Source organism: Manis pentadactyla, chromosome 3, assembly GCF_030020395.1.
Source record: "Manis pentadactyla isolate mManPen7 chromosome 3, mManPen7.hap1, whole genome shotgun sequence".
Lineage (NCBI taxonomy): Eukaryota > Metazoa > Chordata > Mammalia > Pholidota > Manidae > Manis > Manis pentadactyla.
The window spans coordinates 118,321,089-118,393,177 of record NC_080021.1 but is presented as its reverse complement, the minus strand read 5'-3'; the positions used below and the strand labels follow the sequence as shown (position 1 = coordinate 118,393,177).

At 37.8% G+C, this 72,089-nt stretch overlaps 1 protein-coding gene across 3 annotated transcripts; it reads left to right on the top strand.

Annotated features, from left to right (window-relative positions):
* Positions 1-21,578: 21,578 nt before the first annotated feature.
* Positions 21,579-68,583, top strand: ITGB1 (integrin subunit beta 1). 3 transcript variants are annotated; one of them, XM_036912208.2, is made up of 17 exons: positions 21,579-21,734; positions 43,214-43,280; positions 45,782-45,867; positions 48,792-49,014; positions 50,532-50,702; positions 51,221-51,459; positions 53,537-53,692; positions 54,426-54,521; positions 54,839-54,928; positions 56,280-56,420; positions 56,592-56,791; positions 58,285-58,523; positions 58,710-58,932; positions 59,569-59,801; positions 61,488-61,654; positions 62,621-62,701; positions 67,389-68,583. In XM_036912208.2, the coding sequence occupies exons 2-16, from the start codon at positions 43,214-43,216 to the stop codon at positions 62,693-62,695; spliced, it is 2,406 nt and encodes an 801-aa protein (XP_036768103.1). In that variant the 5' UTR covers positions 21,579-21,734; the 3' UTR covers positions 62,696-62,701; positions 67,389-68,583. The 3 variants fall into 3 exon arrangements, with proteins under 3 accessions (XP_036768103.1, XP_036768105.1, XP_036768106.1); XM_036912210.2 differs by lacking the exon at positions 62,621-62,701; XM_036912211.2 differs by lacking the exons at positions 21,579-21,734; positions 45,782-45,867.
* Positions 68,584-72,089: the final 3,506 nt, after the last annotated feature.

The window sequence follows — 72,089 nt, the reverse complement described above, 5'->3', positions numbered from 1 at the left end:
CTCCTTCCCTCCCTTCCTCCCTCCCTTCCTTCCTTTCTTATTATTTCCAAGCCATTGTGGATGGGTGCTTTTGCAAAATACAACAGAATTACCTTAGCAATGTCAAATTGATATAAATATTCCTAAATGCTAACTCTCAATTTCTGTTCTAACTCCAATGAGGACATTAACTGTTTACCTCATTTTTTTTCTTATTTATTTTATAACTGGATGTTAGTGCCTCTTTATCCCCTTTACCTATTTCTGTCATTCCCCCACCCTCTCCCTTATGGCAACCACCAGTCTATTCTGTTTTGTTTGTTCATTTGTTCTTTTGTTTTATTTTTAGATTCTACTTATCAGTGAAATCATATGGTATTTGTTTTTCTCTGTCTGAATTACTTAACTTACCATAATACCCTCTAGGTCCATCCATGTTGTTGTAAATGGCAGGACTTCATTCCTTTTTATGGCTGAGTAATATTCCACTATAATATATATATATATATATATATATATATATGCTGTATCTTCTTTATTCATTCATCTATCAATGAACACTTAGGTTGCTTCCATATCTTGGCTATTATAAATAATGCTGCAATAAACATAAGGGTGCATATATCTTTTGAATTAGTGTTTATGTTTTCTCTGTGGAATTACTGGATTGTATGGTAATTCTGTTTTCAGTTTTTTTTTTGAGGAAACTGTATACTGTTTTCCACAGTGACTGAACCAGTTTACATAACCACCAACAGTGTAGGAGGGTTCCCTTTTCTCCACATCCTAGCCAACACTTGCTATTTCTTGCCTTTTTGATACTAGGCATTCTACTGGTGTGAGATGGTATCTCACTGTGGTTTTAATTTGCATTTCTCTGATGATTAATGATGTTGAGCATCTTTTCATGTATCTTTTGGTCATTTGTATGTCTTCTGTGGGAAAATGTCTATTCAGGTCCTCTGCCCATTTTTTAATTGGATTATTTGGGGGGGGGTTTAATGTTGGGTTGTATGAGTTCTTTATATATTGTGATACATGATTTGTGAATATATCCTTTCATTAGTAACTCGTCTTTATTTTTGTTGATGGTTTCCTTCACTGTGTATGGACCTCACTTTGAGTGGTACTTCTGTAAGTTTCATAATGTATAAAATAGGGACCCTAATACTTATATCATATGTTCATTGTGAAAAATCAAGTGAAATAATATAGATAAAGTTTTCTTCATATTAAGCGCCTAGTATTTATCATAAGCACTGAAGAATTAGGAGCCCCTTAGGAGTATCGATTCCTGGCCTAAGCCAGAAACAAGGATAGAGAAACACAAGGAAGAGCTATAGAAAGTAGACATATCTTTCTAAGGACAATTTGTCATCATTGAATTCTTAAAATGCTATTATCTAAAACTATACAAAGTAATAAAAGCTCTCTTAAGATTTTGAGAAAAAGTAGACATCTCATAGTTTTCTCCCTATCTCTTTGGCTAGCTGAATTGCTCCTTGGGAGGTATATCCCACGACTGCAGTGTCTTTGGTGATGTTTTAAAAGGTTTAAGTGAGTAACGTGGGCTAAGCCCTGAGTCATGCCAAAGGCCTGTCCATTCTGAACCCTCAGCCTACTGTACAATTTTGTTCAGTATAAGCATAACCCCAGAACATCACTAAAATTTAGCAGTATGAACATCAGAATGCCAGTCTCAATGAAGTGAGTGCATTATGACCAAGATTTCAGCTGTGGTTCAAAAGTTAAGTAGCTCTCCCTGCAATGCCCTGTTTAAATTGAGAAAACACCATTGGAGTAGCATATTCAATAACTGTGTAATTACTCCTTTGGTGGTACCATCCATTTGGCTTTTAGATTGGGATCAATAGAGATTCCAGAGGGCCTAGGGGAGGAGCCTGGGCTGCCCTGTGATGATCCCATTAGGACAGTTCATTTAATACACAGTGATGGGAGGATCAGGAAGTAGAGCTGAATCACAGTGACAGCTGTCAGCAGACTTCAGGCAACGTTCAAGGGCTTGCTGAGTATCTAAGTGTTTAAATCGCAATGCTAACATGAAACAGGATGAGGTCTCCTTGCTCGTGATATTTAACTGAACCTGGCTCAAGGGGTAATCAAAGTACTAAAAATCATTAAAAAGGAAGATAATAAGCAGTTCCAAGATTTGTCTGATGACTCTAGCCCTTAAAATATCCTCACAGTGAGGAAGAAAGTGACCTCATGAGCATAGCAGTTGAGACATGCCTAAAGCATCAGAGTAAAAGTAAGCCCTCAGAATCCAGATTTATATCAAATTTAACTTTAAAGTATATCAATAACAAATATTAAATATTATTTAATATAAAATATATATTACTACATATTGAAATATTTTCCATAGATTATTTGTATCAGATAAGAAGTGCTAATGTCAATATTATTTTACCTTTCAGCTGTGATATGGAAAGCTCCCCTACTGAACAGCATCTGAAAGATAATACCACATTCAAATAAGACACAGCTGAAAAACCTTCCATATGAAGTCTCAAGTGGAAATAAGCTGGTAGAGAAAAAAGATATAAAAGTCCAGTAAAAAGCCAGAACTTGTCAATTTAGCAAGGAGAAAAATCAATACATTGGCACATTATGTGTTCTAAAACAATGAAAGTATAGTAAAATGGATCACTTTCCACAGTTGTGGGTTGGTATGGTCTGAAGTGTCTCCATGTCAGCTTCATGATCAGAGAGGACATAAAAGTAGTGGTGCAGAACTAAAAGGAAAAAAGTTTTAAGCTTCTAAAACAATTAAGACAAAGGAAAGGAACATTAATGGAATAACATGTCAAGTAGTACAAGAAAAAGATAAGATAGCATGCACATAGGTGATTCGAAATGGTTAAGAGTATGTGCTCTTACTAACAGATCTGGATTAAAATCTTTCTATAAAATAAGGCTGACAACGTCTCCCTTGAAGATGCAGTGAGGTGATAGATGAAAATACTTGGCAAATTGCTGACACATACTATGGTTTCAAGAAATGAGAGCTATTGTTAAGAGTAACAATAATAGCAAGGAAGGATGATGATTAGGGGCCAGTTCACCCAGTTAAATCTGCCAGTCTTCCAAAACAGGAATATTTTCTAAAACCTAATGATAAAAATAAAGTATCATTTATATCTTATTTCTAAATCTCTATAGCTGTCTTTCAAAATAATGGATAATTTATCTATGAAGTTTTAAAATTTAGGACTCTTACTATAGAAAGCTTCAGCTGCAGTTTCTATATTAATGGAGTCCATACCCATGCCATTTTCAGATTGGATGTGTCACTGGCTCAACACTGTCACTATTCACCCATATTTGGTCAAATTTGTAGACACCTGATCTCCCTCTTCAGTTTACATACATTATTTTATGTTTATATTGTCATTTATTTTTCCTGAGGTTTTCATTCATTTCTTTTCCTGACTCACTTTCCAAAGCAACAGTATGATTTTGATACTAACTCTGTTTTTCACAATGTTAGGTATCCGCACAGATAACCTATGAATCAGTAGGTCTCCTTAGTACCGCCTCAGATTGACTCTTGTAAAAACTGTTACATCTCTCTGGTTGACTCAGACCAACTTCTTAAAGAAGGAAACTCAACATTTTTAGAAGACAGTCTTCTAGTGAGCTGTGAAGTGAGCATGCCTCATGGCCTGTACACCACACAGTATCTTCTTCTTTTTGAAAAAGTACATTTTATAAGGACATAATTATAATCACCAAATGTTATTCCATGTCCATAAAAGTACAATTGGTGCTTCACTAGATTTGCTTCATAATTAAAAGCCTGAGTATTAGGGAGAATAAGTCTTTTCCCAGAAACATCAGAATTTTCCCCCTTTGAAAAAGGGGGTTTATTCTGAGGTAGGTACTTATTTTCAGAAATAGCCTCCAATTTTTTTTCTGGTATTAAAGGTTTATGTTTTGGGGGAAAAAATGATGAAATGATCAATTTATATTTTTATAAATGTGTAGTCCTAACTAAATTTAAAGTATGAAAATTGCCTTCCTTATTATTTTCATTAATGTTTATTTACTCTGATTATGATTAAATTATAATTAAAACTCTTTAGTGTTTCTGTTAATTTAAAGAAAAACAACAGAAAAGATTAAATTAATGGGCAAATCTATTTAAGGCATAAAGTTAGAGTAACATTAGAAGGAAATCCAGGAATAGGAAGGAATTTTATTTGTGGAAATGCTCAATTGTATGTTTTAATTTCTATACATTTTATAATGTATACATAAAAATTTTAATTATGAAAATTTATACAAAAGTAGAGACTAATATTATGAACCATAATATGTCTACTACTGAGGCTCAATAATCACTAATTTTTTGTCATGCTTACTTCATCCATCTTTTTCTTTTCTTGTAGTATTTCAAAACAAATCCTTGAGATTTCCTGTTATTTCCCATTTTTCATGTCTTTTCATCTTTAAATATTTCTCCTTTAAAAAAGGGCATGTTCTTAATAATCACACTAGTATCATGCTATCAAAAGAAATATTAATTTCTTAATATAATCTAAAACTCAATCCATGTTCAAAGTACCCCAGTTGTCTCATAAATGTCTTTTTATATTTGGTTTGTTCAAATCAGGAACCAAATAAGTTTGCTTTGGATAGTTATGTCTCTTAAATCCCTTCTCCTCTTCAAGTTTTCTTGCAAGATTTTACTTATAAAAACCAGGTCAGTAATACTATAGGAATGGGCTTTTCAGATTCTTTCTTGTGATATTATTTAAATTGTTCTTCTATTCCCTGTACTTCTTATCAACTTAAAGTAAGATTTAAACACTTGATAAGATTTTATTTCCTCTGTGTGTAAATATTTCACAGATGCTGCTTTATATTTCACAATGTATCACGTCAAGGAGCACACATCTGATTGACAGACTTTTTTTTTCCCTCATCTGGCAGGGCTTAGGCCCAGCCCGAGAGAACATGACATCACCACATCAGTCAGATGGTTAATAGACTTTTAGTGACACTAAAATGTACCTGTGAGTTTAGATGAAAGCTATCCCATCCTTCTGTCACATAGCTCTCTATCAAGTTTTACCCTAACGGATTTTAGAATCAATTATTTCAATAGAGGTTGCCAAAGAGTAATTTTCTAGGTTTTATCATTCCTTCCATAGTTATTAGCTATAATTCTTCTATAAAGAAGAGCTTTGCTTAACCAAATACATCAGTTCAGTTGCCAATCAGTTTATACAAGAAATGCAGAATAAAGCCATCCTTTGCTCTACTGACCAATTTTCAGAGTAAGAAGTTAATGCTCTGGACACCTTTATTGTTGACCAAAGAGGGTTATCTTTTTCCTTTTTTAAAATTATTGTTTGTTCATTTAAAAAAAAAATTTCAGTTTTTCCTTTATTAAAAATGGTGAGCTCATGAATTTTTGTAAATTCAATGTGTTTGAAGTAATTGCAGTCATTTCTCCTCTTCGATGCTCAAATTGTCCCATCTTGGACAGTTAAAGGGTCTTCTCAAGCTGACTCTTATGTCTTTTTGATATAGCTCAATTAACCCTTGACAGTTTCCTTGGTTTCTGGCATACATGTGTGTGCATACACACACACACACACACACACACACACACGGACACATAATCTCAGTCCAACTTGTACATTTCCTGTTCCTGGTTTGGAAGCAATCATTTTCCAAGCACCTAATTGGAGAGAATTTCCAATAGACCACAATTTGGGTAGTTGGGGTGCTCATTGCTTCTAGATTACCATGTTTCTAAGTTTTTTTCAGTGTATTGAACTAGCAAACATGTATTTGTAAAAATTATGGTAAAATACCTATAACATAAAATTTACCATTTTAACTATTTTTAAATTTACAATTCAGTAGTGGTCAGTATATTTTGCACATTGTTGCACAATCTCCAGAACACTCTTTATCTTGCAAAACTGAAATTCTCTACCAATTTGTTGTTTAAAACTCCCTGTTTTTTCAGTCCCCTAGCCTCTGACAATCACATTTCTATTTACTGTCTCTAGTTCTTCATTTATTCTGGATATTACCTCTTTATCAGATATTTTATTTGCAAATATTTTCTCCCATTCTAAAGATTAATTTTTCACCCTATCAATTGTGTCCAGTAATGCAGAGAGGCTTTTAATATTGATGTAATCCATTTTGTCTATATTTACTTTCGTTGTCTATGTTTTTGTTGTCTAAAAAGTCCTTATTAAATCCCATGTCATGAAGTTTTTCGGTTATGTTTTCTACTAAGATTTTTATAGTTTTGCATCTTACAATTAGGTTTTTGATCCATTTTGAGTTAATTTTTTATATGGTATAAAGTAAGGATCCAACTTCATTCTTTTGCATGTGGATATCCACTTTTCCCAAAGCTATTTGTTGAAGAGACTCTTCTCTTTCCCTGTTGAATAGTCTTGGCACCCTTGTTGAAAATCATTTGGCCATAAATTTGATGTTCTATAGGCTCTCTATTCTGTTCCACTGGTCTACATGTCTGTCTTTATACGGATACCACACTATTTTGTTTATTACAGCTTTGTATTAAGTTTTGAAATCAAGAAGTATAAGACTTCCAACTTGGCTCTTCTTTCTCAAGACTTTTTTTTTTTTTTTTGGCTATTCATGGTCTCTTGAGATTCAATATGAATTTCACGATGAATTTTTCTATTTATACAAAAAATGCCATGGCGATCAACAGAGGTGAGGCTTAGAACCTCACCCCCGTTTTGAGAGAAATCTTCTGCATCCGTGGATGTTTTGTTGCCCTTGTCTAGCTTGGATTAATACTTAGTCTATAGGCACACACCTGATCATCTACATTTGCCCTCTTACAGCACTAAACTATGTTTTCTACCTTTATCTTGCATCTACCTACCACTTCAGCATTTTATTAAAAAATAATAATAATAATAATAATAAGGGAGAAATGTGGGATCCACAGATAAATCAAGTATAAAAATCAAACAAATATTCATATTTGACCTGATTGTTTATAGTTCATAATGCGTGATCAAAACCGAAAGTTTCTGTGATGACTGCCCTTGCACTGTTCACCATGTAAGAACTTATTCATTATGCAAGAATTTGTTCACCATGTAAGAACTTGTTCATTATGCTTCAGAAGATTGGAGACTGTTGAGAATTAGGCTTGGGGTTGATTAATGATTGTGCATTGAGTCCCCTATACAGAATTTTATTGTTGTTAACAACCATTTGATCAATAAATATGAGAGATGCCCTCTCAAAAAAAAAGAAAAACGTCAGTGGCAATTTTGATAGGGTTTGTATTAAATCTGCAGGTCAATTTTGGGAAAAAAAACAAAACAAAATAAAACTGCGGAAGAAAAAATAATGCCGTGGGGATTTTGATAGGAGTTGAATTAATCTATAGATTGTTTCGGTTATTATTGACATCTTAATAGTAAGTCTTTCAATCTATGAATGTGGTATGTTTTTCTATTTATCTGTGTTATCTTTAATTTCTTTCAGCAATGTTTTATAGTTTTCAGTGTACAAGTCTTTCACCTCTTTGGTTAATTCCTAAGTATTTTATTCTTTAATGCTATTTTAAATGGAATTTATTTCTTAATTTCTTCTTTGGATTTTTCATTATTAGTATATACAAACACAACTGACTCTTGTGTACTGATTCTGTATACAATAACTTTGCTGAATTTGTTTGTAGTTCTGTGTGGGGGGGTAACCTTTAGGGTTTTCTACAAATGAGATCATGTCCTCTACAAATAGGCATAATTTTACTTATTTATTTCCAATTTGTATGCCTTTTGTTTCTTTTTGTTAATCACTCTGCTAAGGACTTCCAGTACTATGTTATATAGAAGTGGTGAAACTGTGCATCCTTATCTTGTTTGTGATCTTAGAGGAAAAGTTTCAGACTTTTACTATTGAGTATGGTATTAGCCATGTGTATTTCATATATGGCCTCTATTTTGAGGTAGTTCCCTTCTATCTTTAGTTTGTTGAGTGTTTTTATAATGAAATAAATGGAATTTTTTAAGAGCAAGATTAAAGAATGAAAGCTACTTTAAGCAATTGCTTTCTGATATGTTATTTTAATGTTACTTTGTAATCTTTACAAGGCATTGAAGTAACCATCATAGGTATTGTTAGATAAACAATGAAGAAGTACTTATTCATTCATTCAGTATCTATTTATTTGATCTCTACATGTACCAGGCATTTCTGGGACCTGGGCTAGGCAAACTGCTGCCATGGAATTGCCCTTTAGTAGAGAAGATAGAATATAAAGAAAAATAAAACAGAAAAATATCAGATAGTGACTGGTGTGTCTTGCAAATGGGTTTTGGCACCCAGCAAGTTCATTATGGATTCAGTGTGACCAAAGAAATGACAGTAGAACATTTCTTTGGGGTGAAAGTGTTTATTACCTGGCTTAATCTCCCAGTGGTAGGTCAAGAATTAGCTTCTCTGACTCCGCCTAGAGCACTGGGCCCAGCTCTCTATATAGCGCAATAATAGCTTATTGCCTAAAGGTGTGGAAGTGGTAGCCTACCAACAGGCCAGTTACATCATCAGGTGGTTTAAGTTCAGTGAGGATCCTGGGCATACAAACCCCAACTAACCCACACTCCACCCCTCCAGTATTCTTGCCTTATAATCTACATGCTCTCAATCTTCCACAATGGTCTCTGTATGAGAAAGCTGGAACACTGTAACCAGATCCACAATAGCAACAGAGGAAAACAACTTAGAAATAATAATAAAAATTAAGATACAATAAGATTTTGATACAGGTAACAAAAATTATAATAATCCTCAAGCCAGAGGAGGTTCCTAATAACAAAAATTAGAATAATCCTCAAGCCAGAGGAAGTTCCCAATCCACAAACACCTTAGGGGTGATAAGACATGTTTTAATGACACCAACACAGGCAAATCTTGTCCATCAGGTAGGATGCATGCAAGAGAGTGGTCCTGTGATAGGACTGTAGCAGGAAGGGGGTCCCTTCCAGGTCTAGTATACCATACTTTTACTCCTTTCCCCGTGGGGGTTACTGAAGGGTCTCTCTCTATATATAGTGCCACTGGAGGTACATGCACTGGCCATAATGATAAAACAAAACTCCCCAGTAAGATGCTCCCACCTTCTGGCCATTCAGGATATACTACATTGACCTTTGGGGGCCACTCTGCTGTTATTCCAGGAATACACAGGAGGCCAGCTTTCAGGCCTTGTCCCCAAGGCGCCAGGAGAGCAAGCCTTCATTGGTCCATGTGTTGAAAGGTCCACAACCATGTCCACTCAATGGAGTCTTTGGGGTTCAGTACAGGTGCTGGCAGCAACATATTATTCTGGTGGCCAAACCTCAGTTTCACTGATTCTTCCTTGGTTTGTACTTGGGGAGGCAGCAATATATGATAACATGTTTATGGGGCTCAGGGCTCCCTTTTGGGGTCTTTCATTCAAATGCCGTAGCACAGTCCATAGGCGGACTGACCATCCCTGCAGACTATTGGTATCTGACTTTAGTCCGGATTGTAACAAGCCATTGTGCCTCTCTGTCATGCCTGCTGAGGTAGGATTGTATGGCACATGAAACTTCCATTTGATTCCCAGCTGTCACACCCATTCTTGCAGTGTATGTCCAGCAAAATGGGTGCCCTGATCACTCTCAATTATCTGTGGTCAGCCATAGGTGGCAAAGAGATGCTTCAGGCCTCTTTTGTTTGTCTTCTGGTCAGCACAATGGGTAGGAAAATCAACCAGAGGTCCAGTAGCTGTGTCCACACAAGTCATGGCATACCAATATCCTTCTGACACAGGTAGAGGCCCAATATAATCTATCTGCCACCTGATGAGGTGTAAAGACCCCTTAGCTATTGTCCCATGTTGCTGTGGAACTCGGTGTAAGTCCCTTTTGGAATACATGACACACTCCTGCCAGCCTCTACTAACTTCTTCAAAGGTCGAAGGCAAGCCCCACTGATGGGCTACAGCCCACATTATCTTTTGCCCCACATGGAACAAATGCTGATGGAACCATTGGGCTACATCAGAGGCAGGCTTTCCTTCTAACCAATATATCTGGGCCAATGTATCTGCTTCATTATTTCCTGGAATGCCAGTGGCAAATGACCTCTCACATGGTATACTGTAATTATTTTAGTCTGACCAGAGGCCCATTATTCATGCCACAATTCTTGCCCCCAAAGGGGTCAGTGACCAGCTAGCCAGTTGGCATGGTACCAGGTTGGTAGCCACAGGGTCAAGCCACAATAGACACCCCAGCTGTCAGTGCAGACTATACGGGAGGGCTCCTCGCTGATCACAAGCCACACAGCCTGCAACTCTGCCCATTGGCTGCTCTTCCCCTCACCATCTTCCATCCATATTGTCTCAGTCTTAGGATGGAAAGCTATGTCCTCCATTTTGGCGGCTGGCCATGGCTGGAGCCTTCTGTGTGCCATGCATCTTTGGGTATAGGGGCTCTTCCCTCCCAATGGGGACTCTCTGCTACTAATTGTTCAAAAGCAAGTTCCTCCTGCATTTCACTAGTATATGTCACCAGCCCCAACAAGCACTGGAGTTCTTCACTTAAGGGGCTACTGGACAGGGCACTAAACTGCTGTAGGTAAGCACCCCACTTGGCCAGTGTGGGCTTTTGTGCCACACCACTCCTTGGCTTTTGGGTCCAGTCTCGTACCCACCCCAAGATGGGATAGTTGGTTTTTACCTTTATCAGGGCCATTTCAATGATGGGTTCTGTAGCCAGCAAGGCGTGATACACAGCAGCCAGTTGTTTTTCTACCAAAGTGTATCATACCTCTGCCTCTTTCCAGTTTTGACCAGAATCCAACAAGTTGGTGAGTTTGTTCAAGCCTCTGCTAGAAGCCCCAGCCATAACCAGCTTCAGTCACATGAACATTGAGCTCACAGGGCCTTGATAGGTCTATCACACTCAAGGCCTGCACGGCCTTGATTGCCCATTTTGCTGTAGTAAAGGCAGATGCACATGTCTCATCCCAGTCCCACCTGACGCCCTTTCATATCAACCGGTATAAGGGCTTCAGAGTTTGTGCCAAGTGTGGTATAAACACTCTCCAGTAGCCTAGAAGACCCAACAACTCCTGTAGCAATGGTACAGTTGTGGGGGTAGGAAAGGCCTGGACTTTATCTATAACTGCTTCTGGTATAACTTTGGTCTTACCCAACCAGACAACCCCTAAGAATTTGACAGACAAACCAGGTCCCTGAACCTTGGTACTGTTCACAGCCCCTCCTTTCTCCTGTAGATGTTGCAGCAGTCTGGGTGCTGCACCTTCCAGATCTGAAAGAGAATCAGAAGTGAGCATGACATTATCAATATAATGGTACTTCCACACCATTGGTGGTTTCTCCCCTATAGCCAAGTCCTGGGCTACAAGTCCATGACAGATGGTGGGGCTGTGGAGGTATTCCTATGGAAGGACGGTGAAAGTCCATTGCTGTCCTTCTCACATGAAGGCAAACTGTTCCTGACTTTCCTGCTCAATGTCAATGGAAAAGAAGGCATTAGCAAGATCCACCACATAATGGTATGTTCCTAGTTCATGGCTGAGGGTATCCATCAGGCCTGCAATAGAGGGACAGCAGCATGCATAGGGGGTATGACTTTATTCAGTTCTCTGTAATCCACAGTCATACACCAGGAGCCATCTGGCTATTTTACTGGCTATACTGGGGAATTGAAAGGACTATGGGTGGGCTTTATAATACCCACCTTTTCCAGCTCCTGGAGAGTTTCTGTAATCTCTTTATGCCCTTCAGGCAGTTTGTATTGTTTGTTATTAGTCACCCACTGAGGCACAGGCAAAGCTATGGGTGGGTGCCTAGCATGTCCCCTTAGAACTGCCTTCACCACATGTACTCTCAGTCTGAGCTCACCTGCAGTGGTCTGCAACCATAGACCCTGCAGGATATCAATCCGCAAAATATACTCAGGGATAGGAGATATATACACAGCATACTCTTTTAGGGGTAGATGCCCTATTCCCAAAGGGATTTGGGAAGGGGTTTTTTTCACTCTGATAGCCTTACCCCCGCATTCATCTATGATAGTGGAGGTCCCGGAGAACCACTCAGGGTTACCATTAATCAGTGAACATTCAGCCCCTGTGTCCCCTAGAGCCGGAACATGTTGTATGTTCACTGGGGACCAATGGATAGCTATTTCAACATGTGGCCTCTGGTCCCATCCTGGTCTCTCAGGGAAGATACCTTGTCCTTCCCCTCAGTCAGACCGTGTTCCCCAGTCACCTTCCTGTGTGGGCTCAAGTGAGGTTGGCTCAATCACCAGCAGGAAGTCTTGCAAACACACGGGCTGGACTTGTGGCTCTGTCTCTGACCTCTGCCTCTTTGGTCTTAATGGCTGGAACTGCTGCTCTGGTTTCAGCTGTTGCCATAGCTCTGGTAAGATCCTATTTGACTCCACATCTAATTTCCTTACATCTGCTCCTGCCCGTATTAAATCAACCCACGTCTTGGTCCTTGTAAACTTTATGGGGCCCTTTAAATTCTTCTTGTGAGTAGAAGATCTTATTTCTTTCAATGTTCTCATTGCTTCTGCCTCTCCTAAGTCTGCTCCTGTACGTGTCACCTCGCTTATGGGATGCCCTAAGTGAGGGGAAAGAATGGCCACTAAAGACCCAAAGAGGGATGTGGGAGCCATTTGAAGCACAATATTTCTCACCCAGTAGTGAAAATCTCTTCATCTTGGCCATAATTCTCTGGACTTCAGATGGCATTTCTTATGCCTAGCTCTCATAAGACCTGTTGGAGCTCAGCATATGTCTGCCATCTAACAGGAGAGGATGGCAGATCACCTGGATTGGGCCACGGACACACAGCATGAAGTGCAGTCATAAGCTAGCCGAGGAGGGAGTGACTCCCTGGGGTCTGATGTGCATTTTGTAACCGCTGCCTCAAGGCAGGCTGCACTGTCAGGGAAGACAGCTTTCCCATCTCTGATCCTGACAGAACAATTCCATCCACCCCTAAGTCCCACAGACGCAGGAGCCAAGCTGATATTGACTCCGAGGGCTTCTGCCTAAACTGGGAGCCCAAATCCACCAGCTCAGCCTGAGTACAGGGGTGGACCATAGAGTGCCCAACGACCTGGGGAGGGGGCGGCTCCTCTCCTTGGGGAAATTTCAGCTGCTAAATCTTTATTTTCTTTACAACCACTGGGAGTGCTTTCAATAAAGGAGGGGTCAGTATCTCCAGCACCACCCCTTCATTCTTCCCCAACTCCGTCATTTCTGGGTCCAATGGCACCTTTCTCTCCCTTCCCCAAGTGCCTCTGCTACAATCTTTACCTTTTCTACCATGCCTTGCAGCAGTGGTAGCTCAGTCTTCAGAAGCTCTCTTACCTTCACCTCAATGCTTTGCAGCTGGTGTTCTTGTGCCACCTCTGCCTGTGCTTCTCTTAGGAGTTCGTCTTTTTCCCTTGATGGCCTTTTCCTCCTTCAGAGCTCCTGGCAGCACTGCTGTCTCTTTCTGTAAGGAATCTTTTACCTCTTCAAGGGTACCTCGCTGCCAGTGTTCTCGTGCTGCCTCCTCTCGCATCAATGCCATTTCCTTCTTCAGGGAATCCACAGAAGTTTGCAGCTCACGTTCTTGTGCCACCATTTCTTGGGTCTTTTTCAGGAGCATGTCCTTCTCTTCTGTAGACTTTTTTTTAATACTGTGAGAAGCAGCCAACCCACAGTCCCTGTTGCCTCATGGGCACTCTGTCTCTCAAAAGACCTACTTACTATACCAAGAGCCACCCCTACTGCCTCAGGTATCACCTCCACTTGCCTCCAGTCCTGGGGTGGGGCCCAGTCCTCTAGGAGGCAAGCCACCTCTGACCACATACCCACTGGGGGACAATCCAATGACTCTCCATTCACAGGGGCAGTCTGCTCATGCACCCCTCCCATAAGGACAGCCTGTCTTTTTTCTTGTTCAACAATAAACCCTGCTGACTATGCCAATTGTCTTGCCAATGGTTTTCAGCCCTGGTCAAATTCACTATGGATTCACTGTGACCAAAGAAATGACAGTAGAACGTTTCTTTGGGGTGATACGGTTTGTTACCTGGCTTGTTCTCCCGGTGGTAGGTTGAGCATTGGCATCTCTGCCTCTGCTGAGAGCACTGGGCCAAGCTCTCTATTATAGAGTGCAATAACAGCTTATTGCCTAAATGTGTGGAAGCAGTAGCCTAGCAACAGGCCAGTTACATCATCAGGTGGTTTAAGTTCAGTGAAAATACTGGCCATAGGAACTTCAACTTACTACATGGTGCCATGCAGAAAATTAAAACATGGCAATATGACAGAGAGGTTTTCAGGGACTAGTTTAGATGAAAGGGCAGGGAAGACATTCTAAAGAGGTTATAGTTATGCTGAGATCTGTTTGAGAAGAAAGAAGTAGACATTGAAGAGCATTTCAGGCAGAGGGAATGAAGGACAAAAACTCCAAGTAACAGAAGGGGGGAGCCTAGTAAACATAATGTCCTTCATGTAATTGTAGATTAATGATACCAAAGAAAAAAAAAAACAACTCCAAGTAACACATTTGATGAAGCCATGGAACACAGAACAGAGCAGGTCAGTGAGGCTAAGGTATAGCAGAGATGGTTTAAGATAATGTCAAAGAAGAAGGACGGTGATTTTATTTTAAATGTGAAAAGAAACAATATAATAAATGCTCTGTGTTAAACATATAAACATAAGATATGTTCATTGCCTTTAAGGAAAATAATCTTTTAAGATCTTTAATAAAAATGTGTAACTGATCAACTTTGGAATGATTTGCTTGAACAATCTTAGCTTTGCTTGTATACTTACCATTGATACATAACAATTGTAACTTCATGTTATGCTTTTCCTTTTGATGTATATTAACTTTTGTATTTTTATATATAATAAATTAGAGACAGAATAACATAGGTGGAGATGAAAATATTACCTTATTATTATTGAAAATGCTGATATTGGAAAACATGGCTCATATCTACAAACAGATTGTCTTCTTGTTCCTGAACACTAGAATTGTATACTTCACCAGCCTACTCACCATGGAGGTGAAACAGGGCAGATAATGCCTCCGTAAAATTATGCAAAGGATTGGAGATAGTGAAGTACAGTGAATAAACATCAAGACTCTAGAGCCAGACTGCCTGGGTTCTAATCTTGGTTCTGTAACTTACTAGCTTTTCAATGTAACCTCTCTCATCTCAGTTTCCTTACCTATAAAATGTGGAGAATACTGATAGTGCTTCAATATAAGGGATTATACCATAATGTGTTCTGCATCTTGTTCATTATGCACACATAATACATATCAAATATCTTTTCCATATCAATGTGCTCAGGTCTAACATTCTTTTATAAAGCTGCTGAATATTATATTCCATGGATGTGCACAATTTAATCAATTTGCCTTTGCCTCAGTGTCTCATAGTTGGAATCACACAGGATGTAACCTTTTTAGACTGGCTTCTTTCACTTAGTAATGGCTTAATAGCTCATTTCTTTTTACCACTGAATAATATGCCACAGTCTGGATGTAACACAGCTTTTTTCTCTATTCACTTACTGAGGACATCTTGATTGCTTCTAGGTTTTGGCAATTATGAGTAGAGCTACCATAAACATCTGTGTGCAGGTTTTCTGTGAACATGTTTCAATTCCTGTGGGTAGATACCAAGGAGGGTGATTGGGAGGTCGTACAATAGGCATATATTTAGCTTTGGAGAAAACTGTCAAACTGTTTTCAAGGTGGCTACACCATTTTGCATTCCCACCAGCAATGAATGAGAGTTCCTGTTGCTCCACATCCTCACCAGCATTTGGTGTTGTCAGTGTTCTGGATTTTGGCCATTCTAATAGGTGTATAGTGGTTTCTCTTTGTTGTTTTAATTTGTAATTCCCTAATGATTTATGATGTGGAGTACCTTTTCATATACTTACTTGCCCATATCTCCTTTGGTAAGGTATCTTAAGGTCTTTGGCCTATTTTTAATCAGGTTCTATGTTTTCTTATTGTTATATTTTGGATAACAGTTCCTTATCAGATAGGTTTTTGCAAATATTTTTTCCCTACTGATGCAATTTTAATTGAAGTGTTTCATTTCCATAGCCATGTTCTGAATGTAAGAGAAAAACAATTTAGCTGATATTTTAGGCATGTGGCAGCCATAAGCAGTTCTAAATAGGGTATTCTTGTGATCATAGAGTGAAAAGCCTATTACATCAGCCAACTACAATGCAGAAATCCTAAAGTAGAAAAGCCACAGAGCTTGTTCTTCTGAATTCCATATGGAAAATATTCCTAGGAAATATAATTAAAATTTACTTAGAATTGTTCTTGATCTAATAAAAAAATTACATCAGTTTTTAATCAGAGTGATTTTTAGATATAATGTGAAGGCATTTTAGTCCTGATATATGTTGGAAATTTGAAATAAAAATTCCTAGTTTCTCTTTGACGTTTACCTTGAAAAGTAAATAAACATAAACTTGACACTCTTTAGTTGTATGGTTTGTCACAAATGACTGTACTTTTTCTGTTCCACTGTCCACAGATTAAATAACACTGCAGTGAAAATCCTGTTATAACAAAGTATTCGGATGCTTATCTGATGCTTAAAAAATTGTTTTGATAAGGCTAATCAACATACAACTCAAAATTCCAGGGCAACAAGGCTCTTGGTCTATAAAAGGGAATGATCATATCTGTGCTTAAAACAGTGATTCTTAATGTTTTGGAAAATTAAAATGAGAAATATCTACAAAAATGCAGACAATACATATGTATAAATGAAATTTTGTCTACAATTTTAAGGGGTTCATAGAGTTTTGCTTCCCCTACACAGGCAGCCAGAAAGATCTCTAAGGTAACATATTATGGTAATTAATTTGGGGAAAGAGGGCTCTTTTACTTATCAAACATACCTTTTAACTAACCTAGACTTCTCAGTCCCTCATGAATCTGGCCTAAAATTAAGTTGCTCCTAACTCAGATTGCCAAATTTTCTCAAGATCCTCAAAAGCAGTTAAATGAGGAAAGAAATAATGTTGTTCTATAGTTGCTAACTCAATGTACCATCATTTCCTGTATTTGAATGACTCTGGTTCCTAAAAATAACTCCAGTGCTATTCAACTGCTTATATTTGGCATATTCTTCACTCTTATTTGGGAAGGCACATTCCCTTCCCCTGCTGAAGAAGCTCAGTGTCTGAAAAGAGCTGCCTAAAAACACTGTTCCCTCTGGGCTCTTAAAAATGTTCAGCATCTAAATGCTGGCAGGGAATGCTCACGCCCAGGGGAGGCAATACTCCATGGACTAAGCAAGAGAAAAATGAGGATGCTATATATGGAAAACAGGAAGGAGAAGCAGTGGAGGCAGCCTCACTCATACATGACCCATTTTCAAAGCCATAACCCAGCAACTGTTAACTCTAGAAAAGGAAAAGACTTAATGGCTAGCTTAAGTTATGAGACACATTGCCAATCAGGCCAGACTGTTCTGACATCTTACTTTATTTTAAATAAGCAAAAGAATAAAGAACTAACGAAAGCCCTAGGACAGGCTAGTCAAATACACTGCCATATACTGTACATACATAGATGGTGGTTGCTTTGCAGCACACTGAATTCTTCATGGTTCTGGCAATTATAACAGCATATTGAGGAGTGTTCACTAAATCTAAGCCCCCAAGCCAGAATTTAAAATTTGCAAAATAATGAACTTCCAGTGTCTCTAATTATATGATCATTTGCATGTTATTTGTACATCTGGAGACAGAAAAAGAAGGAACTGGAAGGACTGTCTCACCCTTTCTTGTTCTTAAAAAAGTAATTCCCAGGGCTGCTTTTTTTTTAACCAAGGCACACAGATTCACATTTGTTTCTTAGGAAAAGGAATGGGGTTATTTGTGATTCAGAAGCACTTCCACAGTAGTATTATAAGACATTATCAGAGTCTTAAAAAAAAGATTACCAGAGGCTTCTGTTCCTTCTGTCTCTATCTGCTCATCTTTTTCTTTTTCTTTTTTAATGTTTGAAGAAGGAGTTATGGCCTGAATAGCTTGAGGTAGCAGATGAGAAAAATATATCCATGTCACTTTGTAGAAACAGTGCTTAGAAAAATAGCTGAAGACTTACCTAGCCACTGTCAATCAATTTGTTCTGGGAGCCAGCACATACATTTACAATGGCATTTAAAATCCAAGTCTTGTTTTTTCTTTTTTTTAGTTGAAGCATGGTTGCCGTACAATATTACATTGGTTTCAGGTGAACAACTCAGTGGTGCAACAAGTATATACATTACATAATGCTCACCAAGGTAAGTGTGGTCACCATCTGTCACCGTACAAAGTTACTATAATATTATTGACTATATTCTCTATGCTGTACTTTTTCTTTCTCATGATTATCTATTTTGTAATTGGGAACTTGTACCTCTTCATCCCCTTCACCTATATCGCCCATCCTCCCAGCCACAGTAATCACAAGTTTGTTCTCTGTATTTATGAGTCTATTTCTGTTTTGCTTGTTTGTTTGTTAAAACCCATGTTGATCAGGCAGGCTACTTTCAAGGATTTTCATTGCATACGAACTGCCTAATTTAGCACACTTATCCTCACACAACTTTTTATCTTATCATCAGTGTTGGAATTGATCTTCACCTATAACCTGGAGTCTGACTTGTACTGTGTCCCTATGCATCCCCTTTTATTTCTAAAATTACTTCTCATTCCTTATTGTTTGGACACTCTTATTTATAGGGTGGCCATATAATCTATCATTTGTATCAGGATGTACTTTTGAGAGTGAAAAGGGGTGCTTTAATAATTATGCTTGGGCAACAAGCAAACTGGGCTATCTTGAGCATTACTGTGAAACAAAGTCACCCTGCTTGTTTAAAAATGATCTGGAGTGGATTGTGCCAGAAAGTGCAAGTCAGTGGCCAACACCAAGAAAAACTGGATGTTAGGTATACTTGTTTTCACAATGAGGTATTCATCCTTTGTTCTAACTCCATGGAGCCTTGCCTTCTGATGATTATTGCATTTGGAAAATGGTTTAAAAATCAATGTGAATGCCCATAAAAGTTTATACTGTTTAGGGTTGCTTCTGCTCTCAAAGACCGGAGAGCCTTCAAATGATCATGGTATCATTTATGGCTTAATGGACAAGTAATATTTGAGAGGCTAAGTCCCAACAATGCTGAAACAATAAGAGAGAGACAGCTGTCCACTCCTGAAGCCAACTTTGACTCACCCTCAACCCAATCTTTATTCCATAATTATGTGGTTAAATACAACTTACTAAATCTAAAGGTCAGTAATCAAACTGTGATCCACTGCTTGAAAGAGATAATCAGGTTCCTAGGGAAGCTTTTAGCTTTTTGTGTACCTGACTAAATATCAATAGTTCCTTTAATTTACATAAGGCTATCTTTTAATTATAAATAAAAATAGGGATTAAATACTGATTGAAAGGAGCATGAGCACCCAATAAAGTCTTTGCTGGTGAGCAGCCTTGAAACTTCATTTTGGAAAACAGTAGGTGAATAAAGATGCATTTTGAAAAACATATAGTAATATGGTGCCAAAATTAAATGAAAGGTCCACTTTTAATTATTTGACATAATGATTATGAGATGGCAGGGACAATTTATAATAACTGGGAGACTATAGGTAAAATACAGTTTGTCTTAAATTCAAGATACTAATAGATGTTCTATCATCATATGGTCTAGCAATGTGACTTGTGCTATTCCTATTTATTTACTAGGATTTCCTGTTTAGCACAGCAGGACTGACCACCCCTCTTACAGAGTATTCATAAATGTTATAGTTAACTTAATATTTATATGAAATCACAAGGACAGCCATTCTTCTGGCCAATCACTGCTTTTCTTAGAGAACAGGTTTCTCTATTTCTCTTTTCCTCAAAGCTAATGACTTCGGTAAATTACTATTCACATTTCAGTTTAGCTAAATGCTCTGACCTGGAGTACCCAGGGGAGAAAAAGGGCTCATTTATTCATTTGTCAAATATTGGCTCAGCTTCTATTATGTTTGACATTGGGGTTAAAAAATATGATTAATCTGCCCTTGAATTTAGTTTAGGGTTGTGCAAATGTAAACCTCATGCTACTCGTGGTGAAGACTGCCTCCTCAAATCATGTACAGGGAAGAAAATTCTGGGAAATGTAGTGCAAGTCAAGTATGGATTAGTTATGCTTTCTCTTTGAACTATAGTTTCCTGTGCTGAGGCCAGCCCAATTCTGACTAATTTAGAGTAGTGGTATAACCAATATTCTTAAATTCAAGAATGTTGAGGTCTGGTGGCAGCTTTTCCATTGGGATATTTCCATGATTTAGCCTCGTAAGTGTGGTCATCCATTAAGTGGGAAAAATCGTGCATTCTCAAAAGTCTTCAGTGATTAACCAACAGATTTGGTTTTGCTGGTGCAAATTTTGCATAGATGGGATTATTTTCTCTTCTTTCAACTGGCAGCCAAATAGGCATCCCAGTTTGTAATCTCCCCCAATGAAAAACGCTACCTCAGTTTCACAAATCTCACAGCTTGAGCTTTATTTCCAGAAGGGTCCTGCAGATCACCAGGGTGGCAAGGCACAATGAACAGAATGGCAGCTTGCCAGCAGCCTCATCTGAATCACTGGGTTTCAGTATGATGCTGGTTGGTATAGGTTTCAGTCTTATCGAAATGTGCCCTGCCATTCTCACAATGAATGTTTCCCTTTTCTTTTAAGTGTTCATTTTCCAGCCCTCATCTCCACCTTCTAAAAGTGAGGAGAAACAGAAGCCTTTTTCTTAAGGATGAACCTTTTCCTTCTTATCCCTGTTCCTCACAAATGGACCTCCAGATTAATCTAAAAAAGCAGCTCCCAGCTCACTCGTTTTTCTCTAAAACTTTCCTCACGTCCATCGTTCTTGATACCATCTCCTTCCCAAGTCTTTACCTTCTCATAGACACAAGCCTGGCAAACTACCACTGCAGGAAAACCAAATTGGTTGGCTTAACTAATTTCCATCCCCAAGGAAAGCATTCTGGGCCCCAAGAAGCCCCGTAAGGTAGGTGATTATCTAGTTTTGCCTGGAACTGAAGGGGCTCCCAGGTCCGTCCTGGGCAAAGGGGAGACAGTAGGTCATACGGGCCGTGCGGCGTTGGGAAAGCAGAACGAAAATCAGGCAGGAAAGGGCAGACCAGTCTTTGGATGTCAAAGCTCCCCAGCCCCGGATAACGCGTGCGGGCACCCAACGCTTCCGTCCCGTATCAGAGTGGTAAACTGAGGCCGAGACCGCCCGCCGGCCCTGGCTCCCCAGGACGGCTCCCGCCCGGGGACCCCTTTGTCAGGGCCGCGGCCTTCCCGCCTGCCCCGCCCCCTCGCCTCCGGCGCGGCTGACGCGGCCGGGAGGAATGCGTTTCCGGAGGGAGCCGGCGGCGGCGCGGCCGGAGGAGCTGGATCCGCGCGCTAAGGAGGCGGCGCCGCGGGGCTCGTTTCCTGCCGGGAGGCGGCTCCCCGCCCGAGTCTCCGCCTCCCGTCCCCGAGAAGGAGGAGCCGCCGCCCGCCGCGCCCGAGACCCGGGAGGCGGCGCAGGCCCCGGGAGAGACCCAGCGGGAGCCGCCGAGCAGCAAGCTCGAGCCGACAGCGCGGGGCCCGGACGCCGCCCTGGGAAGGTAGGGCCTTAGGGGAGCGGGTCGGGCGGCGGCCTCCGACTCCCGTGCGCGCCGCGCCCCCAACCGTCCGCAGCGGCTCCGGCCTGGACCTTCGTGGGGGGGGGTGCGTTGGGGCCGGGTGGGCCGCTGGGGCGGTGGGGGGGGGGTGCAGATCCCAGGCCGGGTAGGAAGTCTGGGCCAGCGCCCGGCCTCCGGCCTCTCTGCCGGCCTTTCCTCCCCCACCGCTCCTCTCCCTCCAGCGCGCGCGGCCGGCGGCTCGGAGCCGACCCGCCGCGTTCCCGGTGGAGGGTCGCGGGCTTGCACCGTCACCTCGGGGCCTGGCGAGTGTGGGTCCCGGGCCCGCAGCCGGCCGCTCACACACCTACGTTCGTAGCGACCGTTGACCAACTCGTGGCCCGAGCCAGGGATGCGAGCGGGCGCCGGGATTCCTGTGCGCAGCCCTGGGTGCTCGCCGGTGGGGCGGCGGCGCGGGCCTCCTCGGACCCGACTCCTTAGGACTTGGAACGGTCCTGGTCGGTTTCTCTTTGTCTCCGTTTCTGTCGCAGACTGCCTTTACTTTGGGCGACGCTGAGCTTCGTCATTAGCTTCTGCGAGAAGGAAAACTGTTTTCTTCCAACTTCCTGAAGTTGGGTCCTGGCATTTAGCACCTGGGGCGCATTGCGGGGTGGGCCCCGAACGCAAGTTGGCATCGTACAGCCGCTGGAAAAGGAGGCGCAGTGTTGGCGTGTGTGCCTTTCACTTAAGAGGTGTGAGCCGCACTGGAGTGTCGGATACCTCAGCCGTCAGGCCGCGTCCTGGGCCGGGCGCCCCGAGTCCCTGCTCCATGTAATGCCCGCCCAGTTCCTCATGCCTTTTTACGACGTGTCATTTATTATGCTTCGTAACAACAGGGTGTACTTTTAAGAATACCAGTATTCAATGCCCAAGCAATTTGAATTCATCCAGATTTGCGCTTTTGGGTCAAAATCTCGCATTAGTCCGTAGGATCCCTAGTAGATTACACAGTGTAACTTAGCATTTCCTCTTCTGTAAAATGGGAACAAGAATACGCTAATAACAAGTCATAATTATAGTAGGGATTGTGAGGGCCATGCTTAGCTCTAGGCGCTTTACATGTATTTTCTCAGTTAATCTTGGAAGTGAGCCAAAGAGGCAGGTGGTGGTTTTATCCCCATTTTACAAATGAGAAAACTGAGGCACAGGGAGCATAACTAATTTGCCTGAGGTCATCCACCCAGTAAGTGGAGAACCCATGAGGTCTAGCTTCAGAGCCACAGGTAACCTTCCATGATTAGAGTTGTGAAAATCAAATGTAAAATGTAAAATACTTAAAGGAGATGCTCAATATATAATATACTGATTCCTTTTCATTCCTTTTTAGTGCATTGAAAAGACTTTAAAAAAATCTTAAATGTAATTGATAATATCATTATGAGGGTCCTTTGGGTCTGCTTTCCACATAGATACTTAGGTGGGTAGAATTACTGGATCATTTTTTATTTTGATTGTACAAAGATAACATGCTAAATTCATTTTGATTAGGTATCTTAAACTACATGCAGCCTTTACAATAGATTGTATAATAAACCACTTTTAGAAATAATCGAGAAATTTTAGTTGAAAGTTACCTAGTCTACATTTGTGGAAATCAAGGTTCAGAGGAAACAGGGCTTAAGAGTTCCACTGTATTTTCATATTTTAAAATAATTTTAGTTCGTTAATAATATTGAGTGGCTGACGATGATGAAGTGCTACATAGGAAACAGATGAAACAAATTAGTATTTTGGTTACAGGCATTTGAGGAGAAAGCCACTTTACTAACCTGAAATTCAGTGTAAAATGGAAGATGTTATTAGAATGCTAGTTAAAAAGATAGGATAGTTCACTTCTGTAACTGGAAAGCAGATAAACTCCAAATAAAGTCATCTGTGTTGACTTAACAGACCTAAAATTTTAAGTTTTTCTAATGTTCTTTTTAAAAGAATGTTAAGTTCTAATTAAGATATTTTCTGATCTCAACATTCTGTACATGAAAAGTGTAGAATCAACAATACTGAAAATCACTGGATTTCATAATTTTACCAGATGGCTTTCTTAACTTCTTCGTCAATATAATTAAAATGTGTCCCAAGTTACCATCACTGAATGAATATGTACTTTTATATTGGTGTCAAATTCCTAACTCCAAGATGGGGACATCTGGTCACTTTGTAATAGTGAATGTTATTAAACAGTTTAACGTGGTGCCAGTTTTAATGGAATGCTCCCCACTTAAAGCTTCATTGCTTCGCTTCTTGTCACATTGTGGCTTACAGCATGGGGTGGGGAGTAGTATAATCTATCTGAAGAAAATATTTTAGTATTCTGTAAGCACTGGTTTGCTCTTAAGTACACTGCTGGAGTGATGAAATAACTATCTTCTAACTGGTGAAAGTTTTAGAACCTCTGAGGTCTGAGAATTTCAATATCTGAATGTCTTACAAGCTGAATTTATGTGAGGGCTCATGTGGACTGTTGTTCAATTTTAGAAAGTACCCACACTATGTATGGAAAGTTAGAATCTGTCAGTTATTGGTGGAAACTTAGAGGATTATATGGTGCAAATATGTAAATAGTTCTTATTGTATTAGCAGGTCTCTTCTGAATTTAGTCACATATTGTGGGATTTTGTTTGTCCTTCTGTGTGGTTGCTGTTGGCAGAGGTAGGGAGATTGGGAGGATGTGCTGACCTGGACGAGGGTAGGGAGAGCGCCTTTGTCTTCAGGGCCTGAAATGGTAGCAAACTCCATAGTTACAGAAAGCTGAAAAAATATTACAGTATGTACCTAGGTTAAAAGAGGTGTAGCCCATAAAACCCAGAACATTAGCAGCCTTAGATTCAGTAGATAGGTGAAAATAATGTGGTATGTTTTTTTCAGGAGCTGTGTGCAAAAGGAGCCGAACTATATAAATTTTTCTTTTTAAAGATGGCTAATTACAGAACTAACAGAGTTAAGCTTTATTTATAAAATATGGAATGTGATTTTTTTAGAAGTAAACTACCTTTAAACTTTATTTTTGGTTTGTGGCTTTAGATAAGGTTAGCTGTATTTAGCAATATACTAAATAAAGCACAGGGATATCTCATCATGAAATACATGCGTGCATAAAAAAGAAACTGCTTCAAATAGTCATACTACATATGTATATAAACACCATACACATGTGCACATATATATATATATTTCTTATAAGATTATCTCCTTATATAGTCTCCAAAGTGTTGGTTCCTGGACCTCAGGGATGTGTAAAATGATTCATTGGAGTGTTAGGAAGAAAATATTAGACAATATTATATATATTTTTTAACCTCATGATTTTAAAGTTAAAAATTTTATTATGATTATGTCTTACTGTATATTCTGTAGAAGTACATGCGTTCTAGTTTATATATATGCATTTATTTTGGATACATGTATGCTCAAAATTTTTTTTATTAATTGAGGTGAGTGATCAAGCTTCAAATATCATTGGTATAGTGGATGATTTGGGTGGCGGTACAAGAATTACTGTAGGAGGGAGAATTGCTAAAACTTGATACCTGAAGTAGCAGAGGTGAAAGAAACCCTAAGTGACACAGGTTTCTGTCCAAGGTAGGCCGTCCGACCACAAGGGGGTGGTGCTGTTTGACCTGAAAGAGGCAAAATGATGAGTTTATCATGCTGAATGTTTTTTAAAGGTGACCATGGAACAGAGGTAGAGACACCTAAGAGTACAATTGAATACACAGTTTAGAAGCTCAAAACGAGAAGTCTGGTTGGGAGACGTAGATTTGGGAATTCTTAATCTGTAAGTGGGAGTTGAAGCTACAGGCTGCAGATGAAAATACCAAGGGAGAGCATGTAGAGTGAAAAGGGGCCAGGGAGAGAACCTGGAAACACTTGTCAGTCAAAAGTTGGGTGGAGGAAAAGGAATCTAGAAAAGCATTTCCCTTTCCCAATATCCTCTCTGAATTCCTAGTTTCTTTGTTTGACAGGTTAGTGAGGGGCTTGCATATTTGCAACTTTTTCCTGTGGCTGGCATGTTTGCAGCAAAGAGAAGCACTTAATAGTCTTTTTAGACTTATTAGAGAAGCAGTTTGATATAGTAAAGCTTCGTGATTGGGAGATGGGAAAGGGGGTTTCAGTGTAAGCTCTGCCCCTGAATTTCTCTGTGACCTTTGTTGATTACTTATGTCCTGGGTTTGGTTTCTGTATCTGCACCATAAAGAAGTGGTCTCTCTGTGTCTGCATTCTGCCCTTTTGTGAGCTGAAGAAGAGTGCCACTCTTCCTTTTCTCCCATGAGCACCCATTTTCTTTTACTATTGCCAGAGAAGTTAGGCGCTGTTCCCAATTACTGCTTTAAGTAAACCTGCCAATGCTGAGCAGCCAAATCTATTACTGTTAGCTCTTAGAATGTACCTTGGTTGTACATTCTAATCTATCAGTAGTGTTTTGAGGGCCAGTTACTTGGAAAATGCTGTGCCAAGTAGATGTAGATCAAGAAGTTGGCATGGACCTTGCCATTGGATATATGGTCTAGTTGGGGCAAGTTGGGGTCATTCTAGAGCAGTGTTAACAAATATCAAGGGATATTTTCACCATGTACTGTACCAGGTAATAATCTCTGATAGATTTTTGAGAAGGAAGTCAGCATTGCTTTGTTTTTGGAAGGTTTTGTAGAGGAGCTTGGCATAGTATGAGCAAAAATATGTATGACTGAGGGGGGACATATTCAAAGGACAGTATAGTTAGAAGGTAGAATCCAGCCTCACGTAGCAAGTACTGTTTGGCTACTTCATTACATATGCACATATACATACCCTTCTATATATAGAAGCATATATAAAATGAAAGCCTGGATTATTGCCCTCCAAGTCTGGTCTGGTGGGGCTCACAGACGTGAAAAGAATTACAATAGAGGTTTGAATGAAAACACCACCATATCATTGAGCATCACTGAGGGTTTGTCATTTACTGTGCTAGACACTATCAGGAATAAGTTTTGGGATCACAGAGAAAGGAGTAATTACTTCAGCTTATGTTTATGTGGTTGGTGAAGAGCCAATAAGGGCTAAAAAAAAAAATCAGAAAAGTAGAAGAAAAATTAATATTTTATTTTGTTGTAGGGAACATAGTGTCAGTGGAATGATGAGGAAAGTATTTATTACATGAAAACTTTGTTGGGAATGCATTATTTGAAGTATGGAAGTCATATTTTAGTATATAAATGTTTATTGAAGATGTATGTAAATAACGAGCTTTCAAACTCTGAAATCAGGACTAGTGATTTATTAGCTCGTGTATTTTATAGTTTATGTGTGATTTGTTTCATATAATTTCAGTGCTTCTCAAAACTGATGGTGGTGGGTCATAGTTGATTTTTGGAGGAGAAGGTTGTAGTTTGAAAAAGTTCATTTAGTACTATGGTGTAGTAGAAAAACAACACACACAGTAGGGAATGGATTTGGATTTGTGCTTATTACTACAGGAGCTTGGGCTTAAGAAGATTGGGATCCATGTACTAAGTAGTCACTCAGGATTTTCCATTTAGAAGCCTGTGAGAGGAATCAAGGAAAGTGGGATCCTTAGATCACTACAGATATTTGTTGCAAAGAGCTTTTACATTTGGGATTGTATTTTATCCTAGCAACAATTCTGAGGTAGGTAGTACTCCCAGTTTAGTGCTGATTAAGAGGAGAAATTGATTTCTCACCATGTTTAGTTCGGTTTTAAAACGTAGCATATTTTTTTTTTTTTGGGGGGTGAAAGGTTATACCCAACTTTATTTCCAGGTGGCAGGTCAGTCACTAAAATCCCATTCACTCAGAGCAAGTCTGCATGCAGCAAGCCAGTCTCTACCTCTGGGCCCCTCTGTCTGCACAGCTGTCCCACAGAGCCGTCCTCCGGGCCTCTCTGCACAGCTTTCCCACAGCCGTCCTCTGGGCCTCTGTCCTTGGCACTGCCACCACTCCAGCTTCTGCTGTGCTCCCTTGCAGCCCTGCCACCGTGTTGTGCCCAGAGCACTGGGTGGAACTCTTTTTTTTTTTTTTTTGAGAGGGCATCTCTCATATTTACTGATCAAATGGTTGTTAACAACAATAGAATTCTGTATAGGGGAGTCAATGCTCAATGCACAATCATTAATCCACCCCAAGCCTAATTCTCAACAGTCTCCAATCTTCTGAAGCATAACAAACAAGTTCTTACATGGTGAACAAATTCTTACATAGTGAATAAGTTCTTACATGGTGAACAGTACAAGGGCAGTCATCACAGAAACTTTCGGTTTTGATCATGCATTATGAACTATAAACAATCAGGTCAAATATGAATATTCGTTTGATTTTTATACTTGATTTATATGTGGATCCCACATTTCTCCCTTTATTATTATTATTATTATTATTTTTAATAAAATGCTGAAGAGGTAGGTAGATGTGAGATAAAGGTAGAAAACTTAGTTTAGTGTTGTAAGAGAGCAAATGTAGATGATCAGGTGTGTGCCTGTAGACTATGTGTTAATCCAAGCTAGACAAGGGCAATAAAACATCCACAGATGCAGAAGATTTCTCTCAAAACAAGGGGGGTGAGGTTCTAAGCCTCACCTCTGTTGATCCCCAATTTCTCACCTGATGGCCCCCCTGCGACTGTGCCTGTCTTAGGTTGTTCCTCCCTTGAGGAATCTTACCCGTCTCTGGCTAACCAGTCATCTTCCGGGGCCATACAGGGAAATGTAAAGTTGGTAAGTGAGAGAGAAGCCATATTGTTTGAAAAGGTTAGCTTTTTACTTCTTTGCAGATTTATGCCCTGTGGCTTCTATGCCCAGCATTTGTCTTGAGGTATCTTTACCACTTGGAGGAATTATGATACTCGGTAAATTCGATATGAGGCACGAATTCTATTTAAGGGTTGTAATTAGGAAGGAAGAAGAAAAGCTATAGAAGTAGCAGGTGGAAGAAAACATGGGAAGATTGATTATTTCTTTGACATATCTTCTTGTAGAGTAACTTAAGCATGTATAGGTTTTAAACTACTAATTAAATTGCGCACACACATTAACATAATAGGAGTATAGTTACATAACCAAAGCATATCTATAATTACCAGCCATCTCCAGTGAAGCCAAGAAAACCAGTTAGGCTCCCTAGGCATTTGTGAAAATTTGTCTATGATATGATGGATATTGTCCAACTGTACTCGAACAGTCTGAGAGAAATCAGACAAATTAAAACAGCCCATTCCTGGGAACTGTTCACATCACATATGTTCTTTTAACAGTAAATAGTCTGTAGTTGTAAGATTTTGGAGCGCTACAACTTGCACTTCTCCTAATTCTTGGTTGAGTTCCAACAGTGTAGATCCAGCCAAATTTGTCGTTTTACTGTATGCACAGGCCAGCTTAGATATCTCCTTCTTCATTCCAATGGCAAGTCCAGGAACCAGTGGGATGAATGCAGCTACAACTGCAGCATCGCCTGGATCTTTGTTGAGGTTTTTTGATGATCACCTTCTGGTATGACTCTTCCAGAGAGTGCTGATGTTGGGAGTTCTTCTTCATATCGTATCTTAGTTCATTTTCTGGGTAGCCAAATTAGGCTTTGATCCTCTGTATAAACACAAAAAGACCATTTGCCCACACTTTGATCTGACCTTTATACCGTTGTGTAGAACTCACTGGAGGTCACCACACAGGAACCGCTTTTTTTTTTTTAAGAGAAAGGAATATTATCAGAAAAGTGTACCTCCATAGCCAATCATCTGACACCATTTAAGTGATCAAAATTAAGGATATTTAAAGCATGCATTAACATGTAGCATATTTTTAAAATAGACCCAGCACTGTGCTTGTTTTACTCCACTACAGGGCAGAAAGTGGGAGTGGTGAATACACAAAATATATGGTCAGGATTTACTGAAGTTTTGATCAGGTAAGAATTTTTTGGAGAGATCTACCTAAAAAGTAGATAAAATTACACAATTTGGGAACATATAAAAATCTCCTTAATTGAAATTATGTGGAACAGATTTTTCCTTCCAGTGCTTATTGATACGATTAATCCGGATAATCAGTGTTTTTTGCTAGCTCCCTTCACAATTACTTTTGTAAACTTGCTCTAAAGTAAAATTCCTCAACCAAAATAGTTGCCAACTTTTCCCTGCACAGGGAAAGGCAAAATCTATAGACATAGCAAGTGTTAAGAACAACAGCTCACTTAGGCTGTTTGAAACGTATCAGTTGGTAAGTAATTACTATCTTCTGAGTATAAGGAGATGGGAAGAATTAAGTTCAGGCAACCAACCTGTCATGCTCATTTTGTATCAGCCTTTAATATGATAGCTTGTTTTTCTGCTTGTATTTTAAGTCTGTCCTTCTGCGGTCTTTGAGTTTATTTTGTGCCCCCTCCCCATTTTTTTAATGCTTAATTTTTTTTTTTCATTTTCACAAAAGGCTATCCTTTCTGAAGGGAAGTGGGGTGGCCAGTTATCTATTCATTGGGTCACCATTGACTTATCATAATGTTTGTAATTAGCTTGAATTATTTTGAATTCAGGGTGGTTTTTCTTAAGCATGCTCTTCCTCTCATATTGATTCTGTTCCTTGTGTTTCTGAGCTCTACAGAGGATTTCAACTTAAATTTCCTTCCTTAGCTTTGTATACTTTTCCTCTAGTGCTGTGGTCTTACTGTTCTTGATTGCTCTAAGGACTGTTTGAGGTTTTCTAAATTACTTCAAAACATAATGAACTCACCTAAATTTTCTCTATTTTCAAAAAGGATTCTTCACTTCCTTTCACTTTTTGTCCTATAGTTATTCCTAGTTGTCAAGTTCCATGACCTTACCTCCCCTCTACTTTGAACTTTTTGAGGCTTTTTTTTTTTTTTTGCCTACATGCAGGATCTCCATTCTTTTCCTCTTTTACTTGTGGAGCAGGTGGTGGGTGAAGGTGATCATTCTTCCATATTCTCATTTTCCCTGAGAGGGTGGGTAGAGTAGTTACTCGTGATGAATTTTATCTTCAGTCTGTTATTCTGTATTTTTTGTATAGTATCTAGCCCTGTTTTGAGCTCTTCTCATGTTTCAGATTGATTCCGGAGCTTGTAGCTTTGGAGCAGCCAAACCTTTGTTGTTGCAGCTCTTTAGCTTCAAGCTGATAAGATAGAACCATTGGGTAATAAGGGGTTAGTGTCCTAAAAGCCTGTTTTCTTCCGAGTGGGAGTGGTAAATACTGTTCTATTTATTAAGAGAGGGCGGGAAAGGACTTAGGAGGAGCAGTTGCTTCTTTGCCTCAAAGTACTTAGCCTCTTCTCTTTGCTATTCCATTTTTTTAACCCCTTCTTACCCTTTCTGCTAAGGTTTTGTTAATCATTAATTCTAGCATATTGTTTGTGTCATAAACACCTTCACAGTCACTACCACTTACCCACACATGCTTCCTGCCTGTGGAAGGAAGAACACATTTGAGTTGAATTGTTCCTCCTGAAGGGGGAGGGTGCTCTTGGATGAATTCACCCCCTCCCCTCCCCTCCCCTCCGATTTGATGGTGTAGAGAGCAGCAGGATTTCTCAGAGCCCTTCGATTCACTGTCCCCTCTGACTGCCCTCTGGGCTAGGGAAAGGGCAGTGACCTGCACTTTAACTCCCTGAGGCTTTCAGTCTGTCTCTGTGTTCTTTTTCTGGGCTACTGTACATTGATTTTTTTAAATATTAGTCTGTTATTGGACGATTTATTTTTCCCTTTTAAAAAGCAAATACAGAAGATAATGATGGTAGGACAGACTTGGGATGAATATGTTACCATATTTTTAGGAGGGATCTATGATATACAGCACTGTAGATGTACTGGTCATTTTCACCATTAAAGTGAAATGATTTTAGAATGTTATGACATGGAAAAGGAAACAAGATCTGTTTTCTGGAAATGAGTATTTGAATGGTGAGAATGCTGAGCCTTTCTTATTAGAAGCCTGCTTACATTGAAAGCCTGGGCCTTTGAATCAGGCCTGGGTTCACATCCCAGCTTGGTCCTTTGTATGTCTGGTACATGGTAGATACGCGATAACTACTTGTTGACTTGAATTTAGTTAGTTGTACTGAATAAAAATGTGCCCTTGTGCAAAGATATTTGTAGGAAGAAATCTTTTGTGGGTGACTTCTTTTTGTACTAATTGGTTTTAGGGACCTTATTTTAAAACTTGAAATAAATGTAAGTCATCACATTTTTTTAAAGTAATTTTTCTCTAAAGTGTAATTGTTTAATTTCAACAAATATACCACATCTAAAGTTTCCAAAGATGTTATCTTTAAATGTTAAAGGAAATGCCAAATGTCAAATATGTGACATTATCAAAACACTGTTAAAAACATTAATAAAAAGTATGTATTTAAAAGTGAATAGGACATAAAACAGCACTTACTTTTGGGTAAAGATGAGTTTAGATTAAAGGAAGCCAAAATTTAGAGGAAATTAAAATAATCACTCTTTCTGACAATGGGAAACATTGTACGTATTTGGGGTTGTTAGACACTGAAAAGAAATTGGGGAAAGTGTTTACGATAATTTACTGTGTAAGGAGTGAATTATGACCCCTTAGATAAAACTGAATATGGTAAAAAAGGATACTAGAGGAAAGGTGTTTGTAAGAATGAGATTCAGAACCCGTGGGTGGACTCCTGAGATCTGACAGAGTTAACTCTTGGCCTCCATTCAATTTGAAGGACTAAGAAGTAAACTCACAGAACCTTGTAAGCCCTTTCATTTCTAAGCTGTAGATCTGTTCTAACAGGAGAAGGATGTTCTTTTAAAATAGTGACTAAGGAGGCCTTCAAAAAATTACAGTTTAGTGAAACTCAAGATCAGGTCACAGCTTCTGGATTCAGGTGGTCTGGTTTCAATTCCACCTGCGAGACTTTGGAGAAGTTATGACCTCTCTGTGGTTTGGTTCAAAACGAAGATAGTCTTCCCAATCTCACAGTTTGTTGGAGGAGATAGTTAGCTGTTAATCATTTTATCGTTGTTGTCAGTATTGTGGTCCTTTGAAGGGGCTGCAATAAAAGTGACATGACTTTTTTGTTACAAATTACCTTTATCCTCAAAACTCAATGTATTGTATTGTTCCTGTCTGTGCCTGGCCTATGCCTAGTCCCACTCCCTAACTGAACAAGTAGATCTTCCTTTTCTTAGTAGTCCTCTCTTGGCAGCAGTCCATGAGTGAAATCTGACCTGGGACACACATCTGATTAGTTTCTCCCAATAAGATGTCTTTTCAGGGCCGTTACCTTCTTTCGTTTAGCCTGTCTTAGGTGTTCTTCCCCTGACAGAGCCTCAGGTTATCCTTCCGTATTTCTCTTTGCAAGAGGTATGTTTCCCTCTTCCCCCTCATCTTTTTTTTTGAAAGAGGTCTGTAATATTAACATTCATAAATATCTGTCTTTTGTCTAATTTGGTAATTAAAAAACACTAGGTTTTGCTTTTATTATTTTACATACAAATTGTTAGGAATACAATTGTTAGAAAGTACATTAAATATAATCCTACTTAGACATAGAACCTAAAATAAGTATCTGGTTATAATTATGTTACTAATATAATAATTATTATCTAATATAAAATATCTGATTAAACATTGTTATACAGTGTAATAAAGTTTTGATATTGTATCAAAATAAGTATCTGAATGGCTATAATAATCAACATTAATCTATTATTTGTAGCTGTGTTATTACTAACCCTTCCATCTTATCCTTTCTTCCATATCTTGTGTCTCTCTCAACATGAATCAGTTCAGTTTCCGGTTATAATTATGATTGGGGAAAAAAAGCAAAACATTGAAACACACAGTATTTCTTTATTCAGTCAAGTTGTTATTTGAGCTCCAGCTGTAATGCATATTAATAATAATAAGTAATATTAAATAGTGTTTATAATGTGCCAGGCCTTGTTTCACACCTTTTATGTTTATCAATTGACTTGAGCTGAACATAACCCCTGTAAGGTAAGGTAAGTACTACTGTCTCCATTTTAAAATGAGGAAGCTGAGGCGCAGATTAAAATAACTTGTCGGTATCACATACTTGGTTAGTGGTTGATCAGAGATTCAAGTCCTGCTTTGTGGTTTCACTGCCCACACTCTTAGCTGCTAAGCATTACTGTGCGGTGGTGGGCACAACACATTGCTTGCCCTCCATAAGTTTACTGTGTTTTGGGGTACTTCAGAATATCTCCAGTTATCTTTAACTTTAGTTTATTTGTTAAGTATTAAGATACTGTGCTAGATTCGGAGGACACAAAGAAATGACTTCTAGGAGATAATTCATAAGGCATGTCAACCATATACATCTACAGAAGATTGAAAGAGCTCCATATGTCTAAGTAATTTTTAAACAGATTGTTTATTTTTGTTTAAATATGTGTGTATGTGTGCACATGTGATAGCCTGGCTAAGTCACCTTGCTTGTTTTTGCCACCACTAGGGTCCTCAAGAGTTCATGCAGGTGATACCATCTGACCTAGCAGTTTTCTAAACTCTTGTCAACTGCAGTATTCATGCTCTCACAGTACTGTGATATTATAGCTGAAACACAGGCACTCTGTCCTCCTCACATCCTCTGGGCATCCCCCCTGCTTCCAGCCTCTGCTGCTGCAAAGTTCGTGACTCACTTCTGGATGACTGCATCTTGCTCATTGGCCTTATCTTTTCCATCCCTGGGGCTTTTCCAACAAGCCCTCTTGTCTGCCCCTTGGGTGAAAAGCTGGCAGCAGCCTTCCGGGCAGACACAGTTCCTGGAAGTGTGGGGGAGTTTATACCCCAAACTTGTACCTATGGGGGCTGGTACAATTAGTTGATAAACATCCTTCTCCATGCTGACCCTGCTCTAGACAGGCTTTTCTATTTGCTTAAAAAACTTCCAGAAGACCAAGCTCCCAGCACCACACGAAGTAAATACTCTTTCTCGGTTCACTGTCTTCAGTGTCTCTCTTTTCTGGGGTCACCTTCTGCACCAGCTGCCTACACACCTGTTCTTGTCTCAGGCCCTGTGTGGGAAACAGTGATCCATAGCTGTGTCCTTACCTGGACCAGCTGCCCTGAGACTCCCTGTCTCTGAAATTTAAACCTGCATGCCTTACTTTCCAGCTCTTTTCCCTCCCTTGCTTCCACTAGTCCCTTCCTCTCACCTCCACTCCATTGTGGTCTCTAGTCCTGTGACCTGTCCTCTTTGTTGCTACCTTTTTGTCAGCACCCCACTTCTTCATGTCCCCCTTTTCTCCTGCACTTTCTCTGTGAGCCGATATTCAGTGATTTCAAACTGCAGCATGAAGACCCATGGGAGATAGTGTCAGTGATTTGAGTAGCTCTGCAAGAATTTTTTTTTTAATTCTGTGCTTTTGTGCTAATAGTAATAATAAACAACCAGCATCTGGATTATCTGGTTGAACACCTTATAACTGAGTAGTTCTTATTTCAGTACCTAGTTTGTGTTTGTATGTGTGAATTTTGGATCATAATGTATAAGAGCCAGGAGCATGAGGCGTTTTGTATCTAGCTGTTAAGTTGACTTATATATACTTGAGTGAATTGAAAATTGTTATCCCTAGGGTATGTGCACTTATTATTATATCTAAAGAGTGTCTGTACATTACCAATCCTAAGAGATGCTTCTTTCCTGGGCTTTTGAGTAATGTTGAAATAAAAATGTTATACATTTTAATATAGTTCAGCAAACATTTTTGAGCATTGGCTTTGTGCGAAGCACTACTAGATGCTGTAACTGAATCAGACACACCAAGGCCCTGTCTTCCTGGAACCTGGAACCCATAAGGGAAGACAGTATCAACAGGTAGTTTGAAGGGAGTGACTGTCACCAACTGCCTTTATAAATGAGGGTGCGTCCTCCCTGCTGGGCCCAGCTTTGCTCCATGATCCTACTGCATCTTCCTGATTTTCTTCCACCCCCTAGCCCTGCCTCTTTTTCTCCCAACCATGTCCTTGACTCCTTTCAGAAAAAATCAGAGGCTGTCATGTATGACCCTGACGATTTGGAGGAAGAGCACTGCACCTCTCTTGAGGGTGGTAGGCTTCCTGCCCCAGAGGGGCCTGGTCTCTCCGTTACTCTCTGTCCTGCGTCTTCACCTTGTCACGCCTGCCCTCTGCTCTTTCCAACTGTTGTTTTCTTCACCTTCACATCCATGTTCATGGTTTCAGTTGCCACCTCTACAGTGACAACTCTCAGGGATTTATCTCTAACCCTGACTTAACCTCCTGCGGCCCAGACCCATGTCCTACTTTCCCAGTGGGCATCTTCCCTGGATTTCCCACAGGCATGTCACACTCCACATTTCTGAAGCCAGTCACTGTCTTCTCCCCTCACTTCATTTTTTTCCTGTTGCCTTCATGTCAAAGTGATGATTCTTTTCTCGCCCTCACCCTCCCTTGTCTGAGCCGCCCTCAGATCCCACTCTGCGGCCTCCTGATCGCTTGCTTGCTCACTGTCCTGTCCACTGCCACTCTGAATTCAGATGTTTGTCATTTCTTTTTTTTTTCTTTTTTTTTTTTAGATAATTATTTTTTATTGAAGGGTAGTTGACACACAGTATTACATTACATTAGTTTCAGGTGTACAACACAGTGATTCAACATTTATATACATGATAATTCTAAGTACCAGCTATCACCATACCAAGTTGTTACAATATTTTGACTATATTCCTTATGCTATACATTACATCCCGGTTGCTTATTTATTTTACAATTGGAAGTGTGTACTTTTTCTTGGTTGTTGTTGTTAGGGCATCTCTCATATTTATTGATCAAATGGTTGTTAACAACAATAAAATTCTGTATAGGGGAGTCAATGCTCAATGCACAATCATTAATCCACCCCAAGCCTAATTTTCGTCAGTCTCCAATCTTCTGAAGCATAACGAACAAGTTCTTACATGGAGAACAAATTCTTACATAGTGAATAAGTTACATGGTGAACAGTACAAGGGCAGTCATCACAGAAACTTTTGGTTTTGCTCATGCATTATGAACTATAAACAGTCAGTTCAAATATGAATACACATTTGATTTTTATACTTGATTTATATGTGGATACCACATTTCTCTCTTTATTATTTTTAATAAGATGCTGAAGTGGTAGGTAGATACAACATAAAGGTAGAAAACATAGTTTAGTGTTGTAAGAGAGCAAATGTAGATGATCAGGTGTGTGCCTGTAGACTATGTGTTAATCCAAGCTAGACAAGGGCAATAAAACATCCACATATGCAGAAGATTTCTCTCAGAACAGGGGGGGTGAGGTTCTAAGCCTCACCTCTGTTGATCCCCAATTTCTCACCTGATGACCCCCCTGCGACTGTGCCTGTCTTAGGTTGTTCCTCCCTTGAGGAATCTTACCCGTCTCTGGCTAACCAGTCATCTTCCGGGGCCATACAGGGAAATGTTAAGTTGGTAAGTGAGAGAGAAGCCTTATTGTTTGAAATGGTTAGCTTTTTATTTCTTTGCATATTTATGCCCTGTGGCTTCTATGCCCAGCATTTGTCTTGAGGTATCTTTACCACTTGGAGGAGTTATGATACTCGGTAAATTTGATATGAGGCACGAATTCTATTTAAGAATTCGTTGTAATTAGGAAGAAAGAAGAAAAGCTATAGAAGTAGCAGGCGGGAGAAAACATGGGAAGATTGATTATTTCTTTGACATATCTTCTTGTAGAGTAACTTCAGCATGTATATATTTTAAGCTACTACTTAAATTGCGCACACACATTAACATAATAGGAGTATAGTTACATAACCAAAGCATACCTGTAATTACCAGCCATCTCCAGTGAAACCAAGAAAACCAGTTAGGCACCCTAGGCATTTGTGAAAACTTATCAATGATATGATGGTTATTATCTAACTGAATTTGAGTAGTTTGAGAAAAATCAGACAAATTAAAACAACCCATTCCTGGGCACTGTTCACATCCCATATGTTCTTTTAACAGTAAATAGTCTGTAGTTGTAAGATTTTGGAGCGCTACAATTTGCACTTCTCCTAATTCTTGGTTGAGTTCCAACAGTATAGATCCAGTCAAATTTGTTGTTTTACTGTATGCACAGGCCAGCTTAGATACCTCCTTCATTCCCATGGCAAGTCCAGGAGCTGGTGGGATGAGTGCATCTACAGCTGTAGCAGTGCGTGGATCTTTGTTGGGGTTTTTTGATGATCATCTTCTGGCATGAGTCTTCCCGAGAGTGCTGATGTTGGAAGTTCTCTTTCATATCGTTTCTTAGTTCATTTTCGGGGTAGCCAAATTAGGCTTTGATCCTCTGTATAAACACAAACAGACCCTTTGCCTACACTTTTATATGTCCTTTATATCATTGTGTAGAACTCATTAGAGGTCACCACATAGGAACTGCATTTTTTTTTTTTAATCATTAATCTACACTTACATGACGAATACTTTGTTTACTAGGCTCTCCCCTATACCAGGTCCCCCCTATATACTCCTTTACAGTCACTGTCCATCAGCGTAGCAACCTGTTGTAGAATCACTACTTGTCTTCTCTGTGTTGTACAGCCCTCCCCTTTCTCCCACCCCGCTATGGATGCTAATCTTAATACCCCCCTACTTCTCCCCCCCTTATCCCTCCCTACCCACCCATCCTCCCCAGTCCCTTTCCCTTTGGTACCTGTTAGTCCATTCTTGAGTTCTGTGATTCTGCTGCTGTTTTGCTCCTTCAGTTTTTCCTTTGTTCTTATATTCCACAGATGAGTGAAATCATTTGGTATTTCTCTTTCTCTGCTTGGCTTGTTTCACTGAGCAAAATACCCTCCAGCTCCATCCATGTTGCTGCAAATGGTTGGATTTGCCCTTTTCTTATGGCTGAGTAGTATTCCATTGTGTATATGTACCACATCTTCTTTATCCATTCATCTATCGATGGACATTTAGGTTGCTTCCAATTCTTGGCTATTGTAAATAGTGCTGCGATAAACATAGGGGTGCACTGATCTTTCTCATACTTGATTGCTGCATTCTTAGGGTAAATTCCTAGGAGTGCAATTCCTGGGTCAAATGGTAAGTCTGTTTTGAGCATTTTGATGTACCTCCATACTGCTTTCCACAATGGTTGAACAAGTTTACATTCCCACCAGCAGTGTAGGAGGGTTCCCCTTTCTCCACAGCCTCGCCAACATTTGTTGTTGTTTGTCTTTTGGATGGCAGCCATCCTTACTGGTGTGAGGTGATACCTCATTGTAGTTTTAATTTGCATTTCTCTGATAATTAGCGATGTGGAGCATCTTTTCATGTGTCTGTTGGCCATCTGTATTTCTTTTTTGGAGAACCGTCTGTTCAGTTCCTTTGCCCATTTTTTAATTGGGTTATTTGTTTTTTGTTTGTTGAGGCGTGTGAGCTCTTTATATATGTCATTTCTTATTTGATCCTTAGCTGTAAATTTTGTACCTGCCCTGTAGCTGCTATGTTGCTGCCCACCCTCTGTCCTGCTAATTATTCTCTGCCATGGATAAGTTGCTGTGTTACTTCCCTGCCCCACCTTTTCAGGTCCCTGTATGTACAGAATGGAATCTAAATGCGCTCAGCCTGGGTGGCATCTAAGGCTCCATGTAACCTACCTTCTGCTTTTCTGGCTCAGTTTCCGTTATTTCTACCTCATAATTTAGGTCTCAGAAATTCTTCAGTACTCTAAGATGATTTTGGCCTTTATGATATTTTAAGATTTTAACATAATTTATACTTATTGTACAGGGATAAAATAATCACTCATCCCACAGACTAGATTTAATTATAAATAACATAAAAATATATTTTGTTCTAGTCTTTTTTCTGTAAAGATAGAAGGAGCAAGACAATTCCAGTTGGCGGGGAATCCCTGGAGGTATATATTAGAAATAAGATTGGGAAGAAGTTATTATAATTTTTCTGGGAACTTCCTGGTTTTGCATGTGCTTGGAATTTTTTTTTTTTTGCCTGGAATCTTTCTCTCCATTTGCCTACCTGTTTCCTTTATGTCTGCAATTCTAGCTGAAAAATTGCTGTCCCCCTGAGGCCTCTGAACTTCCCCAGGCAGATTTCTGTGTCCTCAGTGCACTTTGTCCTTATTTTCATTACAGAATCCACTGCCTCATCCTGTAACTACTTGTATTTTTTTGTCTTTTAACTGAAAATTCCTTGAGGCAGTGATCTTTGTATGTCCAGATTTGGCACAAAGTCTGCCATAGTTGGCGAAGGAAGAACTTCCAGAGAAGCAGGGGAGAAACCGGTAAAGTCCAAAGGACTAGAGTGTGTGAAGCAAGAATGGTGAAATGTGTTAAATGTTACTTTGTGTGCATTCTATGGGTGGTAAGCCAGCATATCTCCCCAAGTGCATGTTAGAGGTGGAGATTTTGAATGAATGCAGAGAATACCATAAGGCCTGGAAAGTTTTTTTTTGCAAGAGCAGTTTCACATGCATGGTAGGAAAAGGAGGACACCAGGTACAGCAGGAGGAGGAGGGAGAAGGGGGTTACAAAATGAGAACAATGGGGGCAGTTATTTCTAGGTCTTTGACCATGAAGCGGAAACATTAGGACAGTACCTGAAGGCACGTCTCCCTGTTGGCCCCTCACAATGAACTGTTCTGTGTGGAATGTCATTGCTGGGAATCTCCAGAGTTATCTGGAGTAAGGCCCTACCCTCCCAAAATGGTGGATTTTAGGCCTGGGGTGGGCACCCAGATAGATCTGGTGCAGTCATCCCCTGGACCACACTGTGAGAAGTGCTGCCTCAGACAGTCTTGAAGTGCTGGAGAAGCTGGTGGTGTGCCCTTCTTCCTCTACAGTCCTTGGGAGACTGTCAGGATTTGGGGAGGGGCTGCTGCCGAGCCTCTGCTGCTCCCGGTTGACTGTGGCTCGCTGCTTGTGCTCCCCAGGGCCTCTTCTGACTGACCTCCTCTACGGTGGTAATTGTCCCCTGCAGCTCCTTTCTTCCCCAAGAGGAAGTGCAGACCCCACAGACATCTCCAGCCAGACATCTGTCCTTGAGCTGTTCTCAGCCTTGCCCTTGCTCTCAGCTGCTCTTCAACACAAAAGCCTGGTTTTGCTTGCTTCGGGGTTTGGAAGTCTTCCAGGGGCAGGAAGGCTTCAGAAGTGTTGGCTTGTCAGGCTTTATAGAAGGGAAAGGACAGTGGCCCTCAAAGTATTATTTTAAAGTTACATAGATTAGGAATGTTGAGACATAAATAGTTATCTAATAACTTTATTTTAGTGATGATTCTCTGAATTATATAATATTTTTAAAGGTTTCTCAAGGCAGTCTAGTGGTCCTTAAAACAGCCTGAGTAGTATTTTGAAAAAACATGTATCAGACAATTTATGGAACAGATACATGTTCTGTTTACTTTGTGTAGCAGCTGCCCAGATGCCCCATTTGTCACAGCCGTGCATTTCCTCAGGAGTGTTCGTGTTCCAGGCCCCTGTAGTCATAGTTCTGGAATCAATAGCATTATCTGAACTGCTTCAAATTTCAGTCTACATGGATTTATTACATGTTCAATCTTCTGGCCAGGCCTTAAAAGGTGAACTGTTAGGCCTTCCACACTTCTGCGACACAGCTTTTGTTGGCCTGTGGGTGCATTTCCAAGTGATATGCAAGCAAAACTGTAAACTCGATGCATAACAGAAGTTGCTGGTCTGAGCACAATTTCAAGTTGGATGACTGTGCAAGTTACTCATTGCTTTCTCTGGGAAGCCAACAGAGAAAACACAAACATTTAGGAGATGCAAGTGCCCCAGGGGCGCTCTGAGCACAGCTTTAAAGCGCACTCTTGGAGTTCTGGGAATAGCTCCTAAAGATGGAGGTGTTTTAAAAGAAATATTTTTTTCTTATTAAAGGACATTTACAAAGAAAGAAAAACATTCCACACAGTTACTCTGCCGTAAACGTTTTTACTAAGAATGCAAAAAGAAGAAAACACCTTAACAATTTAAAACCCCATTGTCTTTTTATCATGCATATAACTCTCTGTCATCTCCAGGCCTCTCTGGTTACTTTATTTATTCATATGCGGTTATTTTCACATACCTGCCATCTTAATGTGTACTTTGCATCTAAAATTATTCTATAAACCTCTGATGTTACTATACTTTATTATTTGTATGACTGTAGCAGTCTGTATGTTGATGGAGTTAGCCATTTCCCTAGTACTGGGTAAAGTATGTTCCATTTTTGCCTGTTGTAAATATACTAGAGTTCTATGCTGAACATGTATGTGTGTGTGTCACCTTTTATATTTTTAATTATTTCCTTAGAATGAGTTCCCCATCACTAGATTACTAAGAGGATAGAAATATTTTTTATAGCTTTTGATATAGGTTGCTTAATTATTTCCCCCAAATTAACACCAGTTTTTAGAGCCCTCTGTGGTTCCTTTCAGCCATCTGTAGTAAGTTTTGTTGGTTTAAAAACTTTTTTGTTTCTCTTGCTAGTTTGCCTTGTTTTGCTTTAATTTATGTTTCTTTGACAACTAGTAAAGCCACCCTTTTGTTGCTGTTATATATTTTGTTTTGTTTTTTTGTATTCTTGTGGGAGAGGCAGGTATTTTTATGCCTAATTATTAGACTGTCCTTTAGTCCAAGAGCAGTAAGCAGTTCAGGGATAGAGGGAAACCTGTGGTTATAGCAGTCTTTAACCAACTCTGGTAAGGCATTGACTAATATTGTGAAAACTTTGATCCATAGAAAATACTCATGTGATAGTTGAAGATTGAAGTATTCTGCTTAGTATACAGAGTATTACTTAATTTTTCTATAGTGGTTCTGGAAAACACTCAATCCTCTGTCAGGTCTTCTCATGCCTACTTCACCTACCTTTTTTTTGGTCTAGTTTGTAGATGTAGATATTACAGGAAATTTTACTAATTCTGTGCATGAAGTTGATATTCTTCAGAAAGAAAAATAATTACAGGAGATCAAACTGAAAAACTAAGTCAGGACTTTGTGCATGATGTTGGGGAGACATAAAACTACTGAAAAGTTGTAAGCAAGGGGATGTTGCAATCAGGATTTTAACAGGTCCACTCAAACTAACAGTTGTTACTGAGGGACGTGAGGCATCTGAAAGATAAGGGAGCTAGAGATTCCAGGGGACAGATATTGTTCATAGCTTTGGGGTGTTAGGGAATACTTGACACTGTGATTCTTTTTTGAGCACTGTTAATTAAATGTTAGCATATATTTGGTTTGGAGAAAGGCAAGAATGGAATCTGGTAAGGAAGTTATTTTAGTAGTGTCAGTGAAAGGTGGAGTGACTGGGAGGAGACGTGGATAACGTGTGGAGAAGGGCTGGCGAAGAAAGGTTTTGAGGGGTATTTATAAAAATCACAGAATATAAGGAGAATGGGAATGTTTTAAATGTATTTTTTATTTTTTTGTTTCACAGCATAACGATGTACATTTTGTATTTCAGATGAATTTACACCTGATTATTTGGATTGGACTGATCAGTTCAATTTGCTGTGTGTTTGGCCAAGCAGGTAAAAAAAAAAAAAGTTTCCCAGTTGTCTTTATGTTAGTATCTTGTATCACTGTGACCAATTAGATTCCTGAGAAAACATAAAGCAGATCATGCCGCATCTCCTGAAAGGCCTGCAGCGTCTGTCTTCACTGGAGGGTGGGGGCCTTCATCAGGTTTCTCCCACATCTGCCACCCAGGTTAGTGAGAGGCAGGTCAGCTAGGGAAATGCTCACGTAGTAGGAATGGAATACACTACAGAAAGACCTTTTAAAAATGTAAGAGAGTGTTTAAGTGAGCACAGAGCAGGCAATGGCATGTGACCTATTTAGGAGAAGCTGAATGTGTGGAGGGGGGATTATGAGCTAACCATTATTACCTAAAAAAAGAAACCAGGAACAATTGACTTCCTAGATGTTCTTGTTTGTTTGTTTTTCTCCCCCCCCCAAAAAAGTCTTGTAAAATGTTGGCGTCATCTAGAAGATGAATGGAAAGGTAAAGCTGAAAGTATATCTCCTTGTAAACTGTGGTGCATCCACATTTGGAACATGGACTTCCAATTCTGTTCTCCAAATTTCAAAACATACATTTCAAGCAAAACATTTGTGAACTGGTGTTCAGGACCCAGTTTCCACCAGACAGTTCTTGGACACCAGCAAGGTGTCCAAATATTCAACTTAGTTCTGACACTCTCTACCCAAGATACCATCAGATTCCAGATTGAAGGCTCCATACTACAAGATGCCTCTCCTTCCACCCCCTTTCGTACACCATTTGCAAGCCCACGCTCTTATGTGTGATTCTCAACAGCCCAGCTACATTTTGGAGGTTCCAAGAACCTCCTCATGTTCAATTAATTTGCTAGAGCAGTCCACAGAATCCAGGGAAACACTTAACGCTTACCTGTTTATTAAAGGATAGGAATTAACAATCAGATAAAGAGGTACATAGATGAGGTCCCAGACAGAAGACCTTCCATCCTCATGGAGTCTGGGGTGTGGCTCACCAGCACATGGATGTGTTCTGGCCCCCCAAGTGTGGACGCTCTTAAAAATGGGAAAGACCAAAAAGCTCTCCTCTTGGGTTTTTATGGAGGCTTCACTATGTAGTCATGATTGGTGATTGATTCAACCTCCCCTTCCCAGAGATTTGGGAAAGTTCAACCCTTTAATCACATTGCTGGTCTTTCTGGCAACATATCCCCCACCATTGGATGAGGTCCAGAAGTTACCGTTGTTAATAACAAGACACAAAAATCTCTTTTGTGATTCTGAAACATTTTTCAGGAACTGTGGATGAAGACTAGAGTGCTGAGAAATGTGTTTGGTCATCTGAATGATCAAATAGGCATTTCTTGTAAGTCGTTACATCACAGGGAACATATATTTGATGATTCTAGCGAGAAATTAATGTGTATTAAGTACATTAAAAGCATTAATACTCTTCAAGTCAATATTTTTTTTTAATTGTGATAATCAGTTCTACATTCTAAGAATGACTATGAGAGTGGGTACATATATATATGTGTGTGTGTGTGTGTGTGTTTGTGTGTGTGTGCATGTTTGGAGGGTTGGTGTGTGCATGTGACCAAGAATGTGTGAATTCAGCTGAAAACAAATTCATCCAATATTAAATAGGGCACATTAATAAGATGAAGTATGTAATCATTAAAATACATTTTTAAGCATTTGTAGTGAAACACTTAGGATAAAGTATAAAACATGATGTGTAAAATATATATCATCAATTTCATTTGGGTAATGTCTGTATATGCACACTTCCTTGCTATCTTTTGATCTATATAGGGAAAGACAGGAAAGAATATGCAAAACCATTAACAATAGTTATTTCTTAGTGTGCAGATTATGGGTGATTTTTAGTTCTTTACCCTTCTATGTATTTTCTAAATTTTCTGTAATGAGCGTATGTTAGGTTCATAATCAGAAAAGACACATTGAAGACAATCCTTACTAGTAGTGCTTTACCACATGAAAAGCATGCTGATCCTTAGGGATTCAAAGAAGTGCAAGCCATACTTTGAACACAAAGCCTGAAAAAGCATGGGATTGTGGATTGGCTGATACAAACTTTTCAAGTATTGAACATACTAAAAATTAAGGGAAAGCCACTGAAAGTGCTGTGGGGGGTGGGTTATTGTGAGGTACATGGAAAGCAAGAATACTTGACCCAGTTGTAGGAAACCTGGCAATTAAGACCAATATAATCATAAAATCATGCCTTTGAGAAAAGGATCTATGTATAGATTAATGGTACCTAGTCTTTGGTATAGAAGACGAGAGATAGCTATGTCTTTTTATGGCTCTGTGCTAAGATGATTCAAAATCACTTCTCTTTAGGGTCTTTTTGGGTAGGACTTTTTGGATCAGCTTAGTAACTATGTTCATAGTATTCATATTTAATGCTCCTATATATGGCATTCTTTGTCATTGTGATGCTGCTATTTCATTGTTTTCTCTCTTGAAGCTTCAAGTAAAGTGGTCTATTCTTTCTTTGTCCTGACAGATGAAAATAGATGTTTAAAAGCAAATGCCAAATCATGTGGAGAATGTATACAGGCAGGGCCAAATTGTGGATGGTGTACAAATTCAGTAAGTAAGATTGCTCAATCCTTTCCATTTATTCCCCATTTAGTCATTCAGTGTTGCCCAATACTGTATCCGTGGGAAGTGCTTAGACAGGAATTTTCTCTTAAGTCACTGTTTACTGAGTGTCAACTCTGTGTAATACTGTGTTATGGTCTGGAGCTGTGCTGTCCTATACAGTAACCACTGGGCACACGTGGTATTTGAAATATGGCTGGTCTAAATTGGGAATTGCTGTAAGCCTCAAACACATACCAAAGTTTGAAGACTTAGTGATTAAAAATATCATTAATAATGTTGAAAAGCTAATATTTTGTATATATTAAAATTAATTTCCCTTGTTTTTATTTTTCTTCTTTAATGTGGCTACTAGATGATTAGAAAATATATAATAACACACCTTTATGGCACACATTATATTTCAGTTGGACAGCTTCCTAAAAACCCTAGCCATTGGCTGTTTTAGATTTTTCCCTTTTTTTGATGGGAGAGGTATAAATTAACTTCCCTAATTATATTGGAGTTAAACTAAAAGAGAATTGATTGCATCCTAATAAAAGCCATTGAGGTTAGTATTCAAACTTCATTGACTTGTCATCTCTGTACATTGCTTAACTTGGTACCTTCCACAAAATCTACTAAATGTTGAATGAATGAATGAACAAATGAATGAATAATAATAGGAAGTAAAGGGAAGTCATTTTGAGGATATATTATTTTTTCAGAGTGAAAAATGTAGAAATGTCAAAGGTTTATTGTTTAAGACATTCTACCCCACAATTTTGAGTGCCTGTTTATAGGTGTAACTGGTTAAATATCAGATACTTCATATGCTTTACCATCTGATAGACAAAATCAAAGGTTTTTGGTTATTTCCGAATTTTTCTAATGGCACTTTCTGTTCTCTTGAAAATGGTATTCTGGAGTTAAACTGGAGACTGTGGAGAACCAGAGTGCTGTGGATTGTCTCAGGCAAGGCTCACGTACCTGAAACTTGGTTGTCTTTTCTGGAAAATAAGCATGCTACTGCCTGCTTTTTATGTGTTGCTACAAGAATTAGAATTGATTGAACTTAAAGCAGTTTCAGCTAGAATTTCTAAATCACTGGTAGCTGCTGTATCAACAACAATATCCATTTTATGAGGGTGATAGTTTATCTGGGATTATGGGTTGTCCTAGCCAAACTATTCTTTAAATAATTTAGGCTTTGATCTTTGTGGTCCGATTGTTAAAATTAAAAAAAAATTTTTTTTGAAGTATAATTGATGTACAGTATTGGTTTCAAGTATACAATAGTGGTTCAATAGTTACACACATTATTAAATCCTCACCCAACTAGTGCAGTTTGTATCTGTCAACATAGAAAGATTATAGGACTATTGACTATGTTCTCTATGCTGTAATTCTTAAAAATTTTAAAGGTTATTTTAGAATATATCCATTGAAATTTTATTTGGCTGTTACCATCTTAAGGTTTCCTGGACTGGCTGATAGTGTATAGTGCACTGGGCTCCTGGGTTTTGTTAGTATATTAGGTTTGATAATACATAGAAATATTATTATCGGCCATCAAAAGTAATATTTGAGCCATCTTGACTCTTAGTATTTCCTCCCAGTTGTTCCTCTGATTACATAAATGCTTTAATTAGTGTTACATTTTCCTTAAAAAATAACTGATGGGAACCATTGTGTATTCTTTGTATATAAGTATCCTCATTTACTTTATGCAGTGCCATGAAATTGGTTGATAATAAAAGGTACCACAGAAAATTGAACAAAGTGACCCCAAATAAAAGTCATTCCCCCATTTTCCCAATGTAAAGATTAAAAAGAAAAAAAAGATTTTTAGCCAACTAAATATAAAATTTTTAGGGGTATATGTGAAATACGCAAATGTCTATTACAATTATTGATTTAGTTATATGTACACATTTTTAAATGATGTACACACATAAATATCATTGCTTTCCCCCCACCCTCTGTTTCATGAAAAACTTACTTAAAATCTTTATGTGCATTTTAACAGCAGTGTTTTTACTCTCACTAAAGTATTCCTTAGCAAGAGTCATCTGATAAAATTTTCATTTCCATCTAAGTTGTTTTGAGGTATAGCACATTCATTTCCATAGTAATGTCCAAATTAATATAGCATACTACTGGAAATTTACCACAGCCACAAGAACCATTTACATACAATTAGGACCTTTTTAATTTAATTTTTTTTTTATTTACCCTGTGGAAATATAAAATGTCCCTTATCATATCATCACTTACTGTATTTTTAAAATAATTTTAAAAGGCTATTTATAACAATGGCTAGTACTTGAAGTTTTTTTAAACCTCCAGGAATTTTTGAAATCTCTGCTGAATTTTTTAGTCTCCTTTTTAAAAAAAGCATCATTAATTGAGATGCTTTTAGGCTAATATGTTTTCCCTAAACATAGAGTTGTTCAGAGTATTGTGATGGAAAATGCTACATAATTATGAGAGACTTTCAAGGACTTTTTAAGGGAAATTCTGGAAAAAAAATGTTCAATATTTGGGTGTATACATTATTAGTGGATGTTAATCATGCTGAATAAGTGATTTCACTGAAGGGATTTGATTAGATACTCTGAATTTGAAGGTGGGACAGTTAAAATGTACATTAAGGTCTGTTCTATTTATTACTAAAGTAATAAATTACTAGAAACTTTATAGTAAATGAAAGTATTTCTAGGGAACAATCTTGCTTATTTTTAAACAAGAACACATACGATTTGGATGAGGGGAACATTTTATTTAAAAGCCATAAATGAAGTACATTAGATGTGTCGGTTGAGTTTTGCAATTAGATTTTTGCAATTTAATTGCATATTTGCAACTACAATTACATAAAAGTTTTGACCATTATGCTTTTTAATTTTACCTGTATTTTGTATGTCACTTAGACATTTTTACAAGAAGGAATGCCTACTTCTGCCCGATGTGATGATTTAGAAGCCTTAAAAAAGAAGGGTTGTCATCCAGATGACATAGAAAATCCCAGAGGCTCCAAAGATATAAAGAAAAATAAAAACGTAACTAACCGTAGCAAAGGGACGGCAGAGAAGCTCCAACCAGAAGACATCACCCAGATCCAGCCGCAGCAATTGGTACTGCAGTTACGATCAGGTACAGGAGTCCTGTGAATATACCTGCGCTGCCTGAGCTTCCTGACAGCTTCTTATGAGCCTCTTACCTGTTCCTGCTGAGGATTCATTTCCCATGTGGACTATCACTCAGGAATGGGGAATATGTCAAATTTTAGAAGGTTTCTTGCAGACATAGTATCTGTAAGACGCATATACTTGATATAATAATAAATGTTGCTTAATGTCCAAAGTAAATTCTGTTAAAGATTCAGAAAGTATTAGATTTCATAGGTTTTAAAAACAAAAGTGTCCATCCTCTAGTATAATTATATAAAATAAAGATGACACTTCAACCTATTTTTTCCTTTGTATTTGTTGAGAATTGTTAAAATGCTAAGGTTTTAATGAGTCTGTGTTAGTCCTGCATCTAAGAAAAAAAAGCAAAAGCAGAAAAATCCCTGAGAGCCCTCCTCTTCCTTCCACTTGCCATCCCCCTTTCTCCCAAAAGAATGGCTGCACTGCTGTTGCATGACCTTCCCTCCTGTCCATCTTCACCCTGGTGCCTTCAGGCCTCTGCTTCCAAATCAGCATGGCTGTCCAGAGTTGCCAGCCCCTGAGCCACCATGCCCAGTGGACCTGTGTTACAGCCTTTTCCTTTTTTCTTTTTCTTTTAACCTGTCTGTACCAAGTGATGCCTTCAAACTCCTTGAAATGCTGTCATCTTGGCTTTTACATCACTCCCCAGTTTTTCTTCTTATATGTTAACCTTGCTTTCCATTCTCCTTTTTGTGTTTCTTTCTTCCTTTTTGCAGTCCACCTAATCGGTTTTCCCCTCATAGCTTTAAAACCATTTGTTTGCTCAGGCTTTTCTCTTAAGCTCCAAACCCATTTCCCCACCTGCCTACTAGAAATCCATATGGAGAAAATCTGCAAGTTAACCACTGGCTGTTTCATCCACCCCTTCTGTTTCCTGTTTCCTAGGTGAATCATACCCAGCACCTCTGTGTGTCTCTCCTCTCCCCATTGTTTCAGTTCAGATCTTCATTGTCTCCCTTTTAGATTATTACTTTAGTTTCCTAACAAGTCTCTAGTGTTCATATTGAAGACTTTTTGCCAAGTTTTCTAAAGTAGAAATCAGATTATTATGATTCATTTGCATGTGGTGGCATCCCATTAAAGAGCAGTCTTCAATTGCAGTCTCTCAACAGTCAGTGGTGCTTATGTGCACCTGTCTTATGCAGCCAGTCTAATCGATGTTGCTCCATCTATTTCCATGTGTCACAATTATAAATTGACTGTTTGTCTTGCCGACTGTGGATTGTTGTCTCTTTCATTTTTCATCCCCAGGGCCTGGCATTTTAAGTGTTTACAGTTGAATGAAATTGAGTTTACACACAATTTGTTACCTATGGAATTCCCAGGTTTTTGTCAAAATTGTGGCACTGATAAATTTCATTTTACAGCATTCACTTTGTAAATACAGTTTGTTTGGTTTTTTGCATTTGCATTGGATTGGATTGCTGCGGGCTGATTTCATTTTCTAATCCATTTAATTAGGAGAGCCACAGACATTTACATTAAAATTCAAGAGAGCAGAAGACTATCCTATTGATCTCTATTACCTTATGGACCTCTCTTACTCGATGAAAGATGACTTGGAGAATGTAAAAAGTCTGGGAACAGATCTGATGAATGAAATGAGGAGGATTACCTCAGACTTCCGAATTGGTAGGAATATTGAGAAAATTAACAATTCTCATTTGTATAAGTCTTGGCCACATACTTGTGAGATAAATAAGCCAGTTTTTAGTCTTTTCTTTCTGAGAGGGAACTGGTATTCCTGTCACATACCTATTAATCTTTCTGCCTCCTTTGTTTCTCTGTTACTTTATACTACCATGGTATTTGACACAGGATATGCCACATAGTTAATGAAATGCATGCTTGTTTTCACAGGAATTCATTCATTTGTTGGTTTATTTATAAACACTCTATATTAGATTCTATTTCATTACTAATTCATATGCCTTTACTTGTCTGTAAGGCCTAAACTCCCTTCAGACTGGATTTTTCGTAATAGTAATCATCTCCTTTCCAAGTCTTACTATTAAAACCTTATTTTTTATAAAAACAAGAACAGTGGTAACATACTTGATTGTTTTTGATTCAGGTTTATCCACCTGTCCCCCCTCCCTTCCTCTGTCCCTCCATCTATCCACCCCTGTCTCTGCATGTCTCCTTTACAGGCTTTGGCTCATTTGTGGAGAAAACTGTGATGCCATACATTAGTACAACGCCAGCTAAGCTCAGGAACCCCTGCACAAGTGAACAGAACTGCACCAGCCCATTTAGCTACAAAAATGTGCTCAGTCTAACTGATAAAGGGGAAGTTTTTAATGAACTTGTTGGTAAACAGCGTATATCTGGAAATTTGGATTCTCCAGAAGGTGGTTTTGATGCAATCATGCAAGTTGCGGTTTGTGGAGTAAGTGCCTTCATTTCCTACAAAGCGATAGTGATGTGAACTTTTAAGTGTGATTTTACTCTCAGTTAAAGAAAACTACCTTACTTATCATACCTGATTATCCCAAAGAAGTACAGAATTTAATCACTCAAATTCCCTCCAACTACAAGTGCTTTTTAAAAGCATATTTAATCAGTATGCCCCTATTTAAACCAGGCACCTAGTTCATTTATATGGGGTTTTGAAAACCAGAATGCTCACCATTTGTAACAGTGGGGCAAGTTAGCTGTATGTTAGCTGGTATTCTAGGCTTTTAGAGGAGGTCAGGTGTCCTGCCATTCTGGCTTGTGCCAGCAGTGGAAGGGAGGTCATCTGAGGCATCAGCGGGAGCTAACAGGGCTCAAACACAATGCCATTTTCCTCTGGCCATCTTCTCATCGTGTGTGAGATGACTTTCCCCATGTCTTAGTAATTAAAACAAAAAAAACTTTTGAAGTCCTACCTTGTAAGCCGTCTGAGAACATTTATTTTGAGAAGTGATATACTATTTGTAATTTTAATTGCAAGATTTTTGGCAGTAGAAGCTCATGTCCATTGGACTAGTGATTAGAATTTATGACCCGTTTACCAGCTGAAGATTCTGAGATGACCTTTTAATGATGTAGCTGAAGCTGAACTTGCAAACATTTTGAGGTAGATAAAGTTTGTCTTAAGAACTTACTACTGTCACATGTATCCCCCTTTTTTTCCTTATTGTACCCCAATTCCCTAGAAGACCTTGATTCCAGTTGCTTCCTAATGGTTATCTTTCTACCAATTTCTGCTAAGGTGCTTATGTCCAAAGTGATAATATGGAATAGTGGTTAAGAGAATGGTCTTCAGATTTGCCGATCAGCACTGATTTTAGGTGTTTACTTAGCACTCTAAAGGGCTGTTTACTCCATAAGGAGGGATGATAATAGATACACCTCATATGGCTATTTTAAGTCTAAATACAGTAATCCATATAAAATGCCAGTAAACAGTCAAATACTAGCTACTATATTCTTGTTGCTTTGATTTCTCTTGGAGTGGAATGTAAGGGTAGTCTTCTGCTTTTAAAGGGGAGGAAAGATTAATCCAGGCTGTGCCGAGCCTGACACCCCTTTTTTTCCAGCAATTCATTTGTGATCCTGTTAGCAGCTCACTGGGGAGAAGTCGTTCTCTGGGCTGTCTCTGTAAATGTGCTGCAAGCCTGTGGGCTTCAGACGAGCCGTAGCATCCAGGCCTTACTGTCCTGTGTTTGTTGTGCTGACTGGGAGCAGCTGCTCCACCTACTTCTCTAGACGCAAAAACTTGAATTGTCAACATCAGTAAACTTAATTCCTGCCTTCAAGGGATTTACAGTCATTTGAGGATATTTACAGATGTATTAGTAAACCTAGGCCTATATTATTAAAAGTTACCTTAGAGAGAAGAGGACTTTACTACTTTAAATTCTTGGTTGAATAAGGTGGAGAATAAAATAAATGAACAAGTAAACATTACTGATGATGTAGAATGGGTAGAAATTAAGCAAGGCAAGTCTTTGGAGAAGATGCTTTTTTTCTGTAGTTAAAAAAAGGAAGGCCTAACATGGAGGACTGGTAAGGAAGTGTATGCTGAAGAAGACAGCAGGGATGGGAATGAGATGGCAGCAGCAGGATAAAGTAAGGTATGGCTGAGACATTTTTATGTGCTCAGGAAATACTCATTAAGCACCTACTGTGTGTAGGCACAGTGCAGCTGCTGCCGATATAATGATAACCAAAATCAGGTGTGGTCCCTGCCCCACGTGGGTTTGCTTATCTTCTAGTGGGGGAGAGAGACACTGATTTCAAAAGATAGTTTTTTAAAAAGAGCTAAGAGAAATGGACAGCCAGGCAAGATACAGTTACTGTGGGTGGAGAAACCTCATCCAGCTGGCTCTGTGTGTTTATCAGCAAGAATATTGGCATTGTGAAAAGAGTAAAGAGAAGCTACAGAATTAGGTTTAAAGCATAGCAGTGGCCTATATGAAGATTAAAAGATAAGGTTGAATTACTGTGAGTAGTATTCTAAAACTGAAATCCTTTTCAAGTCATTGATTGGCTGGAGGAATGTCACACGGCTGCTGGTGTTTTCCACGGATGCTGGGTTTCACTTCGCTGGAGATGGGAAACTTGGTGGCATTGTTTTGCCAAATGATGGACAGTGTCACCTGGAAAATGACGTGTACACAATGAGCCATTATTACGTAAGTGCTGAAATTCCTTTCATATTGAAAGGACTCCTATTGAAATTCAGTATTGAGGGTGACTGGCTTGTGGGTTTTTCAGGCTTGGTGTTTTGCTATTTTGGTAAGTATGGGCCCTAACCTAATGTGTAGGAGACCTGGTCTCACTGTTTGTGAAGATGTGGCTGCTTGCTTCTTGCTTCTGCTTAGACAGGGCCTCAGTCAGGTGGAATGCGCTCAGGCACCTGCTCCATGCCTCACCCCAGAGCTGTGTACCCTCTTATTCGTTACACTGTTTGGTAGTAATTGTGATACTATTTCTAAGTAAATGTTTGTATAATCTTAGCACTTCTCATGTTATTCATAGGTGATATTTAAAAGGAGGTACCCTGCCTCTACTTAAAGTAAATATTGGCAAATTATTCAAGTTCTGAAGAAATCTGAACCTTGGTGAATCTTGATCATTTTCAGTGGTACATAATACAACCTTTAATTACTGGAAATTCTTTTTTTTGACATTTAATATACAAAGATCTTTTTTAAACTTTTATTATGGAAATTTGTATACATAAAGAATAAAAAAGGATTAGAAAGCGACATGTACACACCACTCAAGAGCATTTATTTGTGTTATTTCAAGTGATCTTGTATTAAGCAACCCAGTTGTATACATAATTATTACTAATTTCAAGAAGTATTGCGAAACTGGAAGAGATAGGGAGTAATTACATAATTTTACTACTTATTTTCTTAGGATTATCCTTCTATTGCTCACCTTGTCCAGAAACTAAGTGAAAATAACATTCAGACGATTTTTGCAGTGACTGAAGAATTTCAGCCTGTTTACAAGGTAAATACATATGTGTGAGATAAAAGGAGCAAATTCTGGACCATTTTTGTTTAGTCATTAAAGGCAAAATCGTATGTCAGAATTGAAATGTGGGAAAATGTCATCAGTCAGGCACACTGACTGGATTTTACAGAAACACTTAATATTAATTTTTAATCACATATTATAAAACATTTTCTATTTTAAGTCTGACCCTTAAGTTATTTAGGAAATGTATAAGGAACTGTTATTTAAAAATAAGTATTAGGATCTCAGTAGATGTTAATTAATCAAATGAATCGTATTTGTATTTTATATGTTTTATCTTTGAATTGCAGGAACTGAAAAATTTAATCCCTAAATCAGCAGTAGGAACATTATCAGCAAATTCCAGCAATGTTATTCAGTTGATCATTGATGCATACAATGTGAGTACATTTTTAATAAAACCTGTTTTAAGCAATATCGTCTTGAGAATACTTTGCTCAAAGGGAGGTAAACTCCCTTAATAAGCAATTTAGCAAACCCAGAGGACAACGTAAAACTTAAATTCTTTATATCCAGAGGAAAAACTTTTATATCCTCTTACAAAAGCAGTTATTTACATAACCTAGACAAAGCAAAAATACGATAAAGACACATGGGGAAAATTTCTAAATATCTGTTTGAATGTCATTAAGCAATAGGTCTCATTGTTGAAAGGCAATCGTGAAATACAATTTAAATTTAGATTTATAGGATTGCCTCAATCTTCTTTTGCCTCTCTAAGGTATCCTTTGTAGATTTGTCTGTTTTAATGAATTATGCTGAAAAAGCTTTTTTGCCAATTCTTCTCTTGCTGTAATTCAGAGAATATAGTCCTCAATTCTCAGGAATAGAATACACGCAACTCGTATATACATGTACTGAATGTATACAAATGTAAGTATATGTGACTTACATATTTTAAAAAGATATTTTTCCTCCACACATGAAATTGAATCGAACTTAAAGAGAAATTGTTTTTTTCATCTAGCTTATTAATTCAGAGTATCTCTAGTGATACTTACAAAGCACTGGCAAATCATTATAAATAAGCTGAAGGCATTTGTAATATTGTGGTGACCATTATGTGCTGCATACACCACCTCCATCTTAATGAATGACAGGTTGAATTTTAGATATTTTTACCTCATGACAGCTTGTTTTGGAGAGAGAGGTTTTTACAAAGATTCCCGTGTATGATGTCTTTCCCGTAACTGTTCTCTGTCTTATAGAATCTTTTAATGCTCCCCTAACTCCCGTCCATCAGGGGTGTGAGCAAGAGATCGCTGGTGCTACAGCCTTTCTTCTGTGTTTGTCCTGACAGTCTGGTATTCGCAAGGCACTGGCTTGAATCCTTTCTACTTGGGGTTTTATTTTTTGGCCAGTGCTGTACTGGATTTGTTTCCAGACTATAGATTGTTTACCTTAGGCCCTAGTTATCTGGCAGTGGGAGGGAAAGAAGAGCTGGGCTGCCCACGGGGAGATAAACTCGTTGATATCATGCCTCTGTGCTGTGGGATCATTAATATTTTAGCTCAGTAATTAAAACACAAATACTATTTCCAATTGTGTACATTATTTTGAAGAATTGATCCTTATTAATTAGAGCCTGTTTCTCTGGGTTCTGCGTTTTCTGGTCAACTCAGGATTTGGCTTCAAATGTTTAATTTAATTAGTGCTTTCTTAACAGTCCATTCAGCTTATTTTGTGTAGCGTGTTGTTTGCCTTTTCTGTGTCTAATAGTCTGTCTTTTAGTCCCTTTCCTCAGAAGTCATTTTGGAAAACAGCAAATTGCCAGAAGGAGTAACAATAAACTACAAATCTTACTGCAAGAATGGAGTGAATGGAACTGGAGAAAATGGGAGAAAATGCTCCAATATTTCCATTGGAGATGAGGTATGTTGTATAAACATTTTCTGAGGAAAAGAAAAAAAATCGCTTGTTTATAAGCAATCTGGTTTATAATTTGAGAAACAGTAAAAGAAATGAGTAGCTTTTGAAATATTTTTTAGCAGCTTTAAATTACTTAGTTAGTTGTTAACTTAATCTTTTTTTTTTGCCTTCAAGGTTCAGTTCGAAATTAGCATAACTTCAAATAAATGTCCAAATAAGAATTCTGAAACCATTAAAATTAAGCCTTTGGGCTTCACTGAAGAGGTAGAGATCATTCTTCAGTTCATCTGTGAGTGTGAGTGCCAAAGTGAAGGCATCCCCAGCAGTCCGAGGTGCCATGAGGGAAATGGGACCTTCGAGTGTGGAGCTTGCAGGTGAGCCTCCAATCTTCTCCAGAAGGACAGGGAGAGGCGGGTTGGTTGAGGAGGTGGTAGGCTACATTTTGAGACATCCAGAGAAAATCTCTCTATTTAGAGCAGATGAATTATTTGTTCCAACCGTTGTTGCCCATCACAAGATCCATTTGATGATCTTGTGTGTGATATTTATAGAAAGTTCTTCCCTGCCTTTTTTTCTTTAGAAGAGTGCTCTCCTCTACAATAAAGCTTTTATAGTCATCCAGTATGTATTTTCAATGAACTGTTAAAGTAGCATTTGGGTTTTTTCTTGTATAGAATAGCAATCTGAATTCTATTCTCTATAGAGCTAAATAAGCTTATATAAAATATCTTTTATAGAAAAATGTTTTGGGAAAATAAGTCAAACTTAAAATGGTGATTTTATTGGGAAATGGAATTAGAAGGCAATAAAGGATGTTTACTTTGTACTACATGTGGTTTTTCATTGGGATAATTATTTTCAAATAAATATATTTTGTAAGATGAAAAAGAAAACTATTTTCAGAACATAAAATTTGCTCACAGAACTCTATCAAATTATTTTAAATTCTATTTTCATGTTGTAGTTACTTTTAATTAAAAATTAAAACTTAATATACTCTGAATACAGCTTTCTCCTTAAGAGTTGAGAGGAGAAGAGAGTCCTGATCTAAATGTGAGCCTCAAATGACTAGGTTTTGAAATGTTTTTAATCATGAGAAAAATAAGTGACTGTGTTTTGCCATCAGTTATTAACTCTTTATATTCTAAATAACAATTAAAATGTTACATATTTTATTTTCCATGTTGTACATATCCTGACTGAGTCATGTGGATCCTTTCTTAGTAAAATATCATTTAAAAAGATTTCTTGAAAATTGCCTTCCTTCCCTTTTATATATTTATCAGATATAGACTTATAGTGTATCCAGTGTCTATAAGCATTCAGTGTTCCAAAAATATATAGTGTGTCTGAAAAGTCTGGTCCCATAGGATGAACTTATTTTTCAGCAGTATGTTATATTTTCAGTTGAAATGTTCAATATATTTTTCTTCAACTTCAATGCACTTTTGGGGTGTGTTTATTGTTCTTTTTTAGGTGAACAATTGGACCATTGCTTTAAATTTAGAGATACTTTACTTATAATAGCAAATGTAATAGCAATTTTATCCTATGTTTCCAAATGTTTTGTTCACTTGTTCATTGCTAGATTATATTTTTATCTTGATCAAAATGGTTATTTTCTAGAAGATTTTTTCCTTGGCCCTTGAATGTCTTCCATGTGAACTTGAGTGACTGGCGTGTGTGCACATGTACACTTTCGTACATGTCTGTGACATGTGCTACAAGACACTGCTGTATAGTTCACATGTAGTTGGAAGATAATTGTTCATAGTCTTATTTCCTCCTCCAGTTTTTCTCACAGCATGACTTGTTCTTTTAGATTACTTTTATTTAATGTGATTGAAATTTTTGACTTTTTCTTTAGGTGCAACGAGGGACGTGTTGGTAGACATTGTGAATGTAGCACAGATGAAGTTAGCAGTGAAGATATGGATGCTTACTGCAGGAAGGAAAACAGTTCAGAAATCTGCAGTAACAATGGGGAATGTGTCTGCGGACAGTGTGTTTGCAGGAAAAGGGATAATACAAATGAAATTTATTCTGGCAAATTCTGCGAGTGTGATAATTTCAATTGCGATAGATCCAATGGCTTGATTTGTGGAGGTGAGCAAAGGGTCTAAAAATGGTTGTAAGATGTGACCCATCTAATATAATAACAATGTTATGAGTTTGTTTGATGAATAAATAGAAAAAGAAGAGTTCCACATTGTTGCTTATTTCTACTATTAAATCCATGCTGTGATTTTATATTTTTCCCATTGTTAAGAGAAATGATGTTTTTCATTTCAGGAAATGGTGTTTGCAAGTGCCGTGTGTGTGAGTGCAACCCCAACTACACTGGCAGTGCTTGTGACTGCTCTTTGGATACGACCTCATGCCTGGCCATCAACGGGCAAATCTGCAATGGCCGCGGCATCTGTGAGTGTGGTGCCTGCAAGTGTACAGACCCAAAGTTTCAGGGGCCAACCTGTGAGATGTGTCAGACCTGCCTTGGCGTCTGTGCAGAGCATAAGTGAGTACTCCTGCTTGCTCAAATTAGCTGACATTTATCGTCTGCTGACCTACCAGCACAGTGCTGATATTGGGGTGTACTGTAAAGAAAGTATCAGCCACACTGAAGCCCACTCTTTGAATCTTAAAAATTCTTTCTCAGTAGCTAGAGTTTGTCACATGATGCTGAAATGTGTTGTGTGAAAGTGGTACCACTATTGTGTGTGCATTTGCTATAGAATTGAATCTATGTGATAACCTTTGTTAAATTAGCATTACCAATTGCTTAATTACCATCTTTTGACTAAACTAAGCAAAATAGAAGGTTTTTCCCCTTGAATTATTATTGTACCAACAACACATAAATTACTTGGGTTTTATGTTATGTATTTATAATACCTGACTGGGCTATTTTACTACTTTATTTTACTATTGTATTTCTTTTTTTGGGATTTTTAGTTTGATCTGTAATAATCTCTTTCACTTGGGAAAATAGCGTCTTTATATTTAGTTTCCCATCTAGGAATGTTGTGGGCCACTCCATTTATTCAAATCTTCTTTCATATCTCTTGGTTTAATTTAGTCAGATTTTTAGTCTAGCATATGAAATAACTTTTAAGCAAATATTTATTTAAATGTACCATCTGTGTTTTGACAGAGAATGTGTTCAGTGCAGAGCCTTCAATAAAGGAGAAAAGAAGGACACATGTGCACAGGAATGCTCACATTTCAACATTACGAAGGTTGAAAATCGGGACAAATTACCCCAGCCAGGCCAGGTTGATCCTCTGTCCCATTGTAAGGAGAAGGATGTTGATGATTGCTGGTTTTATTTCACATATTCCGTGAATGGGAACAATGAGGCCATTGTTCACGTTGTGGAGACACCAGGTAGAAATCTGATCATTTCAAAATTTTGTTCATTTTCTTTTATGTCTTAATTCTGCTGCTTAGGCCTATTGGGAGTTTCCCCAGTAATTCAGGAATGGCCTGAAGGTGGATTATTTTAGGTTCAAGTTAGGACCTTTTTAATTTCTGAAAGCTTAAAGTAGTATTTCATTTACTATATGAGAAATAAGGAAAAGGGAAAGCAAGCTTTAACTTTTATGAGTGAAGAGTTTGCAGAATAAATGCAGTAATCCGCACAAAACCCTTAGCACACAGTGCCTGACTCTTGGGTACTTGATGAGAGTTACAGCATTACTCATGATACTTAAATTTGAGCTTGATTTAGGCAGGACACTGGGAATGTTAATTTGTCAGAGGATATTATAAAAAGTGAATTTGTTCAGCTTCTCAGAAGATGAAACATTTTTTTATCTTGGATTCTAGGCTCTTTTTTTGTAATCTTTGAAATTTTCTACATTTGTGTACATGTTTTTGTGGGAATGCAAGTTTTCATTTTTCTCGTGTAAATGTTAGGAACGGATTTGGGGGGCATATGGTAAACATGTTAACTTCATAAACAGCTGAACTTTTTTTAAAAGTCTGTGTGCTGTTTTGCATTGTCAGGTACGTGTTTTTGCAAATACCATCTCTCAGTCTTCTCATTTTTTTAACAGTGTTTTTTAAAGACCAGAAGCTTTAATTCTGGTGAACTGTAGTTTACCAAGTTTTTCTTTTATGGATCTTGCTTTTCTATGGTATTTAAGAACTCTTTGCCTAACTCAAGTTCATAAGGATTTTTCTTCTGTGTTTTATAGTTCCTTCTTTTCCATTTAGATCTATAACCCATTTTTAGTTAATCTTAGTATACAGAATAAGGTTCACTTTTTTCCAGGTGAATGTTCAGTAGTAGTTCAGCACCATTAGTTGAAAGACTGATCTTTCTCCACCTTTGCTGAAAATCAGGAGACCTTAATATGTGTGGGCCTATTTTGAGTCTTTAGTCTATTTCATTAATCTATGCATCTGTCCTTAGCCAATACCACATTGTCTCAATTACTGTTGCTTTAGAGCTAGTCTTGAAATCTGGTAATATAAAATGTCCATATTTGTTCTTTTCCAGAAGTGTTTTAAAAATACTTCCCTACTTTTCTGCCTTCTTTGTGAATTTTAGAATTAACCTGCTGACACCTACAAAAGTCCTGCCAGGACTGTGACTGGAATTGCATTGTGGTTATAGGTCAAACTGAAAAGAATTGATGACAATATTGAGTCTTCCAGTCCACGAACATGGAATCTCTCTCCGTTTATTAAGTTCTTTGCTTTCTTTCATCAGTGTTTAGTAATTTTTAGCATGAAAATCTTGCACATATTTATTAGATTTATACACAACTATTTTATGATTCTTGTTGCAATTGTAGAGGATAATATATTTTACATTTCAATTTCCAGTATGTAGAATTAAATACATAATGATATTTGTTGTATCTTGTGTTGTCCTATGGTCTTGTAAACTCATTTGTTAGTTCTAGCATCTTTTTTATAGATCCTTTGGGATAGTGTACATTCACTTATCTTGGGTTTTTATTCCTATGTTTTCTTAATGAGGGACTATCTAGCTCTGGATAATTTTGGCTACCCTTTGCACTTACTAATCCCTTGTATACTCATTCTTTCCTTCTTCCTTTACAGAGTGCCCCACTGGTCCAGACATCATTCCAATTGTAGCTGGTGTGGTTGCTGGAATTGTTCTTATTGGCCTTGCACTGCTGCTGATTTGGAAGCTTTTAATGATAATTCATGACAGAAGGGAATTTGCCAAATTTGAAAAGGAAAAAATGAATGCCAAATGGGACACGGTAAGTTGCAAAACATCTAAAAAGTAAGGTGGCTCATAAAGTAAATGTGATACTTGTAAGACTTGCTTATTAACTGTAGAACTGATTTATGAGAGTCCTCTTTAAATATTTTATTCCCCCAGAAGTTCATTATTCACAGAACTTGCATTTTGTAAAAACAGAAATATGTTAAATATATCCCAATAAAACAAAACAGTATAAGTATCTTCTTGTTACTGTGAACATTTTGATCCTTACTTAATAATTTTGATCCTTATTAAATCTGCTCTTCTGCTCTTTGTCTCATGTAAAATAGACTCCTCAGTAATACTAGTGTGTAGTGAGCTATTCAGTGGAGAGCTTCTCCCTCTCTCTTTTTCCAACAAAGAACCTGGGAAGTAGCCAGACTCAGAAGGCTGCATATACTGCATGAGGCTATACATATTGAATGATTCCATTTGTATGACATTGTAGAAAAGGCAAAAAAACTCTTGGGGCAGAAATGTGATCAGTGGTTCCTAGAGGCTGGGGTTGGGAGGCAAGGGACACGAGGAATCTTCTTGATTGTGGGGGGATGTTCATTCATTTCTGAATTCATGGAACTCTGTACTTAAAAAGAGTATATTTGACTCTCTGCAAATTATAACTCAATAAACCCTGCTTTATAAAAAGTTTTAAAAGCTGTTAAGTGACTTAAAATGTGTGCTGGCATTTGACCTAGCAGTCAGGGTGAGCTGGCCAGATGTTGGTTCTCATCTACTCATCTTTTGTTACAAGAAAGCAGTGGCAGTCTTTGGCATTTTAAAATTATAAATGAACTTTAGTTATTTGTATTTTGCAACAATTTGCTTGAGTCTTTTAAAAAAATTAATTTCAGAAGTGTGAAAATAGTCAAATAGTAAAAAATTCTCTTTTATAGTGTTTAAACACTATACATGTCAATTTTTTTTCTGATGAAATCATTAGAAACTATTTCTTTTACTTTAGCAAGAAAATCCGATTTACAAGAGTCCTATTAATAATTTCAAGAATCCAAACTATGGACGTAAAGCTGGTCTCTAAGTTGCCGTTCGTATTTTCTTTCATTTTCTGTCTTTGCATGTGAACTTTTACCCTTTTTTACTGCACTGTGTGTCCTTTATCACTATAGCTTTTTTTTTTAAGTCTGGCTTTATTTATATGGCTATATTATGGCTTTTATTTCTGTGTGTTAATTTAGCATTTATAAGAGCTTCAAAATAAGCTTAATGATAAAGACGAAGCAGCTGTGTTACAGTGAAAAGAGAATCTGCTATGTGGCCAGACAGATCTAAGGTCACATCCCAGCTCTTCTGCTTAGTGAGTAGAACAGCAGAGAGTCACTGCACTTTCTGGGAGCTTTAGTATTTCATATCTTTAATAGGGAGTCAGAAATAATATATAGGTATGGTGTGGTTGTTCTTGGTGAATGAGCTACAGTGTATGATATCAGCCCATCAGTTATAATCCTCACTACAGTCCTAAGCCTTTAGATGGTATTATCCTTATATGACAAATTACTATATGTAAGTTTTAGGGTGAAATAGTGGCAAGTGAATGTGAATCTAAATTGCAAATAGAAAAATTAATGTAACCTGGCATAACATTTGTATAATACACAGCTTCAATAAGGTTTTATTAGTTCTAGAAATATTTTGAGATTCTTTAGTTCTTGATTGTAATTTGAAATGCCATTAAAGCAAGGAGACCTTTTATTTTTATATATTTGTATATATTTTCATGTTATTGAATGATTCTAATAGTCAAATCTAATGTTGAACTTGTTTTTAAAGATAACATAAACTTTAAAGAGAAAAGTTCTAGTAGAGTTTTAAATAAATCTTAGTAGAAAATTCCCTAGTTGTAGTAAGACTTTTGCTTATCCTATTCCTGAAGCCAGGGTAAACCATTTTGGTGAATGTATGTTTCACCTAGTTGACAAATTTACTTTATCTTTTTTGTTGATAGTGAACAGGATTCCTCTTTATATCTGAATTTTCATGAAGTGCTAGAAGCAAATTTTAAAATAATCATATAAGCCCCTAAAACTCCCTGACTAAAAAAAGGCTATGATTAGAACAAATTGTCCCAGTGATCAGAATTCTTCCCTTTCCTTACTTTTATTTTTATTTCACATATGAGAAAACTAAGGCACAGAAGGGTAAGCTTAACTTGACCAAGTTCACATGGCTAGTTAGTGGGAGAGTTCAGATTCTAACTGGTAGTTGGGCCCCAGGGTCCATGTTCTTCTCCATACAATGTACTGATAACAGCTGTATCTTCAGGAGACTCTCTCACCTGGTTAGGAAGCAGTAGCTTACTCTTTCTAGAAAATTACAGCTTTTTGATACCTGTTGTGACTTGGAGTAACACTGCTGTGTTGGGCAAACATTGTAATGGGAAATCACTATTACATAGAAACCAACACTGCAGTTTTCTATATTTACTCTGTTAGGAGTGTACTTAATCAAGTAACAACAAACAGGATCTTAAAACAGAGGAATGTGTAATATTTTCATTATTTTTAAGAGATACAGGAAGTATTGATAACATTAGAAACCATTAGTTGCCAGGTTTTTCATTTCTAAGCAGATATTAAGACTTTTGAAATGACAGAGATGACAGTCAGATTCATATAGGGTTGGTACATTTCATATTAGTGGGAGACCTGACACGTTTTTCTCTTTCTCACCTAATACTTTCTAGAAAGTATTTTTAGGAGGAAACTGAGTTGCTGGGATTTGTTTCTTTCTTTCCCTTTTTTTTTTTGTGCAGGGGAGTTGGGGGAGTGTCAAAAACAATCAAATACTGAAAATTTCATATGGCTACTTCTCATACAAGATACATTTCTATATGTCCTGTCAAAATTTGCTGTACATTAAATTGTACCTTGAAAGAAATTATCAGTAATTGATGGTGAAACATTGTTTACATTGTTAAACTAAATTTTTGGTTGAAATGTTACTACTTCATCCAAAATAAGCATTTTGAATAGTTCAAGAAGCAAAAGTTTGATAAAAATTTATTTATTCTTTAGTGAAATACAGGGAAATTAATGGCTACAGGTTATTCTGCGATGTTTTCTCAAGAAAAAGTAAAATAGAAATAAATGAGAAATTAATGGTGAGCATCAAGAAATTAAAATATGGCTTATAAAGAAAGCACTTTGTGATATGGGACTAAGTTTTATCAATCATATGTCATTAACATATTTCAGATAATGAGTGGGCCCTGTAATTACTTCAGCATTAAGGCCATCGTGTAGGTACATTTAAAAATAATCAATTTTACAATTGTTACAGTGGATTGAAAGAATTGTCTGTCCTCCCTGCTCTTATGCAGATTTAAATGTGGATTCCTAATCTCACACAGTTGTGCATTGTGTCTGATATAGAGATGATTGTTTAGCCACCATTATCAGCCATTCCAGAGCAAGCAAAAGGAGGACACCTGAGTAGAGAAGATTTCATTTCTGAACCAAATAACCCTGTTCTCTCAATTTCCGTAGGCTTTGCTTTCTGTTGGGATGAGAATTGCACTTTGAACAATGAAATCTAACTGAATTATTTTAGTGTACCTCCATTTAAAATGATGCCTAACACAGTTTAATTTTACCTCTAACCTTGCATGTTAAACTTTTGTTTGGATGGACTTTGAAATAATAAATATAAATGTTTGTGTATATGCAAAGGCAGACTTTTCTCCAAAGGTAAGTTCTGCCATATAAATTGAACTCATCAATAACTTAGGTGTTTTTTTCTTCCTTTATTTTCTGTTTTGTTTATTTTATACCACCTTTATATTTGTTAAGTATTAAATATTAGATTTATTTAGTGCATTTTTTTATAGAAACTTAACAGTAATTTATTTTCCCAGTATATTTGAAGGAATGGTCAGTGCTGGCCTCATGCAGATGGGGAGGGTGGAAATAGAGTGTAACTTACTTGTGTTATACAGCCTGTTAAGAATGTAGTTGCTAGGGTCCAGTTTCCTGTCTCCATTATGAAATGTCTGCTATGTCTGTATAATAATATACTAGCTCCAGTTGGGATTAGAGTTTAGAATATGGCATCCTGTATGATTTTTATCTTGTAGCTTATATAATATTTATCTCTGAGGGATCCTGAGTGTTTCTGAAATGGAGTCAGGTTGTATTTTGTGGAGTGGGCTAAGGCATATTATCATGCTGAGTTGTCTGCTGCTGAGCTGAAATGATAGTGGTATATTTGGTGTCTGTCAGACCCAGGCCTTGTGTGATACTTTTCTCCAGTAATCTACCATCCACAGGGTAACGTTCAGTCTGTGTATGTGGCAGGACCTTTTGTGGCTTGGCTTTGTCTTCTTCTCGTTTCCTTTCCCTTCCCAACACCTCAAACTCTCACACAGCTCCCTTAAAAACTTCTGAAATGCATAGTTCTAGATAAAATGAGTCATTTTTTTTCCTACACTTTGACTTTGTGTATGTTTGTTTACCTTTATTTTATTTAATTCACTATGAAAATACCCCTAATCTTGTCAAAGTCAATCCTTTTATTATACTGTTACAATCTTATGTACATAATTATACTTTGTACTGTATCAAAGTGCCTTAATTTATTTTCACATTTGCCATCCACCAAACTATGCCTCTGAGAGAACAGAAATCGTGGCAACAGAAGTCAGATCCCAATAATCTGCAGTGAAGTGCAAATAACATTTAAAAGCAGAAATTACTGTTTGGATGCTTTCTATAGATATTTTTAAAAATCACCCAAATGGCTATATAGTGAGAAACTAAACAATGTTTCAAAATAACTTAATGTTTTAAGTTTTCATTTAATAGTTATTTGATTTGATTTGTTCTCACTGTAAAGGATTATTTGGCCATATTTCTCACTTGGCTTTCAAGCCTCCTTTCATTTTATAAGAACAGGAGAAAAAAGAATATGACAGCAGATACTTAAATGTATTACTTGGCATAAGAGAATTTTGTAAGAAATGATAAATATGGTATTGTATGTTATTTTCCTGCTTAAAACATCACTATCAGTATGTTTAAATCTTGAAAGATCTCTCTGTTTATGACTTGGAGTCATTTATGGGACTTGATTGCAATACTGTTCACTAAATTATAGCACTGCAATAAAAATACAGTACAGTATTGCCAGTACAGTATTGATGGATAACAATCATTTCATGAAGAATGGAAATTATTTTTGTTAACATTCTAAGCACTCTGGGCAATGTGATGACTTGGTGGAAGCACGGTGCCACCTGTGACACGGTGGGCCATCCCCAGACTCTCTTACTCAACCAGATTGCAGGACAGCCTCCGGGGAACACCTCCCCAGGATTCCCTTAGGTATCAGTCATCTTCCGTGCACAGTAAACAGTTAAGGATCAGGCAGTTGATGGCAAAAGAGTTAACTTCTTCTCCAAGACAGGCATTTAAAATCCAAAGGAGAAAAGAGTAGTGGCACATTCTCTGCCATGGAGGATCTTAAATCCGCCCTCCAAAGGAGGAAGGACTCAAGAATGAAGTAATTCAAGGGGCACAGGGGCACCTTTAGACATAGAGCAAAGCTTTAATTTTTTCATTTTTGTTTAAACTTTCATTAAATGCCTTTTAAAAAATTGTGTGATATCAGGACAGATAAAATGGAAATGACTTCTGAAAATGAGTAACTTTCAATATTGTTTTATAAAATAATACATGATTTTAGTAGAGTAACTGACAGCTTTTCTCCCTTTCTTTTAGGGTGAGAATCCTATTTATAAGAGTGCCGTGACGACTGTTGTCAATCCGAAGTACGAGGGAAAATGAGCACTGTCTGTGCGAATGTCACCACACTGAGTGCAAACTAGTAGTCCTCGTAGCCACAGTAAAGTAGCTTTAGGGTCCGCACCACCATGGTTTTACTCATCTGTAGGTTTTGAAAATGTACAATATGTATAATTAAAAATTTTTTTATTATTTTGAAAATAATGTTATGATCCATGCCAGGGACTGACAAAAGACTTGAGACAGGATGGTTATCCTTGTCAGCTAAGGTCACATTGTGCCTTTTTGACTTTTTCCTCCTGAACTGTTGAAACCAAGCTCTTTAGATTAAGCAGTTTTCTAGAGTGACTGAAAGGGTAGTTAAGGAGTATGATGAGAGTTTCTATTCATCATGTATTAAAACTGATTGATAGCTTTACAGATACATCAGGTTTCAGTTGTACAGAATCCAAAGTATATGTCCTACTAGCTAGTTTAGAATTATTTTAAATTTGTTGTTTTGCTCTTTCCTAGTAGACTGACTGATGACATCTGAAAGATGAATGTTAGGAGTTACTGGTGTGAAATAGTTTGGAAATATTTGAACTACAGTAAGGCCATGGGAAAAGAGTTAGGAAGGGAAAACATAGCTTTAAAACCTGTGTGCCATTTTAAGAGTTACTTAATCTTGGTAACTTTTATGCCTTCTCTTTATAAATTCCAGCCTTGGATAAAAGTATTGGAAATTTTCTGCAAAAGAGTCCTTGATTTAGCATTATTTACATAAATGCCTTAATTTGCATATTTGCTGAATTGGGGACCTTTGGGTGAATTTATTTTATGTTACTCATTTTGTTTAAAGCCTGGTGCTTTTTATCACTCTTCTAATCATTTAATGTATTTGTTTGCAATTTGGGGGTAAGATGTTTTTTATCAGTACTTTGTCTCTGATGTTGTGGCTGTAAATTTGCCTTTTTAACTGACATGTGAAGTCATCCTGCAGTCTGTGCAGCAGCCCTCCCTGCAGCTGATGCGATGGTGACCGCTGTGTATTTCCTTCTGGCTGTTCAAGTTGCCTGTTTTGTTTGATAGTAGTCACATTGTTGTTTTAAGTGCCTTTTAATTTTAACAGTTCACTTTTTACAATGCTGTTTACTGAAGTTATTTATTAAATAAAAATGCCTAAAATATTTCAATTGGATGTTTTTATTCTATATTGATAAGTTTTGTCAGTTTGTGTGCATGGAATTTTTATAGATCAAAGAAGTTAACAAAAACATTTCTGGTTAATGAATATTTCACTTAAGAAGCTAAAATATATTTCTTTAAAAAAAAGATGTGTGAGGGGCATAAGGAAAGTGTTATGATAAAGTAGATTTTCAGACTCTCTTTGGGCTCTCTAAATAATGTTGGAGAAATCCTCATCTCCCTCCCCGATCCCCTCACTTCACTCAAGGAGATAGATTTCATTCCCATATTAAGCGGATTTATTTCCCACATTAAGTGGCATAAACTCTTCATGAACATCATTTTGGACCTGTTAACTAGAAGCTGAAAATTACATCATTTTATTTAAGATACAGACAGGGGATTGTTACTCTTCTGACAAGGAAAATTTTATTTTCATTTGGTTTTGGTTTATTTATGTTAGGAAGTATATATATCCATAAAAAATAGAACAAATATCAGAAAGATTTGGGAGCTAGAACTGTTAAAAGTTCAACTTCACCAGCCTCTCACATTTATAGTGCCCCTCCCATTTTTATAAATCAGTATCTGGTTTACTTATTCTACTTGAAAGTACTTGCTAGCTTAGACTAGATCTGCTTTCAGTTTAGAATCATACTTCTTAACTAGTTTGTAAGCTCCATGAGAAAAATCATCTTGTTCACTTATGACTGCATTTCACTCAGCGTCATATCCCACTTCCTACCTTCTGTGCTCAGCTCATTCCCTTATTCCTGAGGCGTGATCCACTGAATTGATTACATATTTCTCCTGAAGTTTGTTTTTATAATGAGACTTTTAGTAAATATAGGAATGAAGTTTATTTTCTATGTATAATGATATTTTTGCTGACATCCATCCTTGAGGCTGAAGTATTGTGAGTGTTTGGATGTTTTGACTATAGAAATCCTTTTATTTGGAAGCTGGAGGAATTGTACAGAGCTTAGCTTTCATGCTGATTGTAAATTGAAAAATTTTAGATTTAAATTGGCAATTTCAAAATACGGTCTCAGAGATTAATACTTAGCTTTGATTGAAGCCACATAGAACTTTATCAGTAAACTATTTATTTTCTTAAGGACAGTTTATTTTGACCTCCAGTGTAATGCTTTCCAAAAAATCAGAGCCTTAAAAGTAAAGTAATAGGGACAAGGTATTTTTTTTCATTCAAACTGTATTATAAAAATTTACAAAATGTTAGGTATCATACACACATTGTTTGGTCAGTGTCAAGTGCAAATAAGTAATGGCATTTTTTTTGCAGTGATTTCCTGACATTGTAGTTTTCTTATTCCTTGGCAAAGTATAACTTTATGAATTTCTTTGATAACGATGCCCATATTACAAAAGAGGTCATCATACTACTTAAAAAATCACTATAGTCACTTTTTGTTTTAACCTGGAATTTAACTTGTGTCTATTAACAGATTAATGGATACACAAAATGTAGTACCCACAATCAATGGAATATTACTTAGCCATAAAAATATAGGAAGTTCAGATATAAGCTGTGACACTGATGAACCTTGAAAATGTGCTCAATGAAATAAGCCAGCCATAAAGGACAAATATTGTATATTTCCACTTATATGAGATATCTTGACTTTGTAAATTCACAGAGACAAAATAGATGAGAGGTTGCCAGGAGCTGGGGGAAATGGAGAGAGATTGCTAATGGTTATGGAGACTGGAATGATGAAAATTTCAGAAAATTGTGGTGATGGTTGCACAGACATTGTAAATGAAATTTTTTCTGTGTAATTTTTTCACTTTTAATTTTTTCAGCTTTACTGAGATGGTTGACATGACATTGTGTAAGTTTAAGCTGTGTAACAGTGGTATGTATGTATGTTGCAAGATTATTAGCACAATAAGGTTAGTTAAAGTTAACATGTTCATCACCTCACATAGTTACAATTTCTTTATTAATGTGGTAAGAACTTTTAAAATCTTACAACTTTCAAATATACAATGTAGTATTGTTAACTATAGTCACCAGGATGTACATTACACTCTGACAACTTACTCATCTTTTCACTGGAAGTGTGTACCCTTTGGCCATCATTACTCATTGCCCACACCCAACCTCCCACCTCTAGCAACCACCAATGTCTTTTCTATGAATTGATTTTTTTACATTATACGTATAAATGAGATCATACAGTATTTGTCTTTCTCTGACTTACTTCACTTAGCATAATGCTCTCCATGAAATTTGATACATGTTGCAAATGTCAGAACTTCTGTTTTATGGCTGAATAACATACCTTTGTGTATATATATATATATGCCACATCTGTACCCATTCATCTTCAGTGGACACTCAGGTTGTTTCCATGTCTTGGCTATTGATAAATAATGCTGTAGTGAAAATAGAGGTGGCCATACCTTTGAAGATAATCTCATTTCCTTCAAGTAAATACCTAAAAGTGGAATTGTTGGGTCCCATGGTATTTCTATTTTTTAGTTTTTTGAGGAACCTCCATACTGTTTACCATAGTAGGTATACCAATTTACATTTCCACTAGTAGTATGCAAAGGTTCCCATTTCTCCATATCCTCACTAGCACTCATTACCTTTTGTCTTTTTGAGAATAACCAGGCTAACAGGTGTGAGGTGATACCTACCTCATGGTTTTGATTTGCATTTTCCTGATGATTAGTGATGTCATCCACATTTTCATGTACCTATGGCCATTTGGATATATTTTCTTTGGAAAAATGTCTATTCTGGTATTTTGCTCATTCTTAATTGGATTATTTTTTACTTCTATATATTTTGTTATTGTATAAAATTACATATTTTATATATATTGTCATGAGTTCTTTATACATTTTGGGTATTAACTGTTTATCAGATAAGTGGCTTGTAAATATTTTCTCTAATTTCATAGGTTGCCCTTTCATTTTGTTGCTCATGTCTTTTGCTGTACAGAAGCTTTTTAGTTTCATGTAGTCCCACTTGATTTTGCTTTTGTTGCTTGTACTTTAGGTGTCATATCCAAAATATCATCGCCAAGGTTAACGTTGAGGAGCTTTTCCCTTGTTTTCTTCTAGTTTTATGCTTAAGGTCTTACATTCACATCCTTAATCCATTTCAAGTTAATTTTTCAGTGGTGGAAGGAAGATAAGGGCCCAGTTTCATCCTTTTGCCTGAGAATATCCAGTTTTTCTATCACCATTTATTTAAGATACTATTTTCTCCATTGACTATTCCCGGCTTTCTTGCCAAATAATAGTTGACAGTATATGTGAAGATTTATTTGTGGGCTCTTTATTCTGTTTGTTGTATACATGTCTGGTTTTATGCCAGTACAATCCTGTTTGGAATCCTATAGCTTTATCATATACAGTCAACCCATGAACAACATTGGTTTCAACTGTGTGGGTCCACTTATATTTTTCAATAAATATGCTGGAAAATATTCTGGATATTTGCAACAGTTTGAATCATAGATGACCTGTATAGTC

Excerpts from the sequence above, each read along its gene's own strand:
- ITGB1 (XM_036912208.2), top strand. The coding sequence starts at position 43,214 with ATGAATTTACACCTGATTATTTGGATTGGACTGATCAGTTCAATTTGC. Across the intron at positions 49,015-50,531 it reads GGTACTGCAGTTACGATCAG|GAGAGCCACAGACATTTACA; the intron begins GTACAGGAGTCC and ends CCATTTAATTAG. Across the intron at positions 53,693-54,425 it reads ACACAATGAGCCATTATTAC|GATTATCCTTCTATTGCTCA; the intron begins GTAAGTGCTGAA and ends TTATTTTCTTAG.